The sequence below is a fragment of the Sander lucioperca genome, chromosome 22 (assembly GCF_008315115.2).
Source record: "Sander lucioperca isolate FBNREF2018 chromosome 22, SLUC_FBN_1.2, whole genome shotgun sequence".
In the NCBI taxonomy this organism is placed as follows: Eukaryota; Metazoa; Chordata; class Actinopteri; order Perciformes; family Percidae; genus Sander; species Sander lucioperca.
In genome coordinates, this window is record NC_050194.1 from 12235456 (window position 1) to 12307544 (window position 72089).

Below are 72089 nucleotides of genomic sequence, written 5' to 3' on the forward strand. Positions count from 1 at the left end.
TATTATTATTATTATTATTATCTCTGTTAAAGGTGCACTGATACGGGCGCCTGGGTAGCTCACCTGGTAGAGCGGGCGCCCATATATAGAGGTTTACTCCTCGACGCAGCAGCCGCGGGTTCGACTCCAACCTGCGGCCCTTTGCTGCGTGTCATTCCCCCTCTCTCTCCCCTTTCAAGTCTAAACTGTCCTATACAACTAAAGGCCTAAAATGCCCAAAAAATAATTAAAAACAAACAAACAAATAGGTGCACTGATACAGCGATTAATCCTGCTGTTATTAGTGTTTCACTAGTTACCCAACTGGGGATAAAAACAACAAAACACTTCCAAACAATATGGCCCCAGAAATGACAAACACAAAGTAGTTCAGGGTAGATTTTGCTACACAATTTCAGTGATGCACATTCTGTTGCCTGGTGAGGTTACCGTACCTGATATAATCATAGAGATCATGCCAGGAGCCTCCCTTGGGCACAGGATATGACATGTCTCTGGGTATAGGACCTGTTCCCTGAGAAGAAGCCAGACCCATCAGCTTGGCTTCACTGAAGGAAACTCCTGTTGAAAGAGATAATTGCACAAGTAGATGAGACAAGTAAAGATGTCATAAATGTATTAAGAGGACACTATGTAGTTTATTCAGACATCTGAGGATGCAGTATGATACGGGATAATAGGTATGTGAAGAAAATATTTTTACTCCAAAAAGGATTTGAAGTGCTCTCATAAATAAATATTCTCAGTATTCAATGTATTTGACTAAGGTAGTTTTGAATTGAGTAGTTTAAAGGTTGACAGGGTTCTTTGAGGCTTTAATAATGAAGCCATAGTTTTAACTGAAAAGCACTGCCGACAGCTTCTCTATATTAAAGTGCCCTTCAAAGAAGAGCACTTGGCATTGTTCTTACTATCCACATGACATTACCCCAAACTCGTAGAAAACCACCAGTGATATTCACATACAGAGATGAAGCGTGCCTATATACAGTAATATGTCTTCTGAGTCTCACCTGGATCTAGCAGCAGGTCGCTGGTAAACATGTTTTTCACCGCCATGTTGGCACAAAGCTTAATGCTCTTTAGTTGACTGTAGCAGCGGTTGAGGTAGACAGAGAGTGTGTACTGCAGATCCAGCATCAGACAGGTCCAACGAACCAAAGTGGGAGCTGGACCCACCAAACCTGGACCGCATAGACATGCAAGATTATTTTATATACAATACTTTTAAAACAAATGCATACGAACCATGGCTCATATACTATCCTACTACTATAATTGGAGAGCGGTGCGGTTTGTGTGTCCTTGCGTATCTTGAGAACCATTCATCCGACCTACTTCATACTTGGCAGTGTATTGCTGGGGACCCAAGGATGTGCCGTATCGAATTTGGCGCAATTTGGACATGCAACATGTTCAATTTTAATAAACTTTAAAGTGCTCATATTATGCTAATTTTCAGGTTCATAATTGTATTTAGAGGTTGTACCAGAATAGGTTTATGTGGTTTAATTTTCAAAAAACACCATATTTTTGTCGTACTGCACATTGCTGCAGCTCCTCTTTACACCCTGTGTGTTGAGCTCTCTGTTTTAGCTACCAAGTTAGGCATCGCACTTCTGTTCCATCTTTGTTGGGAGTCACACATGCGCAATAACTAGGTAAGCACTACTAGCTAGTCAGTTGCAGAGTATGAAGGCGTGCCATGCTAGCAGCTAGGCGAGCATTATAACGTGTGTTACAAAGTGACGAGCGTTTGTCACAGAAGTAAAGGCTGGACTACAATAGAGCTGTTTGGAGCAGTTTGTGAACAGTGTTTTCTCTGGAAGATGGTAAATCCCTTTGGGGTGGACTTTGGGCTTTTTCACTTTGTAAACTTATAACGTGCACAAAAAGATATATAACACAATAAAGGAAAGGGAAAAAGCCAAAAAGCATAATATGAGCACTTTAAATAAACCATAAGGGGCCGCTCTGTGCAGCAGCAGAGGCGGGGCTTCAGGCCTAAGCGGACTAAGTTTAGCATGTTGTCAGCAGCGGGTTACAGCTACTTTATAACCCGGTATTTAATATGTCAAAGCAAGCGACTAAATACACCTATTTGTAATAAATACCTCAGCTGAGTGTATTACACCGTGTGTTTCTAACCATGAATGCTGGCTATACTAACGTTAGAACCAAACTCTTCTTCACTTCCCTGGAGGCAACGAGCATCAGCAGATATCCTATTTTCTAGGGCTGCCCCCTCTTAGTCGATTAGTCGACTAATCGGTCGTTTTGGTCTTAGTCAACTAAGATTTCTTTAGTCGATTAGTCATGTTTTATGCTTTTTTCATGCTGAATGACTTATTTCCAAGAAACGTACGAGCACATCTCTGGTAAACACAAGAATTAAAGTGGTGCTTTTGTATGACTCTTTGCGGAGAAACTCAGATTTACAGATCTGTCGATTAAATCAACTAATCGATTAGTCGATACAATTGAATGAGTGTTAGTCGACTACGAATTCCTTCAATCGAGCACAGCCCTACTATTTTCCAGGGGCGGATTTAGTTTAATTGGGGGCCCCAGTGGTTGAAGAAGTACTACTCAAAGCTTTTTTTCTGAAGTAAAACAAATAAATAAATATTCATAATAAAACTATTAATACAGTACAGGTCCTGCATTCAAAAGTTGTCCTAAAGTAAAGAGTGAAAGAGAGACATTAATGATAATTATTATTATGTACTTCAATTTACTTTACGTCTGTTCAAGGTGGAGCTTTTAATATAATGCTGGACCTTTTAAATGAATAATAACGCATCATATTTTAATTGTTATATCTTGTGAGTAAAATCTGAATCTGCAACGTAACTAGTTCAATTCAATTCAATTTTGCTTTATTGACATGAACAAAGAAAACATGTTGTTGCCAAGGTAACTAGTTTTTCTGTCAGGTAAATGTAGAAGTACAATGTTGTACAATGTATTAGATAGGCCTACATTGGTGCACAAAAAAACAGCTTTGGTCGCTGCGTCCTCATTTGACGCTCCAAAATTGAAATCTGCTGTCTAACCAAATAGTTATATCTCCATTTAAACATGCAAAACCTTTTCTTTTCAGTCACATGAAACCACCAGCAACCACAGTAGGAATCATTGTAGCCTCGCTTCAGATGAGTTTGACATCGAGTTCAGCACACATGAAGAGTCATGGAATGAGGCGGAAGAGACGCACAAACTCAGAATAGACAACGCTTGATTTTTAGAGTTCAATGAACATGAAATGACAGCCTCCATAAAATAACTAAAGAGCTGATGGGATTACATTTCACTGAAATTGTACCACGTATGATTTCATGTGACAAAAAGAAAATGGATGGGTAGAAATAAAAATATTTGTATAGCTTATCAACATTCTCTACACTTCCAGATAACTTCTTCTGGCTTACTATCTGACTACTTCTAGCAGCACACATCTCAAGTAAATCTTCAAGTCGCCCTCGTCTATATAAGTATGATTGCATGTGTGTGCATGTAATTTACCATGTCTTGCGGATTTGGCCGTGCTTTCATAGACTGAATCCTTTGCAGATCCACACAGGAAAGGAAACTGAAGCCAAGTAGCTGTGGACTTAAACTCTTTGAACATGTTGGAAAAAGAGATACGGACCACCAGGCCCTCCTACACATCACAGCACACAAAGAGAGGGGGAAAGAAAATGTCTTCCTTCTTTTTTTAAATCAATTGCAATTAATGACATTCACCATAGTAACATTTATAGAATATATGGTTTGAATAATGTACTACTAAGTAAATTGCTGGGGTGTTCTTTTAATTTATTTTGTTTAATTTTAATAATATCTTCCACTGTCTGAGCTGATCACACGATACACGCATACGTGATATGCTTTAAAGTACCTGATTCTGAGCTAAATCAATTGGATTTAGCTACATAAATTAGAACAAAGAACCTCAAAAAGAGATCATGTACCCACTTCAGAATTTTAATAACATTGAAATGCCAACGCATTAAAAAGGCATGCTTTGAAATGTCAAAAGATTACAAAAAATGTTAATAATGCAGCTGTGGATTAGTTTCCTGATGGATTTCAAAATAAACTCCAGTCCCATGCGTTGTTAAATGATAGATTGTTTCGATAGCATAGATATATCAATGCACTTGATTTCATCACACATACACATACTCAGTCAGGATCATTAAATGAAAACAGGTCAGGTACCTCCACAGAAACATCCAAGTGGACTACAAAGTATTTGCCAGGGGTGGGCCTGAAGAGAAGATAGAAGTAGCGACCTGTCAGCCCCAGAGACTGGTTGCTGTTTTTGGGTACCAGGATGTAGCTGTTGGCAGGAACAGGACCCCTGATCCTAAACACGGAACACTTCAGTCTCTTGTCCTAGGGGATTTCAGGGAAAGTCACAATACTTATTGTTAAAAGTGATACTCCACACATAATCAAATCAATCACCTTGGGTAGTCTTGAAAGGTTTGGCGAGGTCTAAAAAGCTGTTGATTTAACCATACTATAACTAACGTTATAACAGATAAGAGGATTATGTGGCAGGACTGTTTTGAAAAGTTTTTATGGAGGTTTTGCTGAGTGGTCACTAGCTGACATGGAATTCAAGCACAGCTTCCTTAGGCAAACCTACAAACTTTTCACAGCCACCTGTCAAGCCTACAGCGGCTTTAGATATTCGAAAGAGAGTTTTGGGGGGGTCAAGTAAAAATGTAATATCACAAGTATAACGTTAGTGTGTAGCAAAGTTACCGTGTACGTTGACACATCCCCCTCTTTTGCCGACCTTTTCCAGTCTTCAACTCTGACGTGTTTGAATATGTTGACGTAAGGATGCTGCCAACCTGCGAAGTCAAAACAGGGTTCAGTAACTGTCGTTTCAAAATATGGCTTCTATCTCACAGTCTTTGTTGTTGTTGTTGTTGTTGTTGTGTAATTTGACCTTAATGAAAAACTTTAAAGTTCATTTTTACCTTTGGAGGCCATTGCTAGCGAATATCGCAAATGGGAAATCCACCTGTTGATGTCTCAGTCTTGCTTGTTAAAACTCGAGCAGATGTTAGTGTACATTTAGAGATGTTAGCTAGCAAACAAACAGCTAAATGACCCGTCTCCTTCTCCGTTTCCAAAAGACCAAAACGATAACATGCCGTTTCACATCATGATGAGATGCGAGGGCTTTTCCAGATCAGCCATGTAACGTTACCGAGTCAACAAAAGTTGATTTGACAACAAGTGCTTTTTACTGCAGCAGTTATATCCTTCCCGCTCCAGCCTCCGCCGTTGCCAACGACAGCACGACGCTCATGACGTGATTGCGTTGCTTTCCCTGGCGCTTCTGGGTAATGAAATTCACAGAGCAAAAAGGAACACAAAAGATAAACTGTGGCATTTTGGAATATGAGAGCAAAAAGGCTATGAATAATCAAACAATATATGATGTAAAGAAGACACTGCATATAGTTCTGGTGTAGATTAACTTTACAGTTCAAAATTACAACCTTTTTCAGGACTTAAGTTTATATTGACCATACTGCTTTTGTTTAACCAGTTCATTCTGCCCATCGATTACATCAAGTGATATAGCCTAGTGATCACCCCATACACTACTTTTCTTAGACAGAATTACCCATCCTGCAGTACTTATGTACCGCTTCCATCATCACACATTTAAAGTCAGTGTAAACAAATATCCTTTTAGTTTGTATACTCCATTAGTACTAAGGGTGTCTCTTCATTTCATACTCTGGAATATTTGGCCTTAAGTGGAGTTCTGGCCGACACACCTGAGGGAACCTGGTGATAAACCCAGAACTAGCACCTAGTGAGTGTCCACCCATTATCTTCACTACAATGACTCAACTAAAAGTATAAAAACACTTGACACTTCCTTTAAATACCTCCTTTGAACATTGTCACAGTACTTTGAGCCATGCATGTGTCGGCGGCGGCGTAAGACCTGTGCACCAATCTGCATCAAATCCACTGCCATGCATAAAACCCCAAGAGTCTGAACATTTTGGCGGATCAAATCTCTAAAACTTTTATGGATTATAAATACGGCACTTGGATTCCACATCGTATCTGGAGAAGCTTGGAGAAGCTTAATTAAACCAGGAGCAAAGAAACTGTAATTATCATCATCAGGAGCATTAGAAGTCTATTGTTATAAACTGTCTCGGGCAGGTGTTCTGTGTGCTGAATGATAAGATGTGTGAGGATACGTAGTGTTTTAAGGATGTCAAGCTCTGCAGGAAAAAGACAGTGGAAATTAAAGAGCATGCTGATCAGATCTGATTGATTGCTGTGTTTCTTCATGTCATGCTCACATTGTACCCACATTGGCTTCTAAGACACACAAACTGTATTTAGACTCCGATCTTTGCAGTTATAATCTTCATTAATGTTGCTACAGCTGTTGATATATTGCACTCATAGCAAACTACTAATTATAACACTCAATAAAGTCATTATTTTTTTAAGCCGTTCTCTGTGTACCTTATGTTTTGTGACTCACCATGCAGCATCCTCCTTCACAAACCAAGTGCATGAAGCTTTAGTAGGGTGCTATTTGCTGCCTAACTGCTGATAAATGTTGTGTTATTTACACCTCTGACTCTAAAACTAGGCATAAGACTACATCGTGAAAGGTGAAAGAAAGAAAATTGCCCAAAATATCCTGATTCATGTCCTTATCAGCCATGCTGTTAGCTGAGAAATATCTCATCAATTATTGGATGGATTGCCATGACATTTACAAAACATTCATGCCTTTTGGTGACTCACTGATTTTTTTTCCCTCTAGCACTATCTGAAATGTGACATTTAGTTTTTCAGTGAAATGTTATACAGTTCAGGACTTTTCATGTTATCAGGTCAAAATTGGAATTTGCCCAATACTTTGGTTTATGACCAAATACAATGCAAAACTAATGACATTCCCATCAGTCTACATTGTGTTTACTGATAATTAGCACATGTTAGCATGTAACGCTAAATTAAGATGGTGAACATGTTACAGTACATGCATGTTAGCATTGTCATTGTGAGTATGTTAGCACGCCGACGTTAGCAATAAACGCAAAGCACCGCTGTGCCTATGTGCTACCTCACAGAGCTGCTAGCATGGCTGTAAAGGAACACAATTAACCATCAAAAGTTAATAAGATTCAATAATAAAACGTAAATATAGATGTGTATAAATCAGAGATTATGTTAAACAGTTATTTTTAAGGCCAAATGTAAAAATTAGACCTTTGATCCATAAGACAAACTTCACTGAGCTGGGAAATCTAAATCATTCTGCTAATTAAAAAGTGGTTGAATATCAAAATATTTGCCAAGAGAAGAGGCACATTGCTAACAACCAATTGCTTTTTAAATGTAAATTGTTTATTCAAAGGTATAGGTTGGTAAAGGTATACAGCTGGTGCTAGGCAGACATAATAAATCAAATAGCCGACGCTGAAGTTATGAAGCCATTCCAGTCCTCATTAAAATGCTCATATTGTGTTCATTTTCAGGTTCATAATTATATTTAGAGGTTATATTAGAATAGGTTTACATGGTTTAATTTTCAAAAAACACCATATTTTTGTCATACTGCACATTGCTGCAGCTCCTCTTTTCACCCTGTGTGTTGAGCTCTCTGTTTTAGCTACAGAGTGAGACATTGCACTTCTGTTCCATCTTTGTTGGGAGTCACACATGTGCAGTAGCTAAGTAAGGACTACCAGCTAGTCGGAAGCAGAGTATGAGGGCGTGCCACACTAGCAGCTAGGCGAGCATTATAACGTGTGTTACAAAGTGACGCACGTTTGTCACAGAAGTAAAGGCTGGACTACAATAGAGCTGTTTGGAGCAGTTTGTGAACAGTGTTTTCTGTTGGAGATGGTAAGTCCCTTTGGAGTGGACTTTTTGTAAACCTATAACATGCACAAAAAAGATATATAACACAATAAAGGAAAGGGGAAAAAGCCAAAAAGCATAATATGAGCACTTTAAATAATAATGTGTTTATGAGTATTATGTCAGCAGCAGAATGATAGAACCGTAGACTTTTTTGACAAATCTATGCCCTTGTAAAAACCACAAGTGGAATATAACTGCTGTGTGAATGTCCATTTTATTGCTATACACCAGATTCCTTCGTGCAAATAGAGCAAATGAACAGAATGTCATCTTAATTGGCAAATAAGAGGGATGAGGCTCCACTCTGTAATTATAGATACTGAGTGTATTTTACATAAAAATATAGTGTCACTCTAAATATCTTCACCCTTGTCAATTTCTTTTTTTCATCCCTTCTGGCAACTGCTACCTCAATAATAACGTCAAAATAAATATGTGAATATATATCTTACTATATATACAGTGAACAGCTACAGAGTGATATTCAGCACCAACATACTGTACAGCTTTAACTAAATTGCATACACCTTTTCCTTATAACACATACAGCCTATACTGTTATCTCTATGTTACATTTGCGACTTTCCTCAGTAGAAGCTGCTCTTTCCTTGTTCAGATGTCCACCACACAGCCCGGAGCGTCGGCTCTTATAGCATCAGATATGACCTTTGCTCCTGATTCTCCAATGCCATTTCCCTGCAAACTGCACACAACAAATGTCACTTTTTAATATGAGCAAAATGACATACACGGACACACACGCACAAACACACACATGCACATACAAAAAAGTGTACAGTATCATATATTACATAATATGTAATATATGAGACAGGTGTCGAAAAGAAAACTCACTTGATGTACGTCAATTGGTGGTTTCCCTTCAAGGCCGTTGCAATAAATATGGCTCCATCCATACCCAGAGAGTTCTCCTGCAGACTGATGATGCACACAGAGACAAAAAAGGTTTTTCTTTAATCAAATGTCCAGTGATTTAAGTTTAAAGTTTTTATTTTTCAAATCCAAACTGCTGGATTTGAAAGGATCAAACAAACAGGAAGTCCAGCACATATGAATCCTAGAGAAGCTGCCTTGCAGCAAGCTGGACCAACAGTTACTGTTAGTTAACAAACATGAATAATAAAGCGTTATCGTTGGTTGGGTAGATTAGTAAAACACAATGTTAGCTCACTGCTGTCAGCCTTGTAGGAGGCGCTGCCTTATGATCAGTGATAAAGTCCTTTGGCCAGATATACTTTATCTAAGAAGCTGAATCTTAATGAAGAGACAAGGCATTTGAATTTGGAGACTTCAAATTCACTGTACTAACTGAATTTCAGAAAATTCAGGTTTTTAAAATATGAGTGTGACAATCCTGCTCTGCATTTCTCTTCATGTAAACTGTGTCTTCATTGTATAAACTACGTAAAGAAGGTTACTAATACTGTAGACTGTATGACAAAGGCAATGGCAGTTCTTAAGCTGTCTAAACTGGCCAAATACTGACATATAGGTTCACATGGATCACAACAAACTCCAGTCAGGACTTACTTCAACGACTTGAGGCTTCTGTTGCTTTTCAGTGCGTTAGCCAGAGCCTTTGCTCCTTCCATCCCCACGGTGTTCCCACGTAGACTGAAACAGTGGAAGAGATGGGATATAATTAAGTACAGAACACAACAATTGTACATACATGGCAGTGTGTTAGCAGTATCAACATGAAAGAGAAAGGCAATAGGTTGTAAAGATTAGAAACAAAAGGTGTCAGGGACACAAGTGAATACTGAGGAGGATTTTTATTTTAGATCTTTATCTCGCTTCATGTCACTCCTTTTTGGCGTTGTGAAAATTGGTTCTTCACCAAGAATGGGAAATTGACAGATTCTCAATGTTAAGTTGCATAATAGAAATAATTGTAAAAGTTCACAAAGAGCTAAATTCCAACCCTTTTCTCGCTCAGGTTTTGTTCTACCAGCATCCAGTTCACAACGTGTGTCTTCATAGATGTTTTTTTTTGTTGCCTTTAGAAAAAAAAAACTGAAACATGGTACTTTTCATACTTTTTTTTGTCCATATTTTAAGCCAGTTCTTCTAGGTTGGATTTAGTTTTGCCCCCAAATTGTCTGTGTAATTACACAGACTGAGATACATTTCAATTTCAATTAAGTTGAGCTTTTCATAAAGACTAAAATAAAACTTCCGCGAGAAAATTGACGGGCCAAGTCTGACTCTCTATTATGATTATAAGCACAGGACACTTTCTAGAAATTTAAAGTGTTTATGAATAAAATAACCACACACAAATGTCTATTTTGGTTCATCCAAAGATTACCTGTTGAGTCAATGTACTTTGTCACACTGATTCAAAAATCATATATAAAAAATTCAATATGACCATAAAACAGTTGCCCACTGCCCACAGTGGTCTAATACACCCAGAGATGATAAACGGATAGTAACCATGGTGTACACAAAATCTCTGACGACTGACAAATTTACATTGACTCAAAGTATCTATCATCATATTGTCTAACCCTAGTTGTGATATATTTATATTGAGGGATAAAATCACAGCAAATGTACATATCTCAACTACATGTGTTCTGGTTTATTGATTGACAGACAATCTGTGAGGGAAATTGTCTTTGATCGTGCTGTAATGAAATCACATCTGACCAGACGCATGTAATTAGGTTATCTTCTCTTGCATTTGATCATGCTGAATCATTTATCAGTGTAACCTTTGACTGAGTGAATCTTGACCTGATTGTATATGCTAAGGCTTTTCCCACCTGAATGTCATCAGATGATTCTCACCTCTGGCCGGTTAGACCCTTTGTCTTGAGAACAAAGGCATGCAATACGCTGATTGAAAGAAGGCACCCTGACCAGAGGGGGGGGACCAAGCCAAGGTATAAAGAGTGAGAGCACCTTTCCATCGCGTGTGCATATTACTTTTATCTTGTGTACCATGCTCTGAGCATTAAAAGTGTGACAACACTGTAAGATATTTTTGTCTTGTTCCTCATTGTCAGAGTGGGATAACAAAATTGCCATGACACAATCAAACACTGACTGAATTGGTTCCAACCAGATCAATGCCAGGGCAGAAGTGTTGTAGAGCAACTGAGTGACTTTTTTTGTGCCTCGCATTTGTTCAAACAAATTTGGTGGATAGTTTTCGTGCGAATGTGACAGTGTTTGCAGAATAGGAAAGCCAATTCTGTATTTCGTTGAAGGGATGTCTGCCTTAAGCAAACCCTTGTGGAGCTTTGCCAGACCACAACCAGACACGTTCAATCGGGTGCTGGCATTGTCAAATTCACATCTATGATGAATCACAAGCTATCACATCTATAATGCAGAGAAATGAGAGGGTACATGTTTTTCAGACAGAAATAGAAGGAAGCAAGAAGAAAGGAGCTTCAAAAGGAGTTGCTTGGTCCCATTCAAGCCAAATGATGGCATATTATACAGTACCTGAGATACAATAACTGACAAAGTGGAAATCAGAAATACTACTGAGGAGCAAGATTGAGCTGAGCTGGCTTTAAATTGCTTGCTTGTTTTACACTATGTGGCTGAGAATTTAAAAAAGGAACAGTTTAAAAGACGAGAGAACTTGGACTTACTCTAATGTTTGCAGGGTTTGGTTGGTCATTAGAGCCTCTGCCATTGCAATGGCACCACTGGTGCTCGATGACACTCCCTGGAGACTAAAGAGACAGCACGCAAAAAATAGTGAACACATGGGAAAATAATAGAAAACAACTTATTGTCCCACACGTAGAAAGATTTTGGTCAATCACAACTTTTAGGTGAATGTGTATTATGTGTATGTGTTTAAAAACTGACTTCTGTCATTCATTTAAACTTAAAGACTAAAATTATGATCAATCATTGTACACAATTGTAATGCCAACCATAATGTACGCAGAGACACGTTGGTTTTCAGGGCTTCGGCAAGAAAAATGACGCCTTCATTCCCAATAGCATTCTCCTGTAGACTGCGGCAAAAGACGGACACACAAACACAGACACAGTGACAACTGTAAATAACAATAGAACCCTGTGAATGAAATTCCACATAAGTGTTTAGCGGCTATCAGTCGATGAAATCCTGTCTCTAATGGCAGAACTTTTGGCCTTACTCCAAGAGCTGCATTGTGGCATTGGAGAGGAGTGCATGGGCCAGAGCTTTAGTGGCAGAGGACTTGATGAAATTCCACTGGAGACTGTAAAAAGAGAAAGGAAGGCACATTAGGGCCAACTTTGAGGCAAATACTGCATATGTTATTTATTATATGTCACATATGACAATAAAATATGAATTATACCACCTTTAACAAGACAAAAGGAAATTCTAATCAATCTAAACAGTTCTTATACATGCAATAAATAGCAATCCCCTAATGTTTTATATTCTGATTTCTTTCAAATGTTTAAAATCTCATTATACGTTACGAGTGCATAACTTGTTTGCATTGAAAAGTTTTGGGAATCTTGAATGAAGGTTACCCGATGCTACAGTAGTGGCTTATTTATTCTATTTTTGTACCATTATTGTGGAGCTCAGGAAATTTTCAAAGCGAGCGAAGCTGCCGATGCCTGAACTACTCGCAGGCTCAGGTGTGTGTCTATTTGTATTTAAAAGCCTCACTTACTGCAGAGAGGTGAGGCCTTGATTAAACTTGATTGCGCCTGCTATAGCTTGAACCCCTTCATCGTGCAACAGGTTGGCTGTGAGACTAGATATGAACACACACAAAGAAACACAAACGTATACACAGTGTAGTTATAGTTTAAACAGTTAGGTGTGACAGCAATGGTTGAAAATGCTTTCTAATTCAAAGTTTGTCAGTGCTTCCGCAATATGTCTGCTTTCAAGCAGATAAAAAATGTGGCTTTGAAGTTTGAAAAAAAACACTTAATTTTATTGCATAAAGGCAAACATATAATTTAAAGCACCCATATTATGCTCATTTTCAGGTTCATACTTGTATTTTAAGGTTGTACCAGAATAGGTTTACATGGTTTAATAAACACCATATTTTTGTTGTACTGCAGTGCTCTCTCTCACTGCTGCAGATCCTCTTTTCAGCTGGTCTCTGTTTTAGCTACAGAGTGAGACCTCGTTTCTTCTTCTTCTTCTTCTGTACTATCTTTGATTGCACTGCACATGCTCAGTAGCTCAGATGTAGATCATGTCAGCTAGCTAGCTCCATAGACAGTAAAAGAAAGGCTGTTTCTACAACTTCGGTCAGTTACAAGGCAGGATTAGCTGGGAGACTTCTAAATGAGGGCGCACATGTAAGTAGTTCTTTTGTAGATTATGGTGAACTTGTGTGTGTTGTGGAAGTGCTTTGCTAGGTAGCATGCTAGCGTTAGCATTAGCATGCTAACGCTAATGCTAACGCTAACGCTACGAGCTAATGGTTGCGTTTAGCCTGCTTGTTTCGGCTTGTGACGTCACAAGCCGTGCCGATTTTGAACAGCTCACCCAGAAACTGAAGGCAGGACACATTCAGAAACCGTATCTCACTCTAAACAGCATGGATGGATTTTTTTTCAAAGTTTGTATGTGTGTGGAAGCACCAGAGACACAGCATAACACCCCAAATCCCAGAAAAAGTGATTTTTTCATAATATGGGCACTTTAAAAAAACAACTGGGGTCAATTAATGCCTTGATGTTCAGTTGTGAATATCACCATACTTATTCAAATAACCACTGTGTTTATACAGTAATCTCATGGGATTTGCAGTTTGCCATCATACAATAGCCCTAAGTGACATACCACAGTATGGGGGAGTGACATTTTCTGAACAGTTGGATATTTCTATGCCTCTGTGGGGCATTAAACTACACACATGGCAATTAATGAGGTGACTCACTCAAGGTCCTGCAGAGAGTTGTTCTCATGGAGGGCATGAGCCATGTTCTTTGCTCCCTCCACCCCTATGGAGTTCTCCCTTAAACTTACAGATGGAAAGATAGATAAAAGGGAAAAAAAGAGATAAGATATGACAGTTTCCCAACAATCTCATATGCTTTTTCACTTTTATTTGAGAGCTAGATGAAAAGATTGATACCACTCTAACGTCGCTGCAGTAAATATGAAGCTACACCCAGCAGCTGCTTAGCTTAGCATTGCATAAAGACTGGAAACAGGGGGAATCAGCAAGCCTGGCTATGCCCAATGGTAACAAAATCCCTACACCTCTAAAGCGCTAAAGCTAAGCTAACGTGCTGCTGTTCCAGCACCTGAAAACCTGAAAATCTGATGTCTCTAATAACACAAATAACTAGAACATAAGGATGGTAATTTAATATTTTTTAAATGTTTTTTTGTCATTATTTTTAGCTGTCTTTAATGAACACCATTTCCCATAAGCCCTAGACCATGGCAGGTTAAAGGTCACAAGCTCAACAAAAGAGGGGAGAAGCTGGTGGAACAAAGGTTAGCCAGGACGTGACGTCAAGCCTCTATTTACCGGAAAGATATGAGAGTGGTATCAATCCTCAAAGCGAATAATGTAGTTCCCAAATTGTCAAACTACTACTTAAAAGGAGTTGGCTGTGAACATCAGGGCTGTAGTCAAGTCCAGTCTCTGTCGAGTCCAAGACAAGTCCAAGACCAGGACTAGTCGAAACCGACTTCCAAAAAAGTTTGAGTCCAAGTCAAGACCGAGTCCAAATGAGAGACCGAGACAGAAAAAAGAATCCTCTTCAAGACCTCTCACTTATGTTCATAATTTATGTGATGTGAGAGACAGTATATCTTCTACTTTAAGATGATCATTTTGCTTTATTATTTGTAATAATCAAAAAGCAAGTGCAGAGTAACACACTATAGGATCAAATTAGGCCATATTATTTACTTAAAATATAAAATGGAAATGTTCCCATTCTTGACCTTATTACTTGTCCTGAAGAATTCATAGTACAAAGTGCTCGCTGGCATTGGTGCTGTGGCCAAAATGAAATTGATTGATACCTGATGATTGAGGTATATGATGCAGCCAGTTGTATACCAGGCGACCAATCTCAATGCCTGTTCTAGACTGATTTTGAATTAAACTAATACCTGTTTTCTGAACAAGCGCGCTTCATCAGTGGTTTTGTTTTGAAGGAGGAAGTTACTTTAGAACAAAAGCAAATAGTGCTGGACTCGGTCGTGAACATAGATCAGTCTAATAAGGTCTAATAAGGTTGACTCAGGTCAAGAAAACATGAGATGGTACTTTTCATAAAAGGATCAGAGTTGCCTTAGCCAAAGTTTAATACTTACTTCAAGGAGACGAGGCCACGGTTCAGCCTGAGTGCTTTGGTTAAGGCTGTCATCCCCCTGTTGCTGATTGAGTTACTCTGAAGTCTGCCAAAAGAAAGGTTAAACACAAATGTAATGTAAATTACTCGCAAGACAAACATTGTTGCAAACTAAGTGAACCAAGGTGTAACAACCCACGATGTTAAAATGCATTAGCAGTAGACTTTTGAAGATACTGACTGAAGAGAGAGGAGAGTGTGGTTGACTGTCAAAGCCTCTGCCAGAGCGATTGCCCCTTTGTCCCCAAGCTGGTTGCTACAAAGACTGTAGGCAAAAACAAAAATAGACTGGACATATTAAAAACAGGTCAAATCGTGAATCATGACGATTAGTATGTGACCAAATAACAGGCTCTGTAATACAAGGGTATTATTTATGCTATCTTAACATGAAAACCAATTAAGCAGCAAGTTAGTCAAGTACACATAAACATAAATCTACAAAAAAGTGTAAAGAACACAGAAAAAAAGAATAGTTTGTAGTCTTTAAATATACTAGGATAAATGTAAAAAATACAACGCTGTATCATATTTATAAGATGGGTATGGTGAATGAATATATCAATGTAAGATTACATCAGCTTTGTGAGAGTCCGGTTCGTCTTCAGTGCCTCTGCAATCCTTTTGGCTCCTCCCGCTCCAATCTTATTCTTCCGTATGCTGAATCAGTACATGAAATAAAAACGTACTCTGTGAGAGCGCGCACACACGCACACACGCACACGCACACACACACACACACACACACACACACACACAAAACAAGTGAAGGGCACTCACTTCAGAGACACCAGTTTGCGATTGCAGTGCAGTACTTCTGCAAGGGCCTGAGCACCTTCCTCCTCAATTGCATTGTTCTGGAAGCTGAAGAGTGGTGGAAATTGAGAAATTACACCAACTCAAAGTGTTCCACGTTCACTTTGTAGGATAATTTTGTGTATGAGCTAAAATCTATAGCAATTAATGTATATACTCACTTGATTGATACCAGGACTTGGTTCATTTTCAGAGCCTCTGCCAGGAACTTTGCACCTTTAGAGCCGATGTTGTTGTTCCGGAGACTAAATAAGAAATAGTTGGTTAGATGATATACAGAAGCATAATAGAAACATCAGGTAGTAATGCATATGCCTGTGAAATATGAGGACAAAGATTTGCAAAGAATTGCAGCAACGTGGGAACTTGGAGATAAGCACAAAATTGTGACTTATTTTCTTTAAGCTGCAGTACATGAACCAGAAATGTTATCTAATGAAATGCTCAATGTGCAGGAGAAGCACACCAGTTTCCTCTTCAAAAGGTTATGGCCAGTCAAAAGCAACAAACAAATCTCACTTGAGAGACGTTAGCGTCCGGTTTACCAAGAGGGCTCGACTCAGGGCTTTGGATCCTTTGTTGCTGATGGCATTCTCTGCCAAACTGAGTGGGTGAATAAAAGTGGTCACAATTAAATGGTACAAAATATTACTGATAATCACAATCATCATCATCACTGCACCTTCTCTCTCTTACACCCTTGAAATCAACAAGACTGACACTAAAGTGTCACCATTTATGTGAGCAATCAGACAAGTTCAAGTTCAAGCTACAGCGGTTCAGAACTATAAGATCACTTCAAAATGTTCTTCATATGATGCTTGCTGAAAAGTAAGTGTGATCCCACCTTATCTTCTGGATATGGCAGTCTTTGGCACTCAGGAGGCTTCCCAGCAACTCCATGACATCATCTTTGAAGTGATTATTCTCTAACCTGTGGAGTAGATGAGTTATAAGTAAAATTTCACCCTTCAATCTTTCTCCTGAGTGTAAGTTTATTGGGAGATGATGCTTTGGTGAGCTAACCTGAGATAGCTGCAGTACAGCAGCTGTGGGAGCAGACATTTCACTGTTGTGTAGTTCAGAGAGCCTGTTAGGTTGGTCTGTTCACTGCACTCTGGAGACACATGAAGGAGGTAGCCCAGCACAACACAGTGAGCCCGTGTTAATTTCCCTGCTAGGCTACCAAGCTGTAAATCTTCCTCAACACTCCGCAATAGCTCTGTGTGTTGCAGCTCCTGTAAACAGTAAGCCAGGTTAACTGCACGCAGGGACACCACTGCACCGCCGCTGACCAAGAGGCCTTGTAAAAACCCTGCTGCCCAAGCCTTCTGATTGCCATCATCTTTTCCGAGGGCCAGAAGCCCAGCGAGAGGTTTCTGTGCCATTGGGCACAGCAGGCCTGTCAGGAAGCGCACAAACACGTCCAAGTGACCGTCTTCAGCTTGTTGTGAGTGCTGAAAGGCGCTTCTGAAGTGGTTCTGGAAACCGATCTTGGGCCAAGACATGGTGCTCTCCGAGAATAAGTCAAAGATGGCCCGCTTGGAGGAGATATGGTAAAAAGTAGCTGCAAGAAACTCTAGCAGAGACAAATGAGTGAACCGATATGTTGTGTATATGGCAGACTCCTCCCGAACAAGAACTCCAGCACCAAGACTGCACTGAGTTAACAGTAGATCTATCCCATAGGCCCTGAGGTCTTGCTCGCTGAAGGTGTACTTGCGTTTAAGGAGCCCATAAAATGCCAGTCGTCCAAGGTTCCCCAGCAGTTTACGATTGCTCCCATGGAGCTGTTCCATTTTCACAGGCTCCCTGCCTCTTGGTTCACCTACTTCTGCCTTCATGGAACAAAAGTGAGCGTATAGCTCAGTACAAGTCCTTGGAAGGCTCTCTTGTGTTTCACTCTGCATGATGTACATCAGAGTATCAGCTACTATCCAGCAAATGCATGGTATGTAGCACATCACCATTAAGATTTTATGGGACTCCAAGTGCGCCCATATTTTACTGGCAAAATCCCTCTCAGAGAAGTGGTGGTTTAGGAAGAGCTGGATGTCCTTCGGGCTGAATCCTGGTATCTCAGTCACCCTGTCAACCAATCCTCCAGGGATGAGTGAGGCCACTCCTGGCCTGGAGGTCACCCACACTGCCACGTAAGGGAGCAGATTGCCCCGGATGATGTTAGTAACTAGGTCATCAATGGCCACTTCTTTCTTTGGGTCGCTGCAAGGAGCTGCGTCAGAGAAATTTAAAGTGCAGCGGAATTCGTCCAAACCATCTAGTATGAGCAGTGTGCGGCAGGAGCTGCTCAGGACCAGACTGGGGTCTGTTAAATGAGGAAAAGCCATTTTCACTAGCCTCTCAACAGAGACTTTCTCCAGTGAGTTTAGCTCGCAAAAAGTGAAAGGCAGGACGAAGCTCACATCTGTGCAGATGGCCCCTTGGCTCCACTGTCTGATGAAGTGTCGGACCCAGGTTGTCTTGCCGATACCAGCCACCCCAAGTGTGAGGGAGACCCTGGGAGGTAAACTGACCCGGGTCAGGGGCTCCAAGAGTTTGGTCAGCCCCAGCTGTCTGAGATGATTTCTTTTCCTTCCTCGAGTCGCCCCCACCTGCATTAAGTCATGTTCTTTTTGCTGGATGTCGGAAAGGCCATCGACCAGAAGTAAGGTTCTTGAGAAGATGTTTAGTTTGGGGCAGCTGACTGAATCTCTGTCTCTGTACTGCTCATATCGCCGTAACAGCACCTCTTTGTGCTCCTTCCCCATGGAATCTGTAGAAAAGCAAAAGGATTCAATGTATCTAGCGTTTTGAATCCCAAGAGTGGTGCAAAGTGCTTTCCAAATAGTTACATTTACACACACATTCATACACTGAGCATCTCATCAGGAGCAGTTTGGGGCTCAATGTCTTGGTCAATGAAACGCTGTTAAGGAGATTCAGAAATCAAACCACCATCCCGGGTATTACCAGATGATCTTCACCCTTTAAAAGAATGACCAACACAGAGAGCAAATCCCATTTCAAGCTCCTTACCGTGGTTGATGATGAGCTGGGCCACCTGAGAATCTGAGCTCTCTATGAAGCCCTGGAGAGCATCAGAACCGTGAGTGTCCTTGTCAGTGACAATAGTTGTGAGCATGTTAACCTGGTCCTGCAGCCGGCCCGCTTCTTTGATCTTGGTCTCATCAGCTGAACTCAGCACATCCACCTTTCTCAGGTGGGTTAACATCCCCTCCAGGAAGGAGGCTGTAATGAAGCGTTGCAGCTGGTCTTGATGCTTTTGGATCCAGCCAAGGTCTAAACCAAAACAGAGCGCAGATACAACTCTTAAGAAATGATTACTGAGATGATCAAGTGATAATTAACTAAGACAATTTCTTAAAGGGGATTTTTCCATTCATATATTTGGTCTTTTTTAACGTGTTCTTTCCTAGTTCTTCTTTAGTTGCACAATGCGGTTGGTTGATCGGTTGGTAAACCATTTTAGTTCAGACAGAAATATTTCTATATATAATAACAACTATTGGATGGATTACAATGTAATTTTGTACAGGCATTTGTGATCCCCAGAGGATGAATACTCTATAACTATAACTCAGGAAGTACAAATGCCAATGTCAGTTGTTCTTTCTGTGAATTACAGCCTGAAACTTGCACCCATTTATTTTGTTTGAGTTAAAATAAATAGATTTGTTGTGTAAATTAAGTTACAAATGTAAGTAAGGTAGTCAACTTAAACAAGTCACCAAAGTTGACTTCCATGCATGGGACACAAACACAGATCTCCTGGGTGAAAGTCAGGTGTTTGTTTGATCCAGCCATCTGCGCCAACCTCTTGCACACATACATATCTATGCACGCATACATGTATACACAAGCATGCACATGCATACATGCTCACATTCACATACCCTCATACACATTCTTACATTATGCATGTCAATGTATGTACGGGTATGCATATGTATGTATATGCTTGAGAGTATGCATTTATGTTCCAGTGCTTAGTACCGGGATGTATGTGCAAGTCAAGTCTTCGATTTTGGCCCAGCGGCTTCTAATAGTGACCACGAGCAGCCCTTATCTTGTCATGTTGCTTTTTCATATCAATGTCAATAATTTGCCTAATCTTCACGGGTCTTTAGACCACGTTGGAAACGCAGATAACAATGGGCTTCCTTAAAAGTTGTTCCAAGAACTAAAACGTTCCTGAAACTTTGGGTCGAAGAGAGCGGCTATGATGAACCTCTTAAGAAAACTCTTACCTTCTGTTCCTGCTTGTGAAGAGACAGGGTAGGATGTAGACTGAAGATCCACATAGCAGTCATCCTGCCACATGATGCGTTTGCTTCGGTCCATGATAGAATCGTAATGTGCCTTCCTCTCCATGAGCAAGTTGGATAATTTCGGCCCTCATACGTTCCAGTTTGTGTCTACACAATAAAAAACAGCATTACTTATGTGCAACTACCATAAACTGGGCATGATGTACTGTGATGAAGGAAGATGAAAAAATGAGAGGCCTCGTTATCATCTAAACACTTCTTAGTCTAATTAATGCTCCAAATGTGAATTTATATTGTGCATTAAGTCATGTAATACTGATTCAGTATGCCTGTAGCAACAAAACTTGACTATGAAACAGCAGTGTACAGACTAATTTGTTCTAAAGCTTTTATTTTGTTCAAAGTTCTATTTTGAATTTCAGTGAGACACATTTGATAAACAGATGGCTATTTTTAACTTTCTGCATACGCACTGACAATCTATATTCATTTACAAGATGCAATAGTCTTAACCAAAGCGCTTAGCATTGTGGCTATGGCCATCAAGACATTTGACATCCCTTTGAAAGCCTCGTTTCTCATTAGCTAAATGTAATGCAGCCTTTTCAGAAATGTAGCATCAGGTCAGAGAACCATATTATAATATATTATATACAAATAATATTTGTAGCACAACAGATGTTAAGAATATATAAATCTTCCTGAATAAAGCACTATTGATGCCAGTAACATAAATTATGCTGGTAATTATATGATGTCACCAAACTCCATGAACCAATAAGACAAATAAAGGTCACACTTTAACAAGTGTGATAGGAGAGCTAAGGGGACGTCAATAAAGCACAATCTGTCGACACACCCACACCCACACCCACACTTCTGAGAAGAGGTCTAATCAGGTCAAGTAAGTAAGTGTGGGGGTAACTATGATTACTGATTGAGTGCCTTGGTTAATACGACATCTGAAACAGATTGTTTTTCTCTTAAAAGCTAAAGAAGTGCACAAACAAATCCTACTTTTTATTTATTTTTTGTCTTTTGCTAAGCCTACATTGTATTGCATCTTTTTAGGCCTATATTAAATGTGTTACATAAATAAGGTTTATTATTAGTATGATTTCATATCACAAACTGCAGTGAAAGTTCTGCAAACTGAACACTGAGACAATACGAGAAAAGGCAAATGCCTTCCTGTGTGGTTTGTTGCTGATCACGACTTCTCGCAAAGGAAACTGATTCAAAAACCCAGATGTACTCAAGATGGTGTTCCAGCTTCCGCTGTTGAGTATAGTCTTCATAGGCAAAACCACTTAATAACATACTGCTGTTATTGTAGAAATATATTGGGGAGAGTGCTGCGGCCGTGTTAAACTGGCGAGTGCCACAACTCTGTAACACAACTCTGCAAACTTACAATATATAATTATCATCAGTAACAAGCAAAAACATTATAAGCAGTATCATTTGCATGATGCAAGTACACTGTGCAAGAAAAAAAGCCAGACTGATCAGTTTGTAAATTATTAATTAACACGTTAATTATGAGGTACCATATGGCATAGTATGGTAAAAGTGAGTTGAAGATCTTATTTTATTCCATTTTTATTGACCTGGATACTCAGGGTCATGATGGAAAGTAAACGTTTATGGCTGGAGTCACCTTCTGTAGCTATGAAGGGTAAAAATATAAAGTTAAGTATACAAAAAGCTCAGCTATCTCACCTTGGACTTGTTGAAGTTGTCTGTAGGCATCAAGGGATGTAAAACACTGCCCACACAGATGTTTCATGCCATAAAGCCATAATTCCCACGAAAGCAGGTGGAATCAAAGTTTGAATTTGAGGGATCGCGAAAGAGTAAAAACCTAGTCGAGGACTAGCGAGCAAATTAAACGAGTCACAAATGCACAGCAGCTGAAGTCATCACTGTTGCTGGAGATACCGTTTCCTGTTGCACCTCTTTCCTGTCTGTCTGTCTATCTATCTAATCTGCCTTCCTGTGTTGTGGTTAGCAGGTTGAACAGTGAAAAGAAAGAACGAAAAAGGAATCTGCTTTGTAGGCCTACGAGTGCATGCAAGGCCTGAGAGTTTCAGCATGCTTTAATGTCTTCTATTTAGACAGCTACTCAACTGCGCAGTTAGTGCTGAAACATGAAAGAGAGCAGAGATAAGATTGATTACTGGTGTTAGTTACGGCTCGCCAGAGCAAAGCACAAAGAGCTTCAAGTTCCAAATGCATCAGTAAGTGCTGCTGCAGACCGGTAATAAACAATGTTTCTGGTTAGAAAATTATAAGAGGAAAGATCTCTACATGATGTTGACAGGAAGTACACATCTCAAACATAATATGTAGGTAGTGCATAGCACAAAGTCAATCACAGTAGTGCTGAGTGAATGGACTTCTACCACATACACACAAATACAAAAGTAGACTGGAGGTACATCTGAGAGCAGTAGGAGGCGATTGGCTGGAGATTATAAAGACATTTGAGAACTGGAGGATGAAAATGGAGAATGTCAAACATTGAGAAGTGACAGAAAGGGACATGCAACAGGTCGAAAAAAAAACAATTGTGAGACTGCAAAAATTGCACATCTGCGGAAGTATTTTATTTCAAACCTGCTACATGTGCATGACATTTAAAGGAAAACGGGATAACAAACTGGAAGGCAAACGACGGGAAGGAAGCTTTTGAGTTGTGACCCGAGAAGCAGAGAACATGTTTTCTTTCCGATGTTTTCCATGACATGTTCTTCGGTGTGTAAATTCTCTGCTGCATCATGTACAAAGACTTTTTTAGTGCCCAGTAAAAACATTTGTAAGTTTTCTTACTTCTCTAGCGGTTGTGTTAGATTTGAACTTTGCGGAGAATTGTTTGCCACTTCTTATGATTGTTGTCGCAAGAGTGCACGCAAGAGAGAGAGAGAGAGAGAGAGAGAGAGAGAGAGAGAGAGAGAGAGAGAGAGAGAGAGATGTAATTCTAATGTTAAACAAGTGCTCTAAGCAGAAGTGTTACATTACATTGTGTTTCAGCATTGTCTAGCTTTTTCAGTGCGAGAGTCAGCACATTTGCATATCAATATATTATTTGGAGTGTAACATTGAAGTGCAATTGCCTCCTTCTGCTTTTTGTTTAAAACTTCTTTCTACATGTACCATTTTACACAGAAGCTAAAAGTATAAAAAGTTCTCAATAAAAGACATTTTATGAGCATTACATATTTTTTTTGGGGGGGGGGGAGAGATTCTTCACTTGCATGATTTTTATGGGGTTTTTTTTACAAAATAGTTGAGCTTATACGAAAGCAGTGGTGTTACTGTAAAATAAATCTGATATCACAGGGTTCATTTTGCTTGACAAAGGTGTATTAATTTATGTCAACACTCAGAAATCAGAACTGAGGAAAATGGTACCGAGGAGAGAGATCTCCTCACAAAAGGCAATTAAAGCAAACAATCTGAAATGTTGTGCACCACAGCAGATGAGTCAGGCAACATTACAAGGTAAGCGACACATCAACAATATAACAAATGGAGCATATCCAGGCTTATACGTTTATTTCATGGCACTTTGTTTTGGCAATTTTTGATTATTTTCAAATTAATCTTTAGATTTTCAACTTAAATCAAACTTAGATCACACTTAAACAATCAAAATATTTCACTTTTTTCTCTGAGCCCAGCTAGTATCTGTGTTCTACAATAACTTATCACTTCAGATTGGTGAAAACTGCCCCCCCCCCCCGAGAATAACTAACAACATATCCATAGTATTTACACTTAAGATGCAGCAGAGATGGCTGTTCTTTCCCTCTAATAAATGAGGAATCAGCTGATCAAATAACACACAAGTAAAAAGGCACAGTAGAGGTTTCTGAGCCACTAAAAACACACAAAACATAAAATAGTTCTAATTTTCTTAAGCAATCTCTCATTCCTAAAAACAAATACTCTTCATTCAAGAAATTACTCTCTTCCCTTTTCCTTATTTTTGATCGAAGAAAATGTAAACAGTTTGCTTTAAGCAACAAAAGTGGTTACAGACACTCATCACACGTTAGCTAAAGACATTCACATTTAAAAGACAATCAAGCCCTTTGAAAGTCTAAAATGGATTTTAACAGCATGTAGCAAGAAAACAAAGCAGGAAGTCAACCGTTTGGATACTAAATGTGAGCTTGATGAATACTATCTTGGTTGTAAAGTCTGTTGTTAAAACAACGCACCAGCTGAGAAGTGATGAAGGTCATTACATTGATAAATCTTCCTGCATAGCATGGCTGTTACATTTTTGAATTTTAAAGGCTTTTTCCACAGTAACATAAACAAGTCAACAAAAATGACCATTTAGGACTCAAGTATTACAAAAAAATCCTCCCTTTTATCTTCCTTTTGCTTTAAAAGTTGTAACCAGCACTGTTCACAGGGCAAAGGTTGTACACCATCTTTTAGAAAAATACGTTATTATTTTGTATTTTAAAATTCAGGGGTTGCCTGATTTAAGTGTCACCGGTGCCATGAAATATCACATGTCACACACTGGATGCAACCACACTGCTAACAGACAATTACGAGTCATTTCGTCAGTGATCTTCCAAAGACACACAAAAGGACACTTGTGGTGGCACTCGGTTCAAAACAACCGCACAATCATTTACGTACAGGTCAAATTGATTACCCCCCTGCCTCTCGCTCTTTCTGCTGAAGTCGTCCCATGCACACGAGCACCTCCAGATGCCTGGATTATAGATCTGACAGGCCCTCTGCGTGTTCACTCAGCTCCATGGTGTAATAGTCCAGAGGGCGCCTGAGAATAGAGAACACAGCACACGCACACACGCCTTAATGCTTTCAGAGCTACACAATGCAATTACACTACAGTTTCCAGTCACTCACAGTACTCCAGGAGTAATTTACAGTGTTTACCTTTGATTGCCCCCATGCTGCCCTTATCTACAACCACGACTTCAGTCTGTGATTTGCTGCATTTCCCACAATAACTTTCAACAACTTCCTGAGCACAGTCGTGAACTTTCTGTTTTTATTACAAGAGTTACACACACAGCTGAAGAGGTGCAATAGGGATTAGCATTACGTTTTTCCAGCCAAGGAAAAATAAGAGAGTGGGAGTAAGATGTTATGGCCGGTGGAGAAATCTGTATCTCAAGCACGGGCTTAATCCCTCTATCACTGTTCTTAGTGTGAAATGTTAAGACAAGAAAGAAGGTCTTGCTCTTTAATTTTGAGCTGCAGCTGGTGTCTGACACCAAAACCTGACATTTCACACTTTTGGAAAATGTTGTGCTATTCTACAAGACTGATGGGCCAGAAATATGGATTAAAAATACACAGAAAAAAAATAATGTTTTTTAGGATTTTTTTAACCTCAAATTCATAGTAATACAATGTGTTTTCCTTAAATATCAAGCTACAGCATGGAGTAGGTTAGCTTAGCTTAGCATAAAGCCTGAAAACAGGTAGCCTGGCTCTGGTCAAATATACCCCTAATTAACAGATTATAAAGTGCTATAGGTGTTGTTTTTAAATTTTGGACAGGCCAACTGTTTCCTGCTTTCAGTACTTATGCTAAGCTAATCGCCCTAGCTGTAGTTTCATATTTACTGGACAGACATGAGAGTGGTATCAATCTTCAAGAAACATATCTTACGTGCGAGACCCCCAACAATGAAGCTGAATTATTGACTCCCAATCACACACACTTATTATACACAATATCATATTCACAACACTCAATCACTGCATAATCCAAAGAAGGATCACAATTAAAAAAAAAAAAACAGATGTTAATAGCAGCAAACTAGCAAAGAATACAGAAGGTAAATGCTGTTGATATAATGCAAAAGAGGTACTTTGAAATATCTGATCAGTATGCACATTCAGCACACCAGAGAGAGATGAGAAAAAAATAATAAGAGTGCTTACCTCTTCCTGTAGAAGTATATGGACAGAGCAGCTCCTAGTCCCAGCAGCAGGAGCCCTGCTACTATCAGCCCTATCTGTAAGCCCAGGGCAGACGCTAGGAGAGAGTCAAATTAAACCTCAGGTACACTTTCTGAACAAGTAAAGATGTTTAAAAAAAAACACAACATGGCAATTCAAACATCCTGACAAAATGTTAAAGCAAAAATAGATGCTTTAAATGCCTGTTATATATTCACCTACTGCCTTTTGTGTTCTTCTTAATGAAATACAGTATGTGTTAACATCTCAGGATAAGTGGTCTATTCCAGATTTACTATTGAAAACTATGCTTGTTATTCCCAACATTTAAAGTCACAGGAGAACTCCTTAAGCAGCTACTGTTGTTAGCAATACAACATAGGCACAACTGGTGTATCTGTTTACAGTGCAGCCAAACAAACTAGCATTGTTTGAATGACTTAGTCCGTCAGTAATTAGCCTTTTTCCATCATACATGAGCACAGTAAAGTTGGTTGCCTAAAGCGTGATTTGTACTTCCGCGTAAAATCTACGCCGTGGCTACGTACATAGGTACGTGGAGATACCAACCTACGCCGGACCCTACGCTGTAGCCTGACGTGCACCTCTCGAAAAATGTAGCTACACGTCGCGGCAACGCACGTCGGGGCTTGGTAGCGTTGCATTTCCCCCTACTCATTTCCTGGTTCTCCTCCATAAACTAGGGCTGCACGATATGAGGAAAATATCTAATTGCGATTATTTTGACTGATATTGCGATTGCGATATGATTCACGACATTGTGTGTGTGTGTGTGTGTGTGTGTGTGTGTGTGTGTGTGTGTGTGTGTGTGTGTGTGTGTGTGTATATATATATATATATATATATATATATATATATAGGGAATGATAATTTTTGTATCATTATTCTCATTTTCATTGAAAATGATGTGATGTGATTTTTTGCGAGGATCTGTACCAAACAAAGATTTTTTTCTTTAGTCTGTAGGATACAATTTGTAGGCCGGGATGTCTCTGCAGCACCACAATACTTTATTTTAGAATGGTCTGACACATATTTTGTCTTTAACAAATATTGCGCCCCCCTGCAATTTAGATATTGCACTAGTTCATATTGCGATTTCGATAAAATTGCAATTAATTGTGCAGCCCTACCATAAATAACATGAAATCAAGGAGATTTCCCACCGTGGTCAGAAAGCACAGGGAGACACTTTGTTTCTCTCACTATGCCTCTAGAGTCGCTACTCGCTCCGAAGATAGTCACTGCCTCTCTCTCCCTCGCTCTATCACACACTCGCCACACACACAAATGCCGGTTCAACGCACACACCAACGCAAAAGTATAAACTTCAGGCCTCATACGTAGGCTACAGTGAAAGCTCTGCGTGGAGCCTCCGCACAACCATAAATCACGCTTTACTGAGGAGATGAAGGTGTACAGCCTGTTGCTGCAACTTTTCATCTAACAGCTCACTGTGGTCACCGATCCTTCTTGTTCCAGTACTCGCTGCAGTATTTAAAACTGACCCGTTGATTTAAAATGCTGAAAATGATCATGTCTTGTGTCTTTTGATAAACGATCGCGGTCCGCTTTAACCATGTAGACAAATACACTGCATTTCCTGTGATTGCTTCACAATAAAAGTCAACCGTCTTTCGCCAGTGGTATGCTTTTAAGGTGAAGCATCAGCAGTAGAACTTGTTTGGTTAGCATTGCCCTAATGCTTAATACAGTACATCTGTATTAAGTTACTGCTAATGCTTACTGAACATTTACTACTGCTGCATTGTTTCCTGTGATTGTTTGCTGTAAATACCTCATATGTAGGTTGGTAATTTGAATCTTGCACAGGAATGGCAGATCATGCCAATTCAATTATTTCTCCTTCCATGTTTTTTTCTTAACTCTAACATTTTTCTAACATTTTTGGGTAGATGGCTATATGTATTGCATCTGAGAGAAACTATAAAGTATGTGTACAGTTTTGTGGGATTAATTTGAAGTTGCTCTCTCTCATTCCCATTAAAAATGTTTTGTGTTTTTGGACATCAGTGTTATTGTCTTTCAAAAAGCTGCAGTTGTTGAAAGAGCAAGGACTTAATTTCTACTTTAAAGAAAGTCATTGGAAGTGGAATTTGGCGCAGAAAAAAGACCACCAGGGTCCAACAAGGACAAAAGAGAGTGGTAAACACATGCAATAACTTCTTTGAGTGCTCACCCTGAGGACAGACTGACCTACATTTACCAGAATATATATTAAGCATGGGCGTCAGCGCTTGTATACTTTTTCTAATTATTAGTTTAGACCCCCACTTTTACCATGTTTTTGTCAAAAACACATCAAGGTCATCGGTCTTTCCACCCAGTGCGTTATTATCAAATGCATTCTGCTTGCTTATTGAGAGAATGCTCAAATCAATAAAACTCCATATCACGTTTTGACGCACACACATACACACATGCACGCGAGCGACAGAGTGCTGCGGTTTTAAAGATAGAGGGGAAGAGAAAGTGCACTATTGCACACAATGTTGCTGTAAGTTATTAACTTACTCAGAATGCTGCTTTGTCACTTTTTGACCCCCCAAAGCCTGTGATATTTTCTAATAGGCTGAACACGCCTGACAGCAGTGGTATGTGTGTAAACGTGTGTGTAACAAAACCCCCAAGATAACTGCCGAACAACATAACCTTTGAGATGTCGGCCTCAGGTCCTAGTGATACTTAGTAGTAGTAGAAATGATTGAATGAGATCCTCAAGTTTATTAATAAAGATGGCTCTGAATTAGTTATCAAATCAATTTCTGTAACTGTGTAACTTCTGTAGCTTTAATATCTTCAAATGTGTGTCCTGGGGCAAACCACAAAATGTACCCACGGCCCGTGGTGGCAGAGCAGAAGCCTCCCTGAGCAGAGGAAGGAGTCATGTGCGATGTCTGGATGATGAGGGCCTTCTGATGATCCGACAGTGCCTGGATGTTCCCCCACACTCGCAGCCACCCAGACATGCAGGAAAAGTTGGCTCCTTGAGCACGAACAAACAAACAAATGTTTCATCATCTACATATGAAAGTGTTCAGGATGTGCGTTAGCTTGGCAAATATAGTCATTCTGTAATCAGGAAACAAGAGATGTGAGTTACATCTGAAGAGCACATCCCATGCCAGTTACTTAGTGTATATGAGGGATGCAGGATGTGTTAATGAAAAGGATATAGTCAGCACCTCCCTGTCTCTAAATAATGTCCCTCTGTGAGAATTGACTTCCAGAACCGGAAGTGGTTGCGGGAGTTGCTAGAGCAGTGCTCTATAGTGCTGCTCATCTCCTGTGAGTTGCCACATTATATCACAGCTGAAGCATTGCTTTACCAGTTGCACCTTTTTACGCCACTACATTCTCAGAACCTAAACCTGGACTTCTCGCAAAATAGTAACAGCTATTCATCTATACTGTACAACTCCATGGTAACAGCGACATCCACCGCTGTGTTGATTGTTGGTCAAGTTCTCCCACAGAGTCAGTGGTCTCTGGTCTGCAATCCTTTGTTTTTTTCCCTTTTCATGACTTTCAGTATCATTATATTGAGTTACTTTGTACCTTTCTAACCTCTTTAATGTTATTTTCTGAATGGTGACACACATGATTTGATCACTAGTGAAACCAATCTCTCATTGTTTTTTTAGATTGAACTCCCGACACACACTGTCACACATTCAGGTGTGCAGAGATTTGTCGGAAAAAAATCTTTTCACACAACGCACAATTTTTCAAATCTCAGGGTTGAGTAATTTCTTGCATTAAAAATCAGCCAAATGTAACAGTTTCTATTTATACTAAGTAAACCTGCCTCACCTTGAAGATACAAGGCAGAGATGCCACAGTGACACTTCTGCTCCAGGTAGTCGGCCACCTCAGCGACCCTCCCCTGGATTAGACCATTGCAGTCTGAGACAAACGGAGAAGAGGATGTCAGCTTTTATAAAAGGCATATCTACTGTGTTTTGACCATTAGACAGACAAAGGAAAACAAGTTCAGTTTTACATTAATTCCCACATGAAGGGTTTATCTTAATTGCTGTCATTTTCTTCTCCCCCCCCTAAAGACAATTTTTGCATTTTCACCTTTATTAGACAGTTGACAATTAAGCTACAGACAGGAAACATAGGGAGAAAGAGAAAAAAATCATGACATGCAAAGATCCCCAGCTGGGATTGAACAAGGGATGCCGCAGCAACATGGTTCGCATCTTAACCACAAGACACCAGGACATACCTCATTGCTGTAATTTTCTAAGTTGTGTAAGCAATGTTTGTATGCACTTCAAGTAAATTTAGAGTCAGTGTGTGTTAAAAATATAGCATCAATGAGCTTCACAATCTGTGCAACATGACACCCTCTATCCTTAAACCACATCATATTCACTTTCACATTTTAGTTTTTTTAAGTTATGATGCCTCACCTCCCGACTGCTCCTGCCAGTCACTGGACAGGGGTCCGAGGCAAAGATCAATGCGACTTGAGAAGGCGGCGCTCGGACAGATGTTGGTTCTGTGAGGTGTGGGCGACGAGCTTGTCCAGGAGGAGGGGCTCCTCACCTCGCAGCATGAACACCGGCTGAGCGAAACAGGACCATCTTCCACTGACCTGCACATGCAATGCATGTATGAATACAAACATATACACACAGCAGCAATAAGGATAACGTCAACAAAACAAGTCTGCCTCGAATGACAAAGCAAAATAGAAAGTAGGTTTACATGAATACCAATTGGTTTAAGGCAACTTATGTATTTTGTTTACAGTAATGCTCTTTTAAAACATGGACTCCTTTAGTACACAAAATACTTGCCACTTAACGGCACTATGCAAGGTTAAACTTTGTATTGACAGATCCTGGCTCGTTAAATATGTGACATTTGCTGCTGTGTGAATAGCAGTTTAAAAAATATAATCTGTATTTTTATGAAGTTAATAGAGGCAGCCATGCCTACTATATACAACCAGTGAAAAAAAACCTTGAATACTATGAACATTTCAGCGTGATACATTTTTTTCACTGAGGACATTTTTACATGTCACAGTAGGAAAAGCACAGGTGAACATACTTTAATAAAAGTAATGTTGGCTGAATTCCAACATGCTTCTCTGTGCTCCTTACTGTGAATGAAGTAGACTTTATTTTTTTTATTTTTATTTCATTATAATGATCAGATATTTCCACATTGGCTGGTCTGTAGGCGGGCTGTTTTTGTCTTCTGACTTTAACCTGCTCTGGTTAGCAGTGCTGTATTAGTTGCCATGGTAATCTTTCCTAGTTAAAAGAGAACCAGCTGTGATAAAAACAAAAAACGGAGTCTGTCGGTGGCCTGGACCAAATTAATATAATTAGAAGGCCTCTACATGACATTTTTAGCATTCTGATTATAGCCCTAATTGGGTTGGGGTATATCATTAGTGTAAATGTTCTCAGTGATTCAAGCTGCTGGGTTTATTCTACATTTACCTGGCAGCTGGAATCACTTGTCTCCCTCTGGTGGTGGACAGAGAGGAGAGCAGCTGCTGGTTTTCACTGAACACAAGTACATCTCTGAGACTGGAGTTGGTCAGAGCAGTGCCAGCTCTACAGACACTGAACAGGTCATAGCACAGGACTACGGCTCCTCGTACAGGCACCGTGGAGCCATCCGGGAAAGTCTGATCTATGCAGGAGAGAGAGGAGGTGAAGGAGTAGTAAAGTGAGAGATGGTGGGGATGGGTACAAAAAAGAAGAAGAGGGAAAAGGACAGAGAGAGTGTGGGAGAGACTATTAAGAGGTTATTAAAAATGAGGATGGAAATCTTTTGTTTCAAAAGGCGTCTATCCCTGAACAGCAAGGCCCTCACCTGCTCCCGTGACATTTCCAACGACGTAAAATCCATCCTGGTCAACAGATCCGGTCAACGGAAAGGCAATGATGGTCCCACTGCGCTCCTGGTCAAACACAGACAGCACCAGGCCCCGCAGGTTTGTCATGGGGGGCCCGTGCAGTTCCACAAAGGCCCTCTGCTGGCTGTGATTGGTCCAATGGCCACTAGCCACCTCGCTGATGACCACACCCTCAGGGGCTGGAGGGGGGCGGGGGCAGCTGTTCTCCCTCAGAGGCGTGGGTGGGGCCACCTGTAGTGATTGATGCATTTCAGACTCATTTTTTTTCCTAAAATTGTCTGTGATAAATCCAATGAGATTGCATCAGCATCAATTTAATTATCAGTGCAATAAGCAAAAAAACTAGCCAAATATTTAAAGGAATAGTTCAACATTTTGGGAAATGTGCAGCAACTTCCAGGAGCTACGCTCATGGTGACAGTTGACTTACTGACCAACTGTCACCTGTTTATGAAACCTTCACCCTTTGTACTCACTGAAAAAGCAGACAGGTCATAGGGATAAAGACCTCTACAGCGGCTGAGGGCCTCATCACCAGGCAGAACCTCTGGATCCTCCAGCAGAGGCAGCTGCCCCGGGGTCAGAGCTTTACTCAGCTCCTGTGCCTCCTTATCTGATCCTCTCTGCCGGTAGACGACTGCATCCAGCAGGCCTTTGGTGGGGATCCCCCTTTGCGTGGCTGATGGTGGGCCAAAAGGGCTGCGATAGAGTGCCACAGCATCTGGTCCATTCTGGATGGTATTGGGGGGCAGGCGGAGTGATGGAGCTGGCACCAACCGGTCACTTCCCAGCAGAAAGTAGCCCTTAGAAGTAGTGAAGTGTCCACTTAGGCTGATCTCCATGTAGGGTTTGTTGTTGTGTGCACTGAACAGTAGGATCCAGATTCCTTGCAGGGAGACCCGGCGTCCTGATGGATGCCAAAGCTCGATGTACTCGCCGTCCTCAGCTGCGCCAGGTGTATCAGTGTTCAGCTCATTGATCAGGAAGTCACTGTTCCCCCAGGGTGGGAGGTGAGGTGGTGAATCTGTACCTCCTGGAATTACTAAAGCATAAAGAAAGGTATTAATTAGCTGCTGTCAAAGACTATTTTCACTTGACTTGACTTTGTTTTTTGTAAGGATTTAACAGACAACATTTAACATGTTAACAAAAGAGCTTTCCAGATGCTGGTAGGCAATGGTAGATTTTGCGCTAAGCTAAGTAGCTTTATATTTAACAGACAGGTATAAGAGTAGTAACAATTTTCTCATTTGCAAGAAGGTGAATAAGCATATTTAGCATGGAGTTGTTAAAATAAACAAAACCATGAGTCTGTGGCAGGTATTTTGTATCCACAGGGAATTGTTGAAATAATGGCGACACATGCAAACTCTTTAGCATGTTAAAGAACTTTTGAAATTTCCATAAGGGATGACTGCACTTTAGAGCACTGTGGCAAGACATATGAGGAGGGATATAGCAGAAGGAGACAACACCACATTAAAGTATGTCCTCTTTGTTTTTAATGCATTTGAATCTTATATAAAAGGGGACATTAAGACATTCATTCACATTTCCATTCATTTCATGTTTAGTACATTTACACAATACCTAATAGAAGGCAATGACAGTGTTGCATAATGATGTTCCATACAACTTAACTTCTAACCCCTTCCCATTCCTTTTATTTTATCATTTATAATAGAAAAAAAGCATAGGGCATTGCTTTTCTACTGATGAAAAAAATAATAGTCAACACATTCAGCAGCAACAGAAAGCAAGAACATTGATTCAACTTAAGTGACAGAGAGTGGTATCAATCTTCTCATGACTCTCAGCAAGAAGGAGAATAAGCGTGAAATGAGTGAAAGCCTTATCAAACTTTAAGATGAAACAATAAAACAGAAAATGGACAAGCTAGACGAGACATGACTATAGTGATGTTTTACTACAGAATATTGAGTCTCACACAAACCCCTGTTTTTATTTTTACGTCAAATACCTTGAAATGATTCTAATGGGCCTTGTACATTTTCAGTCATTTGTCTGATGTATGTCTTCTTAAAAGTCAAACGGAATGAGATTTAAACCTGAATGGATGTTTGAGCTAGGATCTAAATGTGCTACTGCTTTTAGTTATCTTCTTTGCTTGACTGGTTGACGTACTGTATTGTATTATACATCTAACAAATGAAAAATAAAAATCAGAAGAATAGTATAGGGTTGTTTACTGCTATTTTACTGCCTTTTCTGGCGATGTCCCCTGACAGTGGTGCTGAAACTCTATGGATAATTCCAGATGGGTCTTATTCTTATATTTTCTTGTTAAGATAACATATTACTCACTAATGTAATTGATAAGATCTGGAAAGATGCCAGCAATGCTGCAACTTCAGTAGACCTTTGCATTAGTTCAGGCGCTCACATCAGCTGATTGGTGTCAGGTGTGTAATTCATGCTCAGTATCATTGGCTCATTGATGCACCATCCTTTGTTTGGCTACCAGCTGACCAGTAACACACTGTCACATTCATACAAGTGTACTAGGGGGCCTTTATAAACTGTCAGTTCTCACGAATACTCTGCTGATTCCCTCATACCAGCACTGCTTCCTGCTGCAACTCCCTCCACCTCCCCAACCTTTTACTTATGTGACTGAAGGATTGATATTGTTAACTTGCTGAGGATTCAATGAGAGCTCCTTCAGAGAGCAAAACCTTTCCCACAAAATCTGACTTTCTTGATGTGTCTCTGACTGAAGTACTGCTGGTTAAAGTTGAACCAACAGCCTTTTGTTTTCTCTTCCAAAGACGTTTGGCTAACATGGAGGTCTTATCTAGGTGTATCAGAGGGCAGGGCTGACATCTCATGCTTAATATTGTAATAAACAAAGATCAAAATCTGTCCAGATTATAAGGATCTTGAGATTTAAAGGTCTTTCTTGAACTTGAAAAAGCAGTTGAGAAAACAATCTCACAACAAGGTCCATTAAGTAGCTGTTCTGGAGCTTTCAATTAAATAACATGATAGTTATTAGGACTAAGTTACTTTATCTTGATGTTCTTTTATTAACAATCTTATTTTGCATCTGGAAAATATACAGTTTGTAACCTTTTTTATGTGACTCATTTTTCACTGTCAAATTTGGACAAATCTAGCTCCACCCTACAACATTTAATCAAACATTTTGCTTATCATCTGTTCAATGGATAGGAAAGGAGTCCACATAGAAAAACCACAGGCTTTTCTGAACCTCAATTTTTTGATTTCTTTAACAGACTCATTTTTCACTTCTCTTAATGGGGGTTCCTTCTTGGAGCAGTATCCCCCACCAACTCTCAGTTCTTTAATTTGCAATACTTTTTCCAGTGATGAAACGTTGTTACCCATTTCCTCAGCTGGTGAATGATACAATCTGTAACTTCCCCGATATCAACATTTGAGAATGGGCATGAGGATATAGCTCTTTCTGAGAATTACTGAAAATAAGTCATTGCCATGACTTAATAATATTGTTACCATGCATATTGAACATTCATGGCCACGCATTATATCAATTTCACAATGTCTGAATAAGGTTGGACTTTCTACTGCCTGTCAATCACACATGCAATACCTGTCCTATTCCCTTCCTTACTTCATGTAAACTGCAGAGAGAAAGCAAAAAGTGTGGGGTTGAGTTGACTGAATCTCATATGCTGTATCAAACAACATACATATCTTAATAATGTTGAGCATCTAAAATAAATTTAAGAGTCATGAAGCACATTCAAATACTCACCAATACTGTGCGGGCAGATCTTTGGCCAGGGGCACTGGTTGGGCTGTGCGGGAGTTTGAGAGGCCTCCCAGAAGACACCAGGGTCTCTGGCCCAGGTGGCCACACCACAGCGACTCAGATAGAAGCCTCCCTCTTTCAATAAACTGACAAAGCAATAAAATCATTTAGAAACAACCCTTACAAATTGACCCTTATTTTGAAGGGTATAATATTATAATTGGTTAGTGTTGGATGGCACATTTATATTTTGCAGTGGATAAACAAAGCACATCATAATGCCATCCAATAATATTGCTTTAAAATAAAAATACTAATTGTAATGCTACATTTCTTAATAGTTTTTAGCAGGCATGGCAATGTAAGTCTGTTGGTCAGTTCGTGCAAGACTTTGGTTCAGACTGAAATATCTCAAGAATTGGATGAATTGCCATGACATTCATTCATCCATTACATTTGGTAAACTCATTAATGTCCCATTAATGTCGCATTGCCTAACTAATTTTGCAAATGCGTATTCATCTGGAACCCCTCGGTTCATTTTCAATTTCCAAATGGCGCGAACCAAAATGTGGATTGGATAGACCTACAACCAATCCCAGCAACGAAACGTGTGACGTAGCACTGAGCAACACATGAAAATTGGGGCGGTGCTTGGTCCATTTGAAGCAGAAAAAAAAAATGGCACCCTGGCCACAAACTTTCTCAAATTAAGGTTTAACACTAAAAAGTGTAGGCAGGAAATATGCAATACACTAACAGAATATTGATACATATTTGATCAGCACTGTCTAGTTTAACAGTTTGAGTTCCGTGAGCCTGGTGCATTGTACTGAACGAACCAACAGGTGACGCTCCTCTGTCACTCATCGTCTTAAACCCGATATGAGATAAGCGGTTGTGATTGGTCCGCCCGGGGCCAGGTCGGCAGAAAATGGGCCAGACGTGTCTGCCGGCTGACGTAGGCATTTGTTCAAAGCACTATTGTGCTTCAGTACAGTCTCACAGGGCTGATAGTGTGGCTGTAAACTTAAACTTAAGTCTTGTTGTATTACGCTCCATTTAAATCAGTGAGGTGTGAATTAAACTTGCTGGTCAAATTTGGGTGTTACTATGAGCAAATCTATTTCAGTGTCAGTGAGAGCCTACTTGTGACTTCCGCCCCACAGTGATCAAGACACACACACCAAACAGAAAAAAAATGAAACAGCAAAGAGGAACAGTGGTCACAAGCCTCTCCCAAGTAAAATATGTTTGACAGAATGCGTTTCACAACACTTGAAACTATGGCCTCAAAAATAACTACCGAACGACCGTTACTAACACATCCGATAGTCACCATGAGCTTCATCACACTAGCATTGATTCTTTCCACCTCTGCAGTCACTGCAGTCAAATTGGGGTGGTTTTACTTTGGAATTTAAAGGAGTGGTAAACTATCATGGTTCCTTGCCTGTTACTGAGTTGGTATGGCTCTCTGCCTGGGATGAGAGTCTCTGTAAGGTTGGCACTGGGCTTGTTTCCAGGTCCAGCAAACACAAATGCGTCTAGAGGCTGTATCTGGCTCAGTGGACTGCCAACAGGGAAGACTGAGGCTCTGCCACTGTAAATAGCCACTGCTCCAGACTCATCTCCTGAGAAGAAATAACAGAAACAAAGAATTTAGAATAAAACAAAAGTGAGTGAATTAATTAATGAAAATGTACGAAAATGCACTAAAGCTCTCTACGGAGCTTCCACATGTAAAATCTGATAAAATGAAAAGCTGAAACGATCTAAAGATCATACAACGCTATCCAAAGCGGTAGAACAAGATCAAGACCCACAGCACACTGACCTTTCATGTAGTTCTTCTCTATGTTCACGGAGATCAACCCATTCCTGAAAGCGTCCACATTCACGTCCACACTCACGCTGACCATGTCCGTTCTCCCATCCAACACAACCAGCACCAGAGGACCTGCAGCTGGAGCCTCTGTTAGCTCCACAAACCCGTCCACCTGCCCTCCTCCCAGCTTCAGCTCAGTGATGACAGGAATGGATGCTGGGGCGGCAGGCGGGGTGCAGTTATTCCTCTGACCTGGGGAAGGTGAGGACACCTGAAAGCCCCAGCGGTCTTCGGACAGCAGGCACCTTTCAATTGACTCGTCCCCCTCAAGGGCTGTTTCATCCTCAACGAAGGCTGGTTCTCCTGGTGTCAGAATCTCAGCGAGGAACTCTGCGCCCCCAGTACGGCGAGTCATGTACACGACAGCGTCCACCAGCCCAAAGGCGGTGACATTCATCTTCTCACTGTAGCGAGCAGCAGATGTGTGATAGAGGACGACAGCGTCTGGGCCGTTCTGGACTGTGTTGGGAGGCAGGAGGATGGCTGGTTTTGGCTGCATATCCACCGAGCCCACCAGGAAGAATCCTCTGTCATTTGTGCTGTGGCCTTTGAGATCCAGCACCTTGTAGGCTATATTTCCATTTCCATTATAGAACACAAGAGTATAGCCATCCAGTGAAGCCTGTTGTCCACTGGTGTGATACAACTCCACAAACTCAGTGGTGTCCAGTCTGGGGTTGTCGGCGTTGATCTCGCTGATAATGAGGCAGGTGTCACCACTGACTACCACCACCAGGCAGAGACAGGCCACACAGGCCAAACTGACCACCATGACTTAGAGCTTCTCAAGGGGAGCTTCTGCAAGAAAAAGTTGCATTCCTCAGTAAAATAAAATAACTGAGGGACTGTTGATACTGGGGTTTATTAAACTCAAGCAACACTGGGTTCTTATTTAAAAGGACAATATAAGTGACTGACACAATCTGAGCCACAAAAAAGGACTGGCTACTGTATCAGTACTGTAATCAAATCTTATGGTTACTACTTCCATACCAGACTCCCTAGAGGAGAAACCTCATAATATCATGAATGAGTCTTCTATGAGTCTATTTTTTTTGTTCATTGTGACATTGGGAAATGCACGTCTTCTGCATGAGTCATGTAATGTTGCGAAACACACTGGCAAGCAGATGGAAACTTTGCATGAATCGGTAAAATACTTTTAGCTGTGAATAAATAGGATTAAATGGGCAGATCATTTAAAATAACTTGGAACTGTCATTTTACAGGAGCAAGTTAAACACACACATGATCCCGTTTACCAACCCCATTTCATCTCTAAATCACTTAAAATCGTCACAGCTTTAAGGTTAGCTATAAAAGATAGTCTTAAAGAAGCCTCATTAGTTTGCACGACAGTCACTCTCTAGGAAAACCACGTTGGTACACAAAAACAGACGTCTTAAAATGAAGAAACGGTCCATGGAGTTTAATTCTGCCCTGAATTTATCTCCCATCCCACGACAGTTATTCCAGTCACGGTTAGGCTGCTATGCATGCATCTTTCCGTCGAAAAAAAAAAGCCTGTCAATCTGCTTTCTATCAGTGCCACACACGGTCCTAAAAGGCGTCGTGACTTACTGTATTTTCTTGGTCCTTGTCGGCCAGGTGTCGGTTGTTGCACCGTCGAAACCGCTCTAGTTGAATGTCAACCCCGTCGGAAATAATGTTGGTAAAGTTTGTTTTCTGCTCTCCGCCGCTCCCTTCATTCACAAAGCAGCACTTTCTCCCCCCGGACTGTGGGCGGTCAGACTGACTGAGGGGGAAGATGCCTGCCAGGGGAAGCTCTCTCTTTTTTTCTACGGCTCAGTACACCATTGAGCCGTCCACAGCTGAAGTCTCGCTGAAGATACAACACAGTAAACCCTACGAAACGACTAAAGAGAGTAAAGTGTAACCCTCCAGTCGGTATTGCCACTATTCAAAATATACAGTAAAACTAGCTAGGGTTATTTCTGTTTTTAGAGCAAAATTAACACGGCGGCCTTAAGTTAATCCCAAGACGCCTTGTAAAAGACCTGAAGGGGGCCCCTGACCCCACTGTGAATTAGGGAAGAGCGGGTTCAGTGGTAACTCTTCAGTGACAGCCTAAGTCCCGCCCAACATCAGGTCATAGCTTTGTTCCTGTATTTTTTCAACACACAACTTTTGGGTTTCAAAGAGGATTGAAAAAAAATATTTCATCTGTTAAATATAATTTTTGTATAACGCTCTTATCAATACACTACGGTAATAGTGTTGGTTGCTATATTTGAGACATTACGGTTTTACGCTTACGTAAGGTATTACGTTCTCTCATATACCTGCGTGTATGCCAGTTGAGTCAAAGAATTTCTAATATGGGGCTTTGGTTGAGTTCACTTGTATACAATGATGAAGACGGATGAATATAGCCGTGCGCATATATGGAATAAATAAATAACTATATGGAACAAACGCTCCGCTTGTACTTTAACGTCAAGTTAAGCCTGCGCAAACCAGCTAACTTAACAGGTTATGGGCCCAGGGTTGAAGATAAGCGAGCGTGAAGTTCGACGCGACGTATTACGCGGTAGCTAGCTAGCAGAAGAAGCTAAGCTAGGAAATCGGCGGCATGACAAGATGACCCACCGAGCAACAGGAATTCCAGCACCACAGCTTTTATTCGACGGGTCCGAGGAGAAATATGACCTTTGGGAAACGCGGTTCCTAGGCTGCCTACACATTCTTAAGTTAAAAGACACAATTTTAAAAGAGCCCACTGATGCAAACGAAGATCAGCTAGCTGAAGACAGACGGAAAAATGCTGACTGCTATGCCGAGCTGCTAAGGCTGATAGACGATAAGAGCCTATCGCTAATTAGACATGAAGCCGCTGACGATGGCAGGAAAGCCCTGAGTATACTTAAAGAACATTATTCGGGAAAAAGCAAGCCGCGGATTATAAATATGTACACTTCATTGACAAAGTTACGCATGGCAGACAACGATACGGTTACGGACTACTTAATAAGGGCAGAAAACATAATTACAGCATTAAGAGATGCAGGAGAGACCATGAGTAATGGGCTAATCGTAGCCATGATGCTAGACGGGCTACCAGACTCGTTCAAACCGCTAGCCGTCCATGTAACGCAAAATGAAGATAACGTTACGTTTGCGGACTTCAAAAAAAGACTACGGGTCTATGAAGAATCAGAGAAAATGAAAATGACAGAACCGACTACAGATAATGTGATGAAAACGCATACAAGACAGGACGGAGGCCACAGTAAGCCACACAGTAACAGAAAAGAAGAAGATGCCAACATTACTTGCTACAAGTGTGGAATAAAGGGACACAGGGCGAGAAAGTGTTTCAGAAAAGTGTGGTGTAATTACTGCAAGAACAACACACATGCAGAATCACTATGTTAGAAAAAAGGAGGACAAGATGGCGTCAGGAAAGTTGCCGAGGAACAAGGTGGCGACCAAGACCACCTCTTCAAGGCCAAGTACGTCAAAAGTGAAAGACCACCAGATAACGTGAAAATGAAAGGCATCATGGTGGACGCAGGGGCAACCTTGCACATTGTGAATGACATCAACAAGTTTGAGAACTTCGACAGCTCGTTCCAGCCAGAGACCCACTCAGTGGAATTAGCTGATGGAAGCAAGTGCAGTGGAATGGCGCAACAGAGAGCAACGGCGGTGATACATCTTCTAGACAACGCTGGGCGACAGCACACAGCGCAGCTACGAGATACACTCTACATGCCATCTTACCCACACGACATCTTTTCAGTGGCAAGAGCAACAAATGAAGGAGCAACAATCACCTTCAGAAAGGGGGACAGTCACATGGTCACCAAAGATGGTAGCAGGTTTGACATTCATGAAAATGAAAATTTGTATTACTTGCCAACTGTTGAAAAGAATGTTGATCAATGTAAAGCATGTCATGATACGCAGACGTGGCATGAAATTTGGGGTCATTGCAATTATGAAGATGTGAAAAGGTTGCAAGGTGTTGTGAAGGGCATGGAGATTAAAGGAGGTGTAGTTGGGTTGGATCAGTTATGTGAGGTGTGTACACAGGGAAAGTTCACTCAGACAAGAAATAAGGAGCCAGATAGGAAGACAAAGAAGCCCTTAGAACTAGTCCACACTGACTTAGCCGGTCCCATGCCAGTACCAAGCATGGAAGGACACAGATATCATGTCATTTACAGATGACTACTCTGGTACTATGCTTGTATACTTTCTAAAGTCCAAGAGTGATACAGTGCAGGCCACAGAAAGATTCTTAGCAGACATAGCACCTTATGGAGAAATCAGGTGTATCCGTTCAGATAACAGCACTGAGTTTACAAGTCGAGACTTCCAGACACTGTTAACAAAAAATAAGATCAGACATGAGACGTCTGCGCCTTATTCACCCCACCAAAATGGCACTGCGGAGAGAGGTTGGAGAACACTTTATGATATGAGCAGATGCCTACTGATAGAGAGCGGGTTACCAGATAAGTTATGGAACTACGCTATGCAGACCTCAGCTTATGTGAGGAACAGGTGCTACAGCAGAAGAAAACGCCATACAAGCTTTTCACAGGCAAGGTACCAAACATGTCCAAATTACAAAAATTTGGATCAGTGTGTTTTGCTTACGGGCAAGAGAAAGGCAAATTTGATTCTAGGTGTGAGCAAGGTGTTTTCATTGGCTATGACAAGAACAGCCCAGCCAATCTGGTTTACTATCCAGACACAGAGAGGGTCCAAAAACACAGGTTGGTGAAATTCACCACTAAAACAACCAAAGAAAGGGAAACACAAACATCTGAGTCACACATAGAGTATGGGGATGTACACCCTAAGGTTGACAACAGTGAAGAGAATGGTTATGAGAAAAAGTCAAACACAGGTGAAAAACTAGTGTGCAAGTTACACAAATCTCTCTATGGTCTAAAACAGTCAGGGAGAAATTGGAATGCTATGTTGCATACATGCTTAATTGAGAATGATTTTGTACAGAACCCAGCTGATACCTGTGTGTGTATACAAGGGAAAAGCACAATGAGAAAGTAATCCTAATAATATGGGTTGATGATCTGATCATAGCAGCTAATAATGAGTGTTTTGAAAAATGTGAAGAGGATGCTTACTGAAAGGTTCAACATGAAAGACATGGGAAAGCTGAGACATTTCTTGGGGATAGATTTTGAACAAGCAGATGGTGTAGTCAAAATGTCGCAGGAGAGATATGTGAGAAAAATTCTAGATCGATTTGGAATGCAGGATTGCAGGTCAAGAGAAACTCCGTATGAACCAAAACTTGAATACACAGAAGATGCTGAAAAAATGAATGAGCCAAGAAGGTACAGGGAGGCAGTAGGGAGTTTAATTTACTTGTCCACATGTACCCGACCAGACATAAGTTTTGTGGTCAGTAAACTCTCCCAGCACTTTGCTGAACCAACAGTAGAACACTGGAACACTGTAAAATATGTGTTCAGGTACCTCAAAGGTACAACAGAACAGGGGTTGTACTTCAGGAGAAATGACACAGAAAAACTAGGTCTAAGGGTCTACAGCGATGCTGACTGGGCATCAGATGCAGCAGATAGAAGAAGTACATCAGGGTATTGTGTCAGTCTAAGTGAAGGAAGCTCTTTGATATCCTGGAAAACAAGAAAACAACCGACAGTAGCATTGTCAACTTGTGAGGCTGAGTACATGTCTTTAGCATCAGCCATACAGGAATGCATTTACTTAGAACAACTGCTCAGGGGTGTAGACACATACCAATATGCACAAACAAAGGTGTATGAAGACAACCAAGGTGCCATAGCACTAGCCAAAAACCCAGTTCACAGACAGCGATGCAAGCACATTGATTTTAAGTATCACTTCATTAGAGAAAATGTGAACAATGGAAAGTTTATTTTGGAATATTGTCCTACTGAGCAAATGATTGCTGATGTTCTGACAAAGCCAGCTACTAAGCTAAAGTTAAAAAGATTTGCACAAGACATCTTTGGCACTTAGGGATGCAAAGAGTGTTTATTGTTTTAAGGCAGTGAGGGAGCCTCATTCTGTTATTTTGTTTTCATGTAGCGAGTGGGGGTGTTAAATATCATTTTTGTATAACGCTCTTATCAATACACTACGGTAATAGTGTTGGTTGCTATATTTGAGACATTACGGTTTTACGCTTACGTAAGGTATTACGTTCTCTCATATACCTGCGTGTATGCCAGTTGAGTTGAGTTCACTGTATACAATGATGAAGACGGATGAATATAGCCGTGCACATATATGGAATAAATAACTATATGGAACAAACGCTCCGCTTGTACTTTCACGTCAAGTTAAGCCTGCGCAAACCAGCTAACTTAACATCATCTGACTTTCTCAACAGCTGTAACAATAGGCTACATGTGTATGCTTAAAATGATTACCTACCTATACTTGCATAAGTAAAGGTAACAGAAGAAGAAGAAACACCACAGGATTTAGTGTAGGCTACAACATATAAAAATAGATAGCCTAACAACTAATACAGTATAAGAAAAATAGGCTACACTGATCATCAAGAACATGTTAACACATACAACAGACCCCATGCTCCTTTATTTTATGCAATGTTCAGAGCAAAAAGTTCCTAAAAGTCATATAATATAAACATTACAGATTACCAGCAATCATTAATATTAGAGCCAAGTACCACAGCACTTTGTTTCTATAAGAATATTATGCTGCATTATGATTGGCTACCAAAATAAAAAGTACCATGCAACAATGTCAGTGTAAACTAGATCCTACAGGAACATCACTGCTTGAGAATGTAAGGATTTTTCATTTTTCACTTCACACATGAGACTTTTTCAGCCTGATTCCTCCAGGGGTGGAAGAAGTACTCAGATATTGTACTTAAATAAAAGTACCAATACCACAATAAGTAGGCTACTCCATTACAAGTAAAAGTCATTCATTTAAAATTTATAAAAAAAAAATATATATATATCTGAAAATGATTTAAATGAAATAAGCTGGTTTGACCATGGAGATGTGAGAAATATGCACTAGTCCGGATACATGACCTACTTCCTGTTGTATTTATTTTAGTTTCTTGCATCTTGCTCCCGCCCCAGACACATCTGAGGCCTGTACTACGAATCAAGATCAACATGTCCTGGATTTCTTTCAGTGATCCAGCTTCACCTAACCTAACAACCGCGGTCCTGCATAACCTGTATCACGACGCTGGTTATCAACTAGTTCAGTCAACCCAGGTTTTTCCAATCTAGAGACGCGCACGTTCACATAAAAGAGGCGGTGTTTTCGCACCACGACCAATCGCAAACATCTACCAGAGCCGCATATTTTAAATAATAAGAACAAACTATAATTCTACATAAATATGAAGAACACAGACACGGTTTTACAGGCAAAACGCAGGAAGGAAAGCTGGCAAAAAAGCCGACGTTATGCGTAAATTGTCATCTGTGCTTTATTCTTCACATAGGCTCAATGGAGGTATTTGACCATAAATTGGTGCATAAAAGTGTATCGGAATGCAGGAAATGAAGTCGTTGATGCTTAAAACTTCCCTGGGGGAGGACACCCAGACCCCCCACTATGATATGCCCCCCTCCTCCCCCAAAGGCAGATTCTGGCCAATATACAGTACAGTACACCCACTATAATACATTAGACTAAACTGGTCACTTCCCCATCAGTCAGCCACAAGATCTGACCATAATTACACTTTTGCTTTCCATAAACTGTCGTTGCTTTAGGCTTTTATTTCAGTTGCAACCCCAGCAGTGGTACGCGATCGTGAGAGAAAATAAAAAAAAACATAAACATAATTTAAACCGATGTGCGCATTGGCAACACACGGCTAAAGAAGCCAACAAATAGCCTATAAGTAATTCCCTCCGCTGAAAATCTATCTTTCATAAAGATACCCATCAGGGAATGTTAACGGGGTTGTCGGTCTCTAAATGTTTTAACTTTTATGAGCGCACATCTCTTTCTCCGCGATCCGAGCTCCAGCTGATCTTCTAAGAACAGTGACGCCGTTATTAGTCGAGTATTGATTGGTCAGTGGGCGGTGCTTTTATACCGGTTGATCTCTGATCTCCAACTTAACCTGCTCCCGACCAGGTTAGGCGTTCAGCATAAGTTACCACGGCGATTGAACCCGATCACAATTGATCCACCTTTGTAGTACAGAAAACCCTGTGTTGAGCCTGAAGTTAGCTCGTTAACGCTAAATCTCGCTTCGTAGTACAGACCTCTGATCTGACCCATATGCATCTGACCAATAAGCGGAGTGAACGCTCTTATTTGTAGTGATCATGGAAGTGATGCATTTTGGTGCGCTTAGACCCTGACTGGCTTGGGCGTATGAAATGAAAGGCAATGGAGCCATGATGTTTTATAATGTAACATCTTAAGTCGAAAGATAGCCTAACTAGTAACTGCTGTCAAATAAGTGTTGTGGAGTGAAAAGTAGAACATTTCCATCTCAAATGTAGTGAAGTAGAAGAATAAAATAGCATAACATGAAAATACTCAAGTAAAGAACAATTAACTTAAAATTGTGCAGTGTTGGGGATTTCCTCCTCTGTGTCCCCCCTTTTGGGACAATGTGTCTGACGCCAAATAAAAGACCTATATATCACCGCACATTCGTCAAATTGGAATTACATTGATCCTAAGCAAGAGCCAAATAAGACGATAAGATAAAGTCAAATACATTTGTTTAATCAGTCAAGCATCGGAGTTTCAATACACAGATCTGTGGGATCACAAGGCAAGCAGAGACTAAGTTTCCGTAGCAACAGACAAAAATCCAGAGTCCACGTATCTCTAGACTGTCAGACCTTGTGAGCCCCGATCTATTCTTCCCCTCATCTCTTATACTTTCTTTCTTGGGCCCCCTCTTCTTCTTCCGCACCGGGACGGCTATCTTCACACAACACCCGCCAGGGTGGGGTCCACTGTGTCTCATCCTCTATTATTATTACTCAATGTACTTTGCTCAAGGCCACTGTGCGTCAGAGTTTCACTTATTCGGGGAACCACCGTCTCTATGACACCACACAGCTCTGTGCAATAAGCATACACCAAAACAAACTTGGTCTCTTATAGAAACCTTTTACATTCTTATTATATTTATCTGCAGCTAGTAAGAACATTATTCTACAGCAGTATTAAAATTGACCAGCAAAACTGACAACGACAAATTGGGTTTGTTGTACTGTTTTGCTCAGTCATTGTAGGCTTAAAGTTTTATTTCTGCTCTGGGACCAGTGTCAAATGTCTGTGGTCAGGGAGTTTACATTATGTTGAAAATGTAAATTAATTTGTTTGAATAGTATTCAAACAAATACAGTATGTTAATATTTGGCTGTACTTGTCAAGTATCAAGCTAATGTTATTGTCGGGGTGCAGCTGGGTGATAAATTGATACATCAGTATTGTAATATTAAACTAAACGGTTTAGATCGTCATGCAATTTTTTAATCACTTTGAATGTTGTTTTTTATCTTGCTCTCAAAAACTGCTTCAGTTTAGCAATTTTCTGAATTAGTTTGACTGTGAGTGAAATGCAACAGTGAAGGCCATTGTCTGTTTGGTCCACATTACAAATGACTGTTTGTGGTGTCAAAATGTCTCAACAAAGGAAAAAAAGAGATATCTCCAGAACATGGTCAAATTATTGATAGCTTGGTATTTGGTTAAAAAATACTAAAATAAATAGTTGGTTTTGTCAATGTCAGCACATGTTGTCTCAGGTTAGAGATGTTTAGCCTGAGCTCAGGGTTACAACGTTAGTGGTGCTGCGTTAAGTCAGCAATACATTTTACTGGTTATTTAAGTATATTTTCAGCGGCTAATTGTTCATTCAGATATCTAAATTATAATCAATATATATATACACACAGTATATTAAGCATATAGTAAAGACAAAGTTCCTCTGTTGTGGAGAAACGGTTACAGAAAAGAGGCGAACTGAAACTATTGCACTTGGACCTTTAATTGAATGAACAAGCTTTCTAGTCTGTCAGAAATTATTTAAAGCACATACTTCTAATTTCAAAGATCGCATTTGTGTTCACTGTGCATGGCATATTTATACTGTTTGTCTGTTACCTGTAGGTGGATTTCTCAGAAGCATAACATCACAAAACCAACCTATATTTTCACACCGAGGCCCCATACTGATCTTCCCTTGAGATAAGCCACTCTATAGATAGATAGATAGATAGATAGATAGATAGATAGTCTTTAGGAATTGACAGGCAGGTGGAAAGAGGAACAACATTAACGTAAAATATGTACTTGCTAAAAGGAAGTGGAAATTGTGGTGTATCACAATTTAAAAATGTGATAGATTTTGTATGCATGCAATTCTTCATTAAATAGATTGCACTTCCTCTTTTGAAATGTGTGAATGACTTTAATGCCTCCTAGCGCCACAAGATGTCCCTATAATCATGGCGGTGTGTTTTGATGTCTGCTTGTGGACAAAATTAAACTGTCAGCTGGGAGAAAACAAGCAGAAATGCCTCTAATAAGTGAGATCCCCTTAGGTGAAACTGTTTATTGATGATTGTGCCTGTACAGGGAGGTCTTTCTCTGATATTCTGGTTTGTGTAGTGTTATTTGACATAACCGGGTACATTTTGACACAGAGAAAAGGTCATGTGAAATATTAATGATGTACACATTTGTTTATGGTGTCTGCATACAGTTGGTGCTGCAGTGCGAGCAGGTACTTGAACACTTTGCATTTCTGTCAAAACGCTGCTCGCTTTTCAAGAGTCAACAACCTTGTTGACAAGGTACATCTAAATCATCTGGCTGGTTTGTTGTGATGACTCACAATTTAGATATAATTGCATCTGATACATCACATTCGTCCCTGAATGTGACGGAAAAATACTGCGATGCTATGCTCAGTGCATGGATGAGATCAACTTACAGTAATTACATTTACAAGATTTAATACAGACTCATCTGTCCACCAGAATCAATAGTAAGTCAATTGGAGTTTCATTTAATGCTTCTAGGTAACTGAGGAGAAGGTGAATTGAATAAATCTCAGCCCACAGACTATTAATCAACAGTGACAAAGCTTTATTATGCAAAGTCAGTGTAATCCATCAAGTGAAGGGAATTTCAAAATGTACATAGTGGAGTTACACATGGAGATAGCAGTTCATAACAATCGCAAAAGTGTTTCTGGCTACCTTAACAACCCCTACACCCTAGTGGATCATTTATAAGGAACCACTCAAAGCAATCTGAGTCTGCATGCCAGCAGTGCAAAATACAGCAGAATGCACATTTTATCTCGGACGAATATGCTGTCATGTCACTTGTTTGAGCGTGACAGCGATTGGATGTGAGTGTTGAGTCATTTCGTTGGAAGTGTAAACAGCCAGCATCATCCCTGACTCTATCATCAGATGATTTTCAGGAGCAGCAGTAGCAGGTTTGGGAGGATATTTACACCCACTGGGAGTATGGGACTAACTTCTAGGCAGATCAAATACTGGAGCAGGCGTAGTCAAATAAAACTACAGAACGTCCTGCCCCAGACTCCACATGGAAGACCACCTACAGTCGAAAATCTAGGCTGCAGTATTGCAATATTAGAATGTTTCCAGTTTAGCATGAAGTTCTGCTTGGATGCAGATTAATTAACCTGAGGGAAATTTGTATCCACTGCAAACACAGAATACAAACCATGTTGTCACATTAAGACCTTGGGACTCTTTTTGGTGGCTTTCATAGTATTTGACCAGTAATATATTTTCTTTAGGGGTTCCTCTGGGCCAGTTTTCTAAATATTTGTCCTATTAGATGTCAAGCCAGTTAGTTAATAGTTAACATTAAAGAGAGGAAAAGTTTCTAATTGACAGCAAAATGCTCAAGGCCCACTGTAGATGTATTATTCACAGACAGCATACATTCTCTTGAAGGCTTCAAGAATCAAAAGATAAGGTTACACTCATTTCTACTTTTTTGTGTTTAACCAATCCCATGAAATAAACAAAACCAGCATGTGTTACTCTGTCTTTTAATATTCTTTGACTTCCCTACACTGTGGCACTCAGCTCCAAACCCATTACCACTGAAGATCAAGTCTTAATAAAACAAATACAGAGCCATTTAAAAGAAAAGGCTAGTTCCTGAAACAGCTGGGCACTGTAGTTTTAGCAAACATATCTCAAGCAGGAGGAAGCAGTGCATCTTCTGGGGACTATTTATAGCAGCGGATTAATACACATTCAGTCTTTTAGTGAGTATTGACAGCAGCAGCAGCACGCTTGTGGGACTGGCTAAAAACAAAATACAGTGCCCATGTGTAATGTAATAACGGAAGTTGTCACCCAGTGCAACGATGTGGCTCATTGTGGTGTTTTTATCAGTTTTGGACGACAATGAACGTCTATGGTACAGAGCAATAAGCTATATCCGGCTTTACTACACAGGAAATACTTGTTAGTAGGATCAATTAATTGTTGGTTTTAATCTTTTAATGGGATTTGTTGACAATAATAGAAGTATAGAATATCACCAGACTTGGTGCCAACTTGCTGCATCAGATGACCTGGGCCTTGGCAACCTGGTCTGACATAACTGATGTCATCAATGGCCTTTTTCACAATATTTTGTTCATCCTTTATATAAATATGTAATGCTGCAGCTATCTCACACCAAAAACTGCTTTGCATGCTGCTGACCCTAAAAGATTCCCTGTTGTGCCTCAAGCAAATTTTTCACCTCATTAGCCTGAACAGACATACAAACTGGGACACTGGGAGGACAAAGCAGGTTTGTGTGTATATCCACCGCAGGAACACATGGGACAATGCAGTGGAGAGGGAGGCCATGTTTACTGGAGTGTTCGTACACTACAGTTCTCAAAGGCATAATGACAATGAATTATGGGGTAACTGTGAGTGAGTGTGTAGAAGTATTTTCACCCACGTTGGTCGATATGTGATTGGACACACGTGCATGCTTTAACCAGGAGGTGAGGGCAGGGTTTGACGTTGATGAATAATGTGGGTAGGTCTGTTGCCCCCCCCCCCCTTCTCTCCTTTCCTTCCTCTCTGTCTTGGAGGCACAGAGGAAGCTTTCTAGCGCTTCTCAAGAAAGCACCCAAAGAACCTCATCAGCATTCACCATGCATCACCAGCTCACTGCATCCAATCACGTGTGCTCACCATACAGGGTGCATGCGTGTGTGTGTGTGTGTGTGTGTGTGAGATGGAGGGAGACAGGCAGGGAGAATCCCTTTGTGTTCCCTGTGAATCCCCAAGGTCAAGTATAGGCACTTGCGAACAGATCGGAGACAGGCGCCAAGTGTGTGGTGGAGATGATATTCCAGGTCAAAGTGTGGGATTAGGATCTTGTTCAGTACATTTAGGTTAATGGCAGCAAAGGCAACACCAGATGTGTGTTGGATTATTGATTTAAAGTGGTGCTTCATCTCCCTTTTCATCACCAGCAGAGAAATCCCTTTCAGGCTCAGCCTGAGCTTGTTTTAACGATAATAACTTTCCACAGTGAATATTCTCACATAATCCGAACGGGTTAACTGCTAACAGGGGATGTGAGGTGCGAGAGCAGGAGCTACTTGGCCACAACTCGATTTCTCTGTGAGATTGCAGTCATGTTTGATTCCCAGTTCCCATGGCAACCAGCAACCGTGGTGTACCTGACCTACATATGTGCTGTATGTACACAAACACGCGCTAGCCATCTGTTAGTGTTGCTTTGTAAAGCCATTCGTGTGGGGACTTTGAACAGTTGTTGAATGAGTCTGATCAGTGATGGCAAGAACAAACAGAGGAGCCAGGAGCTGCTTTCACCGTTTTTGAGAAGCTGTCAATGAGCTGTGTCAACAATGGCTGGAAGTCACATTGAGACAAGCTGTGTTTGCAATAGGCTCTGTAGTCTTACCAGGGTGTTATTATGTGATATGTTGAAATATAATTTATGACAAGATGTCTTTATGACAAGACAATACTTGCAATTTTTTTTAAAGTGCCACAAATATAATTTATATTTAAAAAAGATCATTAAAAAAAAGTAACTTAAAGAGCCATTTGGACAGTTCAGTGGTTTGATGGTAAATTGACTTTACTGCTTCACTATTATATTACAGTGGTGGAAACTAACTAAATACATTCACTCAAGAATTGTACTTAAGTACAATTGCAAGGTACTTGTACTTGCACTTCTAAACCACTACGTGTCAGAGGCAAATATTATATTTTCTTTACTCCATTACATGTATATGACAATATATATTATATAGTAATAGTTTCTATAGTTAATCAACAAATAAATGATGATGTTCTATTATTGATTAAGGTACCTGTGGTATATTAAGCAGTTTAAAATAGCCCCATATTTACCAACTGCAACATTAAGGGGATGCTTACACAGAAATGCATCAATAATCATACTCTAATAATGGCACTTTGAGTATATTTGATGCTAATACTTATGTACTTTTACTTAAGTAAGATTTTGAATTTAGGACATTGACTTGAAGCAGTATTACTACACTGTGGTATTGGTACTTTTACTTAAAGGAACACGCCGACTTATTGGGACTTATAGCTTATTCACCGTAACCCCCAGAGTTAGATAAGTCGATACATACCCTTTTCATCTCTGTGCATGTTGTAACTCTGTCTGACTCCCCCAGCGCTAGCTAAGCCTAGCACAGATCCTGGACGTAACCGGTTCCAATTAGCCTACTGCTCTGAATAAGTGACAAAATAACGCCAACATGTTCCTGTTTACATGTTGTGATTTGTATAGTCACAGGGTGTACAAATAACAAGGTCTAACTCTGGGGGTTACAGTGAATAAGCTAAAGTCCCAATAAGTTGGCGTGTTCCTTTAAGTAAAATATCTGAGTACTACTTCCACGACTGCTGTATTGTACCATATCAAACTAATAGAAGCACATACTGTACATATGGTAAAGAAGACATTTGAGCACTATATCCTGCTTTTTTGTCAGTTACATTTTTAAAGCATGCATCAACTTTACATTACTACACTTGGCTGTTTAAAAAAATTTAAAAAGACAAAAAAAAACCTTTAAAACAAATTCCATGTACTACATCATTCAGTCTATTCTGATGCACACAGTGAAGTCTGTTGATAGATTATCAATGACTGATGGATGTGGATTTATGGCTAAATAGGAATGTGTGATATAGCTGACATGATGATTGAGAATTATTGAGGTTCCATACTTGTGACATGTAACATATGTAACATATGTGGATGAAGTGTTTTGATATAGTGGGTCATCATATATGACACCTCACATCGCATGTCATTTGTCTATGTTATCAAATAAGATACCCATTAGATAAATAATTGTTGTTGAACACACAGAAAAACCTTTATCATTTTTGTGTACTCACAGATTATTATTCAAACCTACAATAACAGATAATAAATATAAATAAACATTGACATACCATCACCTTGTAAGTTGATATAGTGAACATGTAAACAAACAGTTGCTTATTTAAACATCCAGCAGTTAGCAAAATTAGCAATTTATTTGGAGCCATGTTCCTGGTCACCTGATGAATGTAAATTCAATATTTACTCTCCCCTTTTTCCCTCCACCATCGACCCTCCTCCAAAGCACGTTGAAGGAGGGTCTGGCTACTCCTCATAGCATTTGGGCATGGGAGGAAAACGTGCTCTGGTTTAATGGCATTTCTTTAAACCAATCAGAATCGTCATGGGCGGTGCTAAACTCCGCACAAAGCCGCTGCACTCAGATTGGACGGATAGTCTAGCTAGCTTAGTGACCAGATTTCCCGGAACTAAAACAGGGACACTTTGCGCGTGACCATAGTGCTCGTGCACGCACACGCTTTTTAACGTGAACATGTGCCAGCCCAGGTCAGACATAGACTAGATTAAACAGAATTTTGCCAACAGCACACATAGGCCCACTGCTCACAACATAATGGGGTATCTCAGTTAATAGTCATGAATTTTCTTGGTATGTAGCCTACATATCTAAGAAATAATATTAAAAGACATTGAGTGAGTTTCGTGTGGGACCAACTTTATTTTTCAGAATTAAAGCATTCTTTTGGAAAATCCACCCACTGAACTTGTGAAAAACTTTGTGAAAAGGTATTTTTCATTGCATGGCACTAAACGAATTATTTGGAACTGCTGCCACAGGCTTGAACTAAAGTTATGGTAACACTTTACGGTAAGGGTACATGAATTATGAATTCATGCATGAATTAATTCATGATTTGTGCATTACTTCATTCCTTTATATCTTATGAATCATCAGGAATTGACATGAGCTCATAGCCTGACCTATGACCTCATGCATGAACAACACCAACTAAAGCATTAGGTAAGGTGGGTACATCATTAAGCACAAGCTGTATGATAATAATGAACTCTTCGAATGTTTTGAGTGTAACAATATTAATCTGTAAAGTAACTAAAGCTTACATATAAATGCAGTGGAGTAGAAGTAGAAAGTGGGGTGAAGTACTTATAAGTACAGTAAATTTGAAAGGTCCAATATGTAATACATTTATTGTATTTAATCAAGAAATGTCCACAATATTTCAACAGATATTAAGGAAACATGAAATACTATATTTTCTGACAACAATGCCAAAGCCAGTGTTCTCCATATTTAAATATACAGTAAATTTCCATATTTTGGCCTGTGTGTTGCCTATTTTGACACCCGAGTTGCCAGACATGAAACGCAAACACGCAAAAACAAGTTACTGGCTGCAACGATGGTAACAGCAACCAAACGAACTGGATTAACAGATATAGATTCATTCTATCCGACCTTAAAAAACTCTGCATCTTTTTTAAACAGTTGCATAACCAGAGAAGAGGTAAAACACGGGTAAATATTGGAGATGCATGTAAAAGGTGGAGACAGCTTAGAGCCCAAAAGGACGCCGAGTTGGCTCATTTCCTCCTAACTTAACAGGTAAGCTTCATTCATTTATATCACGGCTAACGCAGTAGGGATGGACATTATCAGTCATTTCAACAATTCATGTGCTCGCATTAAATTATATAGAGTACTCGAGTTAGTTAATCGCGATATAGCCTAACCATTAAAACGAGACGGATAAGAAGAGGCATTGTTTACAAATATACATTGTAACGCTGGCTGCACAGCAGACGCAGACCGCTACGATTGACTGACACACACACAAAATCATACGCTGGACGCTTTATTAGTCTTTCTACATGGGTTTAGTTAATGATCGGGCTATAATAAGACCACGTCGGCTATGTAATCGCTGACAACCAGAACAATTTCATAGTGGTTGGTGTAAACCGGGACATTTTAGCATCCCGACAGGCTTTTGTCGGAACTCGGGACTTGCAACTCAAAATCGGGACCATCCCGGAACGTCTGGTCACCCAAAAGCTAGCTGTCTCAATTTACCATGCAGAGATCTGAGGAGCAGTCAACAATAGTCCTCATAAATTCCCTGAATTTAAAATTCCAACACAAAGAAAGCGGAAGGAAACGGAAAATACATGCATTTCGGGGGAATTTCCTGCAGCACCAGAGCAATCCCGGAAGTGGAACGCAAAGGATGTAGACTAGCTAGTTACTAACTGTGTTTGTCTGCCATGTGGTGCTGAGCAGGTAGTGCTTTTTCACTAAAAACAGTTGCATGCTGCAGCTGAAGACAACACTATGAGAGCAGTGAGAGTGAACCAAAACAGTAAAGTTGCGGGCCAGAAAACAATGAGCATAAAGATGCCATAAAGTTCTGTAGAGCTAAGGGGAGCTGCAGAGTCAGGCTATAAAAATGATCTTGTTGGTTTCATCACAAGAAGCAACCCCTTTTCACATACACGTGGTCATGTGTTGTTGATATAAAAAATATTGTCTATAGCAGCTTTAAATAAAACGGTCTATCTTTAGTTGAACGGTTTTGCACCGTTAACTTGTGAGTTGTGGAGTGAGTATGAGTCACTTCCTGTTCAGGGCTAAAAAAGGCTGATGTGACACCTCCTCCATCGATGTAGAGCTTATCTGTGCTTCAGGTATACATCTAAAATAACTTGTAGGACCTTATGCCTTCTCGCTTGCCCACTTTCTCTGCATCTTCTTTTCTTTACGAGACGTTCTCTCTCTCTCTCTGGGGTGCGCTGTAGATCCAATATAGCTATTACCTTACCTCTCCTCTCTGTCTTGCTCTTTTTCACTCCCCTCTTCGATTCTGCCTAGACAGGGCAGGGGAGAGTGTTCCCTTGTGGAGCATTCTGGGTAATAAATCTAATTCCTGTCTACATGACAGGCTCATGGGAAGGTTCTGGCCCACTTTTCACCTCGACAAATATATCCACAAAATGGAGGAAAGTGGGCCAAAAAAGTAGCCTAGAGGTGCACCTGAATATGTAATGTTTAAAAGCAAACCAGTTCTTTTATTCCAATTGAAGCAGTGCCACCAAGTGAACTTTTTGACAGCAATGACAATAATGTTTATTACATTGTTTCTTGTTGTAAGACTGAAGACTTGTTTCTTAATTCACCAACAAACATTCTTCTCAAAAAAACATTCTTTACTGCTGCACACAGTGTCAGATGTAAAACCACAGATACTGTAGAACTTTGGTTTCCAACCTGTTTTTCAGCTTAGATACCCCCCGAAGTACCCCTTCATCAACACCACCTGTTAATTTAAACTGGATGCTATTTCACACTATAATATTTTACAAGACACAAGTATTTTTTTCATTCAAAACTGTCAATGTTAAGGTTATAATTAATGGTAATTTTAGTCAAGTTTGCATTTGTACTTCTAGTGACATAGGCTAGACATTTCAACCATTTGCCCATTACTTAAGCTAAATATTTCAACCATATAACCATAACTGTAGCTATACCTTTTTTAGTCATTTAACCATTACTTTGAGCCATTTCAACCATGTATCCTTAACTTCCAGCTATCTATTTCACTGTTTGTCCAACAACTTTAGCCAACATTTTCACTGTTTATCTATTTCAACCATTTATTCATTACTTTTGGCTAACTGTTAAGACTTCTCTGCTCGCTCGCTAATTAGTTACCACACAAACGCAAACAGTACTGTTCAGGTGTTACAGCTGATTTAATATGTGGAATTCTTTTTTGTTTTTTTAAATAAATTCGCAATTTTGTATTTTTTGTCTTTCTTCTAATTAGTTGAACCAAAGATTTTCTATACCTAAACTGTCTCTGGTTTAACTAGCACATCAACTGTCCATGTGCCCAGAATATGCAATGTATGACTCACTTCCTTGACAATATTCTGTTCTCTACATTCTATTGCTCTCTTTTTCTCACCAATGTTCAATGTTTTGCATCGTTTTTCCTCAGCTGGTTGCTCACAATAGGCTCTTCTCACAGCAGCCATTTTATTGCAGGGCACACACAGGTGAAATTGATCAATTTGATTTTGGTCCCATTCTATTTAGTGTGTCAGCCATTTTAGTGAGCTAGCGCTTGCATGCTAGCTCATACCTGGCCCTCCGTTATTAATTACACCTGTGTTTGCCTTGCAATGTCAAAATGGCTGCTGGGAAAATGGCCTATTACCTGCAAAGCACAGCAGCAGCAGCAGCAGCTGCAAGTAACATAGTCTGCATTGTGTTTACAGAGGGCTAACTCACCTAATCAAGGCTAGACAAGACAAACTCAAAGGAATGGGATCCAAGTGCATGATAATAGAGCAATTTCTTTTTGTGGGGAACGTGCCATTAATCATGTGAGTTCAGTCCACGAATTAAATAACATTTGCAAATACATCGGACAATGGATTTGCATAAAATTGCGATTTCTAAAACTCCTAAAAATTATACTTTACATGCATGGTGAGACATATCTTTTCCCTATATGGCTTTGGGTTATAATTGCACATCTTCACCTTTGCTATCTCTTCTTCCAGGAACTGGTTTCATATCTTGTGCAGTTCAGCTGCATGAGGTCCGGGAATCTTTCTGCCTTAATGCGTCATAATAATTAAAAATGGAATTTATAGTCTGGAGAGCAACCATTTCTGAGGGTTCATTAATGTTTAATGGTTTTCCAGAATGGGAATAGGGGAAATTATGTAAGATAATACATCACACTTTGGAAGTCACACAGCACAAACAAAATGAGGCATCACTTTGTCAGTGAGTCCACTTTGAGAGCTTGCTCCAAATAGACATATATGGGCTGCTTAAAGCTGTGTGTTAACTTTCTTTCTATACAGTGTTATATCTGTGCACTCTGGCCTTTACCTGACAGGTACTCCTTATAACAGAAGCGCATTCAAAAGTACTGAGAGTTCTGTGTCCCTTTCAAAAGTAATGCTGGGTACAAATTTTCCCATGTTTTCATTTTCGACACAGTTCATTTCCTCACAGCTGCCCACAGGAGATTTCAGGTTTCTGCTGGAACAAAGTCGACAGACAGCACCGTGCGTGCTGATACACTATGTATGAGAAGCTACCGCAATTAGCCTGGAAAGCCTTCTCTCTCTCCCCCCAAAGTGCCTTTTTTGCACTCTTTCATCTCTCCATTTGCAACATGAGCAAGCTATTTTTGACTTCCTCAGTCATTGGTGATGAATACCTCAGAAAAACAAAACAAGAAGACAACCTTCTCTGTTGGGAGCCCTTTGTGTTTTTACCCTGAGCTGAAGGCGAACTGGTTGACTTGGCACCTGGATTAATCACGTTGGAATGTCTCCTTTCATTTAGTTGATTTTCCTCCGTGCCTAGTCACATTGTTTTCCCCACAGTTGTTACTGTTTTCATCCAGAGACATTTTGACAGTCGAGGAGATGTGCCACCTCACTTGAAAGTACAATGTGATTAATAGATATCAGAGTCTTGGAGTGCATTTCTGCATGCATAAATAGTTTTTTCTTTATTTCGAAAAATAGTAGTCGCAATCCATATAGGCTGCTACAGAGAGAATGTGTTGTACTTTTTTTTTTCTTTTGCGTCACCGTTTGTGATGGAAAAATCCTGTTGGACCCTTCTCGCCCCCTGTCATAATTACTTTTTAAACATTGAGAGGAAGCTTTTGTTTCACAGCACTGTGCTCACCAACAACACATGCAATCATCTCACAGAGCTCATCCTTTTAAAACCTTTGCAAGGACATACAACTCTGGATGTACGGCATCTAGTATGTGTCCTATCTTTTCCTGTCTAGGTTATTGCAAGCATGAATCCCAGTCTTCAGTGCTGAGGAGAATACTAAGTGTTTTAAGTAATTATTCATTGATTTACTGTTACCAAAGAGTACAACACTGTGTTAATTTTCTCAGAAAAGCTGCATATGATAAAAGTATGACTCATAGCAAATATAGACTGCAAATGTGCAATTCTATTTCAGCATCTTCAATCAGCCACCAAAGTATTTATTTTACATTGAAAGCTGAAGGCTAGACCGCTATTACTTCAGCGAGACTCTAGCCCCAGGGTTCAGGCTGCCAGCAGAAATGAATCGATTAAGTCTGACTCTAGTGCTCTGATGACAGGAGTACTGATTGGTCATCACCCTGGAAATATTGTTCAGCACCTAGCATCGCCTGCCGCCGGCCGTGCTGAGAGATGATCACAGGAGATTTAGGAATGTTAAAGGGTGTTTTCCATGCACGTGTTCCCAGTCTGCAAGGTCACAGGCACATGAGCCTCACAGTTTACACGTCTGCATATTCAATCACTGCTGCCTAATGAGATGTACAAATTTAATCATGTAGAGGGTTGTTTAGTTTGCCACCAGGTCTTCATTAGAGTGCGAGAAGTACGGGTTCTCATTTCTCCAGTCAGCCACACGAGGCTTATCCATTAGTTGCACTGATATTTTAACCATATTTGTTGTTCACTTTATTCTGTGAACCCCTGTTGGGGCTGTGATGATCATTTTCTTAACATATATATATATATATATATATATATATATATATATATATATACACACAGCAAAGTGGTTTACATTAGTTTGCTGACTTGCTGTCATGCTGTTCATGTTTTATTACAACAAACCCGTCATCTTCCAGCCTATTCTAACAAGTCTTGCTGCATGGCGGTGCTGTTAATCTATTAAACGTTTTGCTAAAAAGGCAAAGTTCCTCAGTGAACACAGGCTGCTTGCTGTGTGCTTGTTTGTATAAGTGCTTACGTGCATGATTGGTGGTGTCCTGAGAATGGACAAATATGTACTTTTGAATGCCAGTGCCAACACTGATATTTTCACATTGATTATATCAAAATTCAATATTTTGTGAGATTTTGCCATTTCTATGCATTGGATTACATGTATTTAGCTTTCAGCCCAAATGTTATTCCAGTCAGGGCAGTGAAACTTCCATCCATCCATCCATCTATCCATCCATCCATCCATTTATTGGATGCATTTCTCGCTTATCCGCTACAGGGTTGCCGTGGCAACAGGGTGATCACAGCTACCCAGGCGTCCTTTCCCCCAACAACATGGTTCAACTCATCCTGGGAGATCCCAAATGTTCCCAGGCCACCTGGAACATGTAGTCTCCCAGCATGTTCAAGGTGTCCTCCCAGCTGTTTGCTCAACTGCTTTCAAAGGGAGACTCTCGTCCATCCTTACCAGCTGCACAGATTGCTGCTCAGATTTGTACCCATGGAGGAAATTCAGAATGACGACCGATTCAAAAATGAAGAGCTATGCTTTGCAGCTCAGTTCTGTCTTCACCACCATAGTCCCATAGAATTACATCATCATCGGCAAACAAAAGAGATACCACCTTGATGTCACAGAACACGACACCTAGGCTGCACCTTGATTGCAGAGGATAATCAATGGGTCATACAGACACGAGCTCTTGTCTAGAGACGAGTTTGTAACGTAAATGTTATACTCCATTAATGTTTTGATAGAAACAGCTTAGAAAAAATCTCCAAACTACTTCTGTGCAAGTTTACCTTTGTCCAGCCCAGAGAAGCATGACTTGCTTGAAAAGCTGAGTGAATCGGCTGTACACTGCTCTTTACCAGACAAGCATTTGCTAAATTGACCAGTCTCGTCCTTTGAATACTTTCTCTAAAACTAAAATGTTCTAAGTCACTTCCAATAAAGTATAAATCTTCCTTTTTTGAACGCTTGTCCAAGCAAGTTTTCAGGTGCAGCGTCTTCTTCGCTTTATTCTGGTGTTTCAAATCGTAATGGGCTCATCACTGCCTCTTGAGGCCAGAAAGCAGAACAGGCGCAATCAACATTTCTTTCCACAGTGTCCACAAGGGGGGACAATGAGTTCATTCCACACAGATTTTTGCTTTTTCAGCTTTTTTTTCAAACAGTAGTTTTTTTCTTGACTTCACAGACAAAATGGCTGCTTTGGCAAATGTATGAATGGTTAATTTCCCCACCTCGGAATAATAGCAGCGCACAGCCGCTTCTCTATGGGAAACATCCTCCAATGCAGTGGACGAGACACTCATATACGGGGCTTTAGTCCCAGCCCTGAGCCTAAAATTAAAGCTGTACTGAATATCTGCGTAACTACTACATAAAAAAAGTGTTTATGTGTACAACAACCGTCCCCCCTGGCTGAACCATTTACATTCTCACCACGAATCATCACTCTGCTCTATCATTCACATGTGGTCTCGCTGCTGTCCTCAGTGCTAATGAAAATGGGTCAGACAGTGACAGCAAAGAGGAACAGAGACCTGGAAACACACAGCTGGCCTCAGTTTGCTGCTCCAACATGCTGATACACAGACACACACGCACACGAACATGCACACGCACACGCACACGCACACGCACACACTCCTGCGCTAAGGGAGGAGGCTGCTCAGTGCATCAGGGAAATCAATCGTCCAGAAGAATAACACTGAGCTACAGATGAAGATCTGATGATCCTGAGGGAAGAGCGCTACGTCGGGGACTGTGTGTGTGATGGGAGTGGGGCTTAGTGTTTAATAGGTACACGGCTCTATTTTGCAGAGAGGAAGTGTCTGTTATTGCTTGCTCACCTTCTGGATTATCTCTTAATCATCATCCTCTTTTTTCACTTTCAATTAATTAAATTCATTCATTGGCTTTAAAAAAAAAAATGCAACACAAGCCACATTTGCTATACTGACCCTAAAAGTGTGCAGTCAATATTGACATTTGGAAATGATACGTATCACAATGCCGTCATTCTATTTTTTTTCTCTACAGACGTATGTGTTTCCATCACATATGTCCTGATTATATTTATAGTAGCTCCTCAGAATCAGCGCCAGGATCAAGTCTGCCAAGGACAGATGGCGCTTCCACTGTAAGCCACAGCTTTTTAATAAAGAGCATGGGCCAAAGAGCACAGACTGAGGGAGAAATGAACAAGGCTGAGAAAAAGCACAAGATAAAGAGAATATATTCAGTGTATGCAACCAAACAACTGTAAAGCAGAAAATAATTTTTTTTTTCCGTAGAGGTAATATTGTACTGACAAATTCACCTCACTTAGACCTTTTTCATCCACGGTTAAGTGAATTTCCAATTCCCTGTTTAGATTTCCTGGCAAGTGTGGAGGCTGGATTATTTTTGGTTGTCTTTTAATAACTGCCAGTTTAGACATGATTCATTTTTAGCAATCCAGACTGGGGCATCTCTGATGATGATGCAAGAGCTTCAGTGGGCTATGACTGTGTGGGACCCATCATTTTGGCATGTCTGCAGAGAAAGGACACTTCATTTAAGTTAATACTGAAGCCCCTTTAAAGTGATTTTGTTATTGCCATTTCATTACAGAATAAACGAGTAGGCCTATTTCTTCCATTAGGTCTGTGCATCTAGTCAAACTGGGCTATCTTAACATTTAGAGCCTCCAGCTTTCCTTCTTTCTCCACCACTTCCATTTCTGAAAGCTCATTTTCCTCTGAAGATAAGAGAGAGGTGATTAATTAGAGATAAGTCTTAGAGCAATAATAGCAGACCAGCCTTCGGTGTCGGGTTGAGCTTCCCCTCTGCCACTGCCATAAATTGTTTATTTGACGTCCTTCTAACGTCATCGACTTCCATGATTTCTGTATTGTTTGGCAGCCTGTTGAATCAAAGCACAGTATAGGCCCATGAAGAGAATTTGGAATGATGTTAAGTTGTAGAAGGGAAATCTTTGTACAAGCTGTCACTTGAACGCAGTGTCAAAGATTATATTTAGCCTTTGCTTTCGATTTGAAGATGTGATTTGATTCTGTCATAAACAACACACGTGTCCAAATATTCACAAAACAAACAAAAAAAGAAGAAAAAAAATCAGAAGTTAATCAAATAATAAAACAAACTGCAAATAGCACGAGTAAATGCGTGAAAACGTGAATCATGACACGGAATAAAAACTCCAAGAGTTAATGTAACTGTATTCATTCCATGGCCCCAGTCTGTCCTAAACCTTGATTACAACAGAGACTGCTTTGCCTTTGAATATGCATTAAAATAAAGCTAAACATGGCTCCCTGTTCCCCAACGCATCCAGTTTAAAGTCCTCCTCCTCACCCACAAAGCCCTCCATGATGACATAAATATAGATGTGAATATTTATCACCCCCCCCGTAACCTTCGCTCCTCCGACACGTACCACCACCCAGCACCGTACCTGGGGGGACAGAGCTTTACCATTGCAGCCCCCTCCATCTGGAACTCCCTACCCATACACATTCATGACTGTACTCACCATGACACATTCAAATCACTTATCAAAACCTACTTCTTTAGATTAGCCTTCACCCTTTAACAATATCACATTTCATCTACTGTTAATTGCTGGTTTTATTGTTTCACTTGCTTTTAATATGCTTGTTTTTTATGTGTCAGTTTAATTGCTATTAATGGGCTCAATATACTGATTTTATTGTAAAGTGTCTTTGAGTACCTTGAAAAGCGCTATATACATTAAATGTATTATTATAAAAATGACTTTTTAGTAGTGATGTCCTATATGTCGATCCTCAGAATCAGGATTGGGGCTGATCCAGGATATATACATATATAACTGTTTTTCATGTAGTTGACAGTATAAAGGCAAACAGGAAACATGGAGATGTTGCTGTCATATGTCATGCATCCTTACTGCTAGATTACCAGGACGCACGTCCAATTGGGAAATTTAAGTGTCGGCTATATAAAGCCTGATCCATTTCCTATCCTTTGTTTGCTTTGAGTACACCAGCTGTCAAAAACTTCCCACCATGCCCTGCAAAAAAAATGGAACCACATAGTGCTATATGAGAAATATCAGATATACTATATTATATCTTGAGAGTGCACACAAATTTAAGGCAACATGTTCAAGCAGAGTCATCCTCCTAACACTCATCTCTGCACCCCATTTTTCTCCAATCTCCTCTCCCACTTTTTTGTCTCTCCTTTACATTTCCTTCTCGCCCACTTTCTCACTGCCATCCATCCTTCCTCTTTATAACTTCCTCTCTCTCTATTCCCCCGATGATCCATCCCCATTTCTTCCCTTCACACTTCACATACTCGCTTTTATGGATGAGGGTGCATAACAAAAAACATTCTTCCCCCCCAGGATCATTATGTAGGGCTGACGTAGTTGCATGGGAAGAATGACGCAGATGTATTCATTGGAGTAGGTGGTGTATTCCGCAGGAGAGGAACAGACGGGGGGGGGGAGTGGCAAAAGTAAAACAGGGGACCGAGCAAGAAGGCAGAAAGTGTGAAAATGGAAGGAGACAAGGAAACAGGAGTGGAAAGAGAGGTGACTGAGGGAGACAGATGAAGAGGGGGAATGTGAGAGGGGACAGATTGATGAATGAATGTTTGTGTGAAGCAAATGCCAATTTACTACACCAAGCCAGTGTTTCAAATTGAAGTGATTTTTAGAAAGAGGCTGGAGGGAGGAGGATCCACTTGGATTCAAAGCTCCTCTTTGTTTTCATCTTCACATCCCTCCTGTGCATTGCACTGAATCGACATAACAGCTACAAGCGTATGCATCAGCAGAGTTACACTTGACTACAGCTGGATTACAGGTGCTGAATAGCAATCTCCTGCATGCTGTAAGCTCTTGACGTCTGCAGAGATTTGATAAGATTGATCTCACAAGCCCTTTGTAGAAATGTATAAAAGATGTACCCTGTATATGTTCTATGTTCAATATTGGCCTTTTCATGCTCTTATTTAGCATTAATCCCCTTTTTAAACCTGCAACAACACACGTTTTTAGCCACTTGTGAACAGTGACCTATCATCACATTTTAAAGGCATACTATGTAACTTTTCCCTGTAGTTCCAATGAGACAACCTGTAGGGGGACCAAAGAGGGAAAAGTTACATAGTATGCCTTTAAGTTGATATCCCTCAGGTCTCTACCAACTTCTGAGGAAAATATCTGTCTCTTTAGCCGCTAAATGCTCCACTATTTTCACCAACTAGTCTTTAACTGTGTCTGTCTGCTGTAAGGAGCTGAGCAGGTAGTGTACAATGGATTTTCTTAACAACGCTATGAGAGCTATGAGAGCTATGAGAGTAAATCAAACCAGTAAGGTTGTGACAGCTAAACAGTGAGCTGAAACTCGCTATGAAGCTTTGTAAAACCGAGGGGAACTTCTCTGTGGTAAATTACATTTAAATCAGTTTTCACTGGAAGCATAATTTAAAGCTCAACCAGAGTGAATGAAAAAAAACCCCATCTTTAAACACACCAGCGTTGACGGAGAACGTGCCTGTGTGTGTAATAGGTTATCTATCCAGGACTGCTGGAAAAATGTTACAGAACGTGTGTGTGTGTGTGTGTGTGTGTGTGTGTGTGTGTGTGTGTGTGTGTGTGTGTGTGTGTGTGTGTGTGTGCGTGTGTGTGTGTGCATGTGTGTGTGCGTGTGTGTGTGTGTGTGTGTGTGTGTGTGTGTGTGAGAGCACATGCCCTGAACTCTGGTTTTCACCATGTAATATTTACTTCAACTAATACGGACAATTTGTTATCGGCTCAGTGAGCCTGTCAGCAGGATACCTGAGGAAGATGGATCTCCATGAAACGTGTTAAATAGATTTACTTTAATCTAAACAACAAGTGATTAGATAGGGATCCACTTCTGAGATTTAATTAACTGAAGAAGGGACTCATGTGGTCCTGTATGTTTTCACTTACATGTGAAGTGGCAGGCATGTTGACTGGAAGCCATCCAGTTCTACACAACTAACCTGAGAGCCAATCAGTGGGTCTTTACTGTAGGAGGTTAATGCATTTATGAACCACTGTCAACTTGAACTCATTTCATTAAGATCTCATCTATGTAAGCACCATGATATATTATGTGTGACGCTAGAATAGCTGAAGAAAACTGACATAGCTATTAACCATTCCATTTGTTTTTTGAAGTTGTTGTTATAGAAATAATGTACACTGTACAAGATGCAGGATTTTAGAAATCATGAGGCAATTTGTAATTACGTTTTGAGGGAAACATATTTTTCAGCAATTGGCGCACGTAGTGAAACTGTCGCTGTTTCAAACACGTGGTTAATGTTGTAAATGGAAACAGAACTACTTGGTTAGGTTTAGAAAAAATCACGTTTTGGGTTAAAATAAGTACATTTGTTACCTAATTTAAGTTACGTACATAACAAAAGTATATAATGTTTGTTTCGTAAAAAATTCACATATTTTTGGTTTCTCACGGGACACAAACCGTGGTCTCCTGGGGGAAAGTTCTGTGTTTGTTGGACCCACCTTGTCCAATTCTGTGGACTTTAATTAGAAGTATTTGTGATACGTCAAAGACAAACGTAATCTGGGACAAAATAATTTCCCCTTGAAACGTAATTAAAAATGCACTTTTGTTTGGGAATGTAATTGTTAGGAGACAGTGTTGCATATGGTCATGAGTCCCCCCCGATGCATCCCTTACCACCCGCAATATGTAATCATTTACCGGTAGTTAACTGTTGATTTATATATTCCCCATATTAAGATATATACGCTGCCTTCTCTACACTACAAGGAAAAATACATTAAAAGTATTTTAAATATATTATACTGAAAGTAAATTTAAGCATCCTGTGTGCTGGAATTTTTAGCCTATAGAATTTCCAACATCTGTACAATTTTGAATTTAAAAACAAAACAAAACAAAGGACCTTAGTGTCCTTAAAGGTAGCTACGGCCCTGTGTACAAAAATATCAGATCAGAGCATGTGAGAGATTTCTTGTTCGTATTTTGCCTACCAGGTACATCTCTCTTTACCTGCTTCTTTGACCTGTTATTTTCACCCCATTACTACATACACTACAGTATATACCATCCTCCTTGTACTCAGCAGATACAGATTCAATTCAATTCAATTCAGTTCAATTTTATTTATAGTATGAAATCATAACAAGAGTTCTCTTAAGACACTTTACAGATAGAGTAGGTCTAGACCACACTCTACAGTATAATTTACAAAGACCCAACAATTCCAGTAATTCCCCCAAGAGCAAGCGTTTAGTGTGACAGTGGCGAGGAAAAACTTCCTTTTAGGGATAAACCTCAGACAAACCCAGGCTCTTGGTAGGCGGTATCTGACAGTGCCGGTTGGGGGTGTGATGAACAGTGGCAATAATAGTCACAATAAAGATAATGGAACTATGACTAGAAATAGTAGTTGTAGTAGTTCATGGCGTAGCAGAGCACTGCAGGGCGTTACAGGCAATGGTTTAGTCTACGTGATACACAGGTATACGCAATATACCCACTAAGAAAGCTCCAGGATTTCCATATACCCACTTAAAAATGCCCAATGACACGCAACAACATACTTTCCATTATATTTTTGATACATTTTGAATTGTCATCTGTGTTTTTCTTCTTCGCATAGACTAAATAAAGGTATTTCCACCGTAAATTGGTGAATAAAAGTTATCTGAATGCAGGAAATGAAGTCTTTGATGCTCAAAATAACCCTGGGGGAGGACAGCCAGACCCCCCCACTAAGATATGCCCCCCTCCCCCAAAGGCAGATTCTGGCCCATATATATAGGCCAATATATTTATATACAGTACAGTATACCCACTACAATACATTAGATTACACCACTGGTTACAGGGTGTAGCAGGGCACTGCAGGGCATAGCAGGATGTAGCAGGGCCTAGCAGGGCGTAGCAGGCACTGCAGAGTGTAGCAGGGCATAGCAGCCCGTGGAGCAGGACCACGGCAACAGCTGCAACCATGATTTAGGTGCCACCCTAATCCAAGGAAAACTGCTGGGCGAAAAAACATACCGACTCCGGGGAATAAGCTCCCCAGAGCTAAGTTAGTAACAAGCATTTCTGGGACATATCCACACTTCATTTCTTAAGCAGGCTATAAAGTGTTAACAGCCTGAAATACTTATACATGTGTGTAAACAAAACCATTGTGTGTGTGCAGAGCTGATGTTTCCTCTTGGTGATGTGAACACTTACACGTCGTGTAACACAAACGTATTTAAAAGATTTAGCTTATGATGATGAGGATGAGTGCAGCACGGTACAAAACGCAGCAGTGCTTCGCTCCCTCCTCAACGGGAGTGCAGCATACTCATCAGGATGACATAAAAAGACACATTATCATATTTCTGAAGTGTGCCAACTTTCCTGGGTTAATAAGTCAAGTACAATAGCATTGCATGCCACAAGTTACTCAAGTTACTATTTACTGCATTGTATATCACGGCATTTTAGAGTGACAGCTGGGAATAAAGCCGTCATGCATGCATAGGAATGAGATGAGAAAATATTTATGAAGAAGGGGATATAGAGGATGCTAATGTGTTCTTGCTGCTTTGGAATACTTCCTGTAATCTTTTTGTTTCTATGGAGTCCTGTAGAGCTTATATTTACATGAGAAGAAAAGAAACGTACAAATTAACATAAGCAGGAAACCGAAGTTCACCTTCACAAGGTGAAAGAGAACAGACCTGCTTTTATTTATTTACAGGTACGGTTAATATTAATGCATGTGTAAAACAAATCCTGTGCATTACTGACTACTGCAAAATGCTAAAAGTGTGTTTTTGTGCAGACTCTTAGGTAACCACAGCTAGTTAGCACACTGTTTTTCTTTTTTCTTCGACAGTAGAAAAGAAAACTTTTACATAGAAAACCTTGGAAACCATTATATAAATTTGTTTTGGCTGTGATTATGATGACAGTTATGTCACCCAAGCACTTTAATCACAGTAGAACATGCTCTCTGGATTACAACCACCACAATGAAATAAATGGATTTGTGCAAAACAAAAAGGAATATGCTCACTGCAGATGTCTAATTCCATTTATCACACTAATTTATCCAATACAGTGATGCCCGCAGTTGCACAGAGGGTTTGTTGAGGAGAGCTGAGAGGAAGCTTCTAGGCTACCTTTTGTTCGCTGCTAGGCAACCTCAACTTTAAAGCTGTTGATTGGCGGTAGTGTGTGTGTGTGTGTGTGTGTGTGTGTGTGTGTGTGTGTGTGTGTGTGTGTGTGTGTGTGTGTGTGTGTGTGTGTGTGTGCGTGTGTGTGGTCATCAGCATGTTTATCCATTTTACTCCAAAGCTACACTTCCTGTCTTGTAGTTCCATAATGGAGGTGGCTTTTAACTTCCAAATTGCTCCCCTGCATCTGTTTTGATTTGGGCCAACCTTGCTAAGACCAGTCAGACATGCCAAAGTACTAGGCATGTAGTAGTAGAACGATTACATTTTAAACGCTTTTCCCGTTGCCTCCCACTGTATACGTAATGTGACAAGAGTGTGTTGCTTAAACCAGAACCCAAGAATATATTGTAATTATATCTTGGCAACCTGATCTCGATATAGAGGACATAATGGGTCATTTGATACTTAATCAGGTGCTGCAAATGCTTTTGTATATTTTTTGTGTTGACTGAGTTTTTTTCTCAGGTTCAGTTTGCACTCGATGAGCTCTGGTATCTTTTTTCCAGACTCATTTCTGATGTAACTGGTAGATTTATTTCAGCCCAGTGAAACTTACATAATCAATAAGTGATAAGGCCATAATAAAAACGTATAATTTGAGTACAATGTCACATTTCACAAGTTGTCGTTTAAGAACTTTTGTGAAATTACATAAATGAGATGGATGCATCAATTCACACATAATTCACATATTTATTTAAAAATAGACAATGGTTTGATCCCAGCTGGACCTTAATCAGGCCAGAATGCCAGTGGTTATTACGCCCACCTATATACTGTATACTGTATACACCGGTATATATCTATGAGCTTACAACAGGTAGTAACATGTAGAATATTAAGGTTGAATACTGTTATCCTGAGGATTGTCACTACAGATGAGGTTAAAACCCATTAAGAGGTGTGGATTCATTCATCTTCAGCTAAATGTAAAGTATGAAAATGAATACTCATTCTGTAGATAAATAGCCCCAGTGACTGATGTATATTACATTATTAGATTGTTAATACTGACGCATCAACGCCTAAGTAGCATTTGACTGTTGTTCCAGTGGTTCCTAACCTACAGTACATGTAGGGGTTGGGCCCCTGTCCGAGGCTCACAAGACAAATTTGGAAGGTCAAAAGATGATTAATGGGTGAAAAGAAATTTGGCTGATGTGGATTCTTGGTGTCTGAGTTTAAATGGCTAAAATGCCTTCCCTTTAAAGAAGAAGATGACTATTAATATATCCTCCTCTTCTAATGTTCTCCTGTTCTCCTCCTCTTCTCACATTTGTGGTGCCAAATATCCTTCATTAATGACTTTTGTTTTCACTTGAACAATAAATCTGCATTTCGTTGTCCTGTGAAAACCATGTATCTCCAAAATGCACTGTTTTCAGCTTTGTGATCATGTATTTTTAAGATATGTTTTTTTTAATGGTTTAATTAGCTTCAAAAATAGGAGAATTTTCTCAACCCATAAGGGAATACTTCACTTCATCTAAGGAAAGAAAAATCTAAATGAACAAAGAACACAGACATTTGTAGTTTTCTATAAACAGCAGCAATTCATGCTTATTCGTTTTTTGTTCTGTAGCCAAGATTTAAGATTTAAGACTTAAATGTAAGGCCTTAATGAAGAGCATTGGTATTGCAAAAACAAATGATAAATCCTTTAGAAGTGTTCTTATTGTAAAGGCTCCTGTATTCTTTCAGAACCTGTCAGTGTAAAGGCTCTGATCAGTGACTCGAGTCGTGCCGTCGTCAGTCGGAGGAGCGTTGGCCTTCATTTGGGCCGATTTGACATGTTGAATCGGAAAGCGGGCAGTCGGACTCAATGGCCAATCTGATTGGTGGAGCGCTAACCCGGAAATGAAGAGCAGAATGAGCCTGACTAACGCCTCTTAAACTCAAACAAAAATCTTTTAAACTGACCTTTGTCGATCTGAAATGAAGACAGATTCAGCAACTGCATGGCCTATTTCTCGCTTAAAATGTTTTCAGAAACGCGTTTCAGTGAACTATTTTCGTAAAATATGAGATCGTATTCCAAATGAAGCCGCCATTATGCCCGGTTGTAAAATCTGGGAGCAGCCAGACCAACGTGACCATAGACAGTAAAATAAATGGACAAAGTGACGCCGTTGTTTTCAATGGAGACCATTGAAGTCTATTAGAAGCACTTTTCTGGTGAGCACTGAGCGTTTCTGCGCAGCCTCCAACTGAGAGAGACGACGTAGATGTGATGTGAGCAACCTGTCTGAAAGTTGTAAGTCTTCTGGTAGCTGTGCCAAGAGAAATCTCAGTCATTCCAAATTTTGCAGAGACGGAGAGCGTAGGTATATGTAAGGAGATAACATAGGCAATTATTGCTAATTATTGTTATTCGCTGTCAAAGTGACGTCAAAATGAATGGCAGTCAATGGAATGCTAACGGCGGGTGAGTGCTAGGTAGCATCAAAATACAGTACGACAATACAGATTAGCGCCGCCTGCTGTTATGGAGACATATTACGTCTTGCGCATGCGTAGAACGTACGCTGAAGTCGGCGTCGCTTCGGTGTGTTCCGAGGCACTTTTTTGACCAATTCGGGGAGGCAGTCTTTTCTGTCGAAGGTCAGCCATCAGGTTGGTGTGTCAGAGCCTTAAGAGAAGTAATTAACTGGACGCGCTCCGTGATATGTGTTATTTCACTCCTGATAACCGAATGAAATTATTAATGTCGTTCTGAATCAAGCACAAAGACTGAGCACA

General features: G+C 40.2%; 3 protein-coding genes across 5 annotated transcripts in view; all 3 read right to left on the reverse strand.

Annotated features, from left to right (window-relative positions):
• wdr90 (WD repeat domain 90) overlaps positions 1-5337 on the reverse strand; it is a 28951-nt gene extending 23614 nt beyond the window's left edge. For both annotated transcript variants that reach the window (XM_035997693.1, XM_035997692.1), the window contains exons 1-6: positions 4998-5337; positions 4777-4868; positions 4225-4401; positions 3526-3664; positions 1014-1184; positions 435-561 (exon numbers count right to left, since the gene is read on the reverse strand). In XM_035997693.1, coding sequence (XP_035853586.1) covers positions 435-561; positions 1014-1184; positions 3526-3664; positions 4225-4401; positions 4777-4868; positions 4998-5010 — 719 coding nt within the window. In that variant the 5' untranslated portion in view covers positions 5011-5337. The remainder of the gene's footprint in view (positions 1-434; positions 562-1013; positions 1185-3525; positions 3665-4224; positions 4402-4776; positions 4869-4997) is intronic.
• Positions 5338-8130: 2793 nt separating this feature from the next.
• Positions 8131-22422, reverse strand: nlrc3 (NLR family, CARD domain containing 3). 2 transcript variants are annotated; one of them, XM_031291277.2, is made up of 19 exons: positions 22092-22417; positions 20349-20516; positions 19117-19380; positions 17107-18853; positions 16928-17014; positions 16600-16683; positions 16242-16325; positions 16045-16128; positions 15841-15924; positions 15446-15529; positions 15227-15310; positions 13830-13913; positions 12600-12683; positions 12087-12170; positions 11859-11942; positions 11568-11651; positions 9487-9570; positions 8791-8874; positions 8131-8638 (listed from the first exon to the last, which is right to left on the reverse strand). In XM_031291277.2, the coding sequence occupies exons 2-19, from the start codon at positions 20470-20472 to the stop codon at positions 8548-8550; spliced, it is 3405 nt and encodes a 1134-aa protein (XP_031147137.1). In that variant the 5' UTR covers positions 20473-20516; positions 22092-22417; the 3' UTR covers positions 8131-8547. The 2 variants fall into 2 exon arrangements, with proteins under 2 accessions (XP_031147137.1, XP_031147138.1); XM_031291278.2 differs by lacking the exon at positions 12600-12683 and having other exon boundaries at positions 22092-22422.
• Positions 22423-23641: 1219 nt separating this feature from the next.
• si:ch211-183d21.1 lies at positions 23642-39676 on the reverse strand. The gene is made up of 12 exons (XM_031291276.2): positions 39486-39676; positions 37854-38702; positions 37470-37650; positions 36020-36162; positions 32736-33301; positions 32217-32490; positions 31838-32033; positions 30794-30978; positions 30186-30278; positions 29212-29358; positions 26313-26406; positions 23642-25176 (listed from the first exon to the last, which is right to left on the reverse strand). Exons 2-12 carry the CDS (start codon positions 38674-38676, stop codon positions 25113-25115), a joined length of 2766 nt encoding a protein of 921 aa, XP_031147136.1. The 5' UTR covers positions 38677-38702; positions 39486-39676; the 3' UTR covers positions 23642-25112.
• Positions 39677-72089: the final 32413 nt, after the last annotated feature.

Coding starts and splice junctions, on each gene's coding strand:
- nlrc3 (XM_031291277.2), bottom strand. CDS start 20,472: ATGGAGAGGAAGGCACATTACGATTCTATCATGGACCGAAGCAAACGC. Junction 18,854..19,116: donor CCAGCTCATCATCAACCACG/GTAAGGAGCTTG, acceptor GCTTTTCTACAG/ATTCCATGGGGAAGGAGCAC. Junction 8,875..9,486: donor AGAAGCCTCAAGTCGTTGAA/GTAAGTCCTGAC, acceptor GTGCATCATCAG/TCTGCAGGAGAACTCTCTGG.
- si:ch211-183d21.1 (XM_031291276.2), bottom strand. CDS start 38,676: ATGGTGGTCAGTTTGGCCTGTGTGGCCTGTCTCTGCCTGGTGGTGGTA. Junction 36,163..37,469: donor CCATACCAACTCAGTAACAG/GCAAGGAACCAT, acceptor TTGCTTTGTCAG/TTTATTGAAAGAGGGAGGCT. Junction 32,491..32,735: donor ATGACCTGTCTGCTTTTTCA/GTGAGTACAAAG, acceptor CAATCACTACAG/GTGGCCCCACCCACGCCTCT.